The sequence below is a fragment of the Pituophis catenifer genome, unplaced genomic scaffold (genome assembly GCF_029215685.1).
Source record: "Pituophis catenifer annectens isolate HBS135680 unplaced genomic scaffold, rPitCat1.0.hap2 SCAF_3, whole genome shotgun sequence".
Lineage (NCBI taxonomy): Eukaryota > Metazoa > Chordata > Lepidosauria > Squamata > Colubridae > Pituophis > Pituophis catenifer.
The window spans coordinates 39470684-39542772 of record NW_027256883.1 but is presented as its reverse complement, the minus strand read 5'-3'; the positions used below and the strand labels follow the sequence as shown (position 1 = coordinate 39542772).

Here is a 72089-nt window from a genome sequence, read left to right as displayed (position 1 = left end):
TTTTCTGTCTCTTCACTGTCATCTTCTGGGTGTCTAGGTTTCTGCAGCTGTTGTAATCCCGACATTTACAGGGCTTTTTATATTCATGGCTATTTTTCTTTAAAAGATTGCTCTTGTGTTTTCTTATGCTGGTGCCTGAAAATTAAAACAGCCAGAATTCATTCCCTCCCTGAAATTTATTTTTTTGAGAGCCTTAAGCTTAGACTGCCATCTAAAGGCCATTAGCTTCTTAAGATATCACCACAGCCCTCATTTTTCTAAGTGTTTACTTCATTTCCATCAGACAGGAATCTGATCCTGTAGAAAGTTATCACAATATTATACAATATGGGTATGTGCTCCATCCAGTTTGGTTCCTGTTTTGGCAAACACATTTGATCAGAATAATAGCAATCATTTTTTGTCATATAAAAAAAAGAAGGAATCTTCTGTTTGGTATCAGACTTCAGTCTTGGTTGTGCTTGGTCCATTTCATCAATTCATGAACATCAAGAAGAGTCAGGATTGAACCAAATACTTTGATCTAATGGACCATTGCAGGAAGCATGCAACAAAACTCTGACAACAAAATTTGAGAGGGCCAGCAATTATCTTTGGCTAATCTACCAGAACAGCCCTTGATTGCTTCATCTAGTCAATAACATATCTAACTTTGTCTTTTGATCCAGCTGCTGCCATGACATGTCTGTGCAAATATCAACATAGAGCTTTATGATCTTGACTTGTTTCCCCAAATACTGTTTTAGAAAGGCTGCATCCTTCCTGAAAAGAAAAGTTACTGATAACTGTACAAAGAGGGGAAAGTGGGTTGCATGGGTATCTTGGTTTTCTTTTAATTATCAGAGCAGTGTGATAATTAAGATACTGAGTGACGGTTGGTGAGTCTAAGGTTCAAGTCTGCCGTCAATGATAGAAGCTTATTTGAGGGAATGGATCAGCCGGTTTCTCTAAGACCACATCACAGAATTATAATTGATGGGAGAAAAATGAAAGAAAAAGCGCCCTTGAATGAACAATTAAGTATAAATCAACTGGATATTAAAAAAAAAATTATGTAAATGATGTTTGGCTAATTAATTTTAATGTAAATAATGTTTGACTCAGATGTTATCTGGAAATTATTCATCCTACTACACAAAACTAATCAGAAATAAAGTTGGTCATTATCTGGTTGGGACACCAGGTTCCAAAGGGTTAAGCCTGTGATGGTGAACCTATGGCATGCATGCCACAGATGGCACACAGCACCCTCTCTGTGGGCATGCGAGCCGTCACCCTAGTTCAGCTCCGCCACGCATGCCCGTGTGCCTCCCACTGGCCAGCTGGTCACCAAATCTCTACTGCACATGTGCGGGGGTTGGGGCGCATGTGGAGGCCCGCACAGCATGCATGGGGGGGTGGGGTATGTGGGGGGCATGTGCACATTGAATTTTGGGGGTTTGGGCATGTGCGCATTTGCGCACGCTTGTGCTTTGGGCACTCGGTCCAGAAAAGGTTAGTGTTGTGGCCCGTCAGCGGCCTGTGCAGTTAGTAGTTGATTCCAACAGGCTGGAGAAGATGTGGTGCCAGAGGCGGAGATTCAGCCAGGGCCTTCAGAACCTCCAGAAGCTCCCATAAGTGAAGAGGAAGAAGAGGAGGAGCCTCTTCTTGATGCACAAGCACGCAGAGCTGTTAAAAGGCAGGAGTGGCTCCTCAGGAGGAGGTCTCCTCAAGAGTAAGGCTTGGGGCTAATTGGCCACTCCCCTAGTCTATTTAAGGAAGGACGACGACTGATGCAATTTGCAGGAAACAACTTCATTCATATTCCTTCGCGTCTTGATTCCAGAAACGTTTGATTCGGCTCTTTTTTCTCTCTTGTCAGTTTTCCTGCAAATTGCTCCTGGGCATTCTGCCAACCACAGTAAGATTACGGTTATCTGAAATACTGTGCCTCAGAATTGAGTTATTATTCTTTGGATTCTTGTCGGCTGTTAATGAAGTTAAATTAACAGCCCTTGTTCAGAAAAGACTGATTTAAACTGTACTTGTATTTGAACAACTACTAAGAAAGCTCATTAGTAGTCCTTAATTAGTAAACTAAGGTTTGTATGGACTTTGTGTGTGCTGCGTTCTGTGGGGTCCGTAGCTGGGGCAGAACAGTTAGCCATCACTGGGTTAGGCTGAATATGAAAAATTTAAACAGAAAAAAAAGTCCAGAAGAAAAGAATTTCCATATTATTATGAAGAAAACTTTCATGAAATTCACCAGGAGCTGAGTTTGATTCAAAGGAAGGCAATCTGACTCAATGGTCATATAAAACAAATCAGAGCCTGAGGCAGAAATGTAATTTGAGAAAGTATCTCTGCGATGATTTTATTTAGTCCTCAATGGAGATAAGGGGAGAAAGTGGTGAGGCGCTTTCAGTCTTACAAGAGTCTGTTACTGTAACTTTATAATAAAGTAGTTTTAGGTTTCATAACTTTGGTGTCCTAATGTTGGTGTACCTTGAAAGTATGTCACCTAATCACCTGCAAATATTCTGAATCACATTTCTTCTATTTTTTAAATCAGCATGCTCAATGAATGGACATTATGAAAACTGTAATCCAAAATACCTGAGTATCACTAAGTGAAAGAAGGGAGAGTGCAGCTAAATGAAAACTGGTGATTTGTAAATAAACTTCTGTGGATGTTATGGTGCTGGCAATTACTGTTATAATGTAACTTTTCTTTTTACATATAGAAGCCCTAAATACCTTTTTTTACAAACTCATCAGCATAGTAGCTATAAGTAAGCAGGACACAAAATACCTTGAACAATGTTAAAAAGGTTGACTTAGTTATACCTCAAGGGAATATCATGTGATTAATCTGTTCAGCCACTGGGTGCCAATGTTGTCTAATATTTCATAAACTGGCATTTTTTGTATTAATCCTGAGACCTTCAACCTAAACAGATGTTCATACATTATAATACTTGGAGATCTAATATGATTAGAGATTTGAGTATTTTAAAGGTAGAGGCTAACATTCACTTTTAAATAGGACCCTACCAAATTATATTTATTTATTTATTTGTCAAGAACGTATTAGGTAATTTATATAATTATAAAAATGAATTGAATACATAAAATAGATACAAATAAAGGAAACATTAGGACAGGGATGGTAGGCACACTGGTGCTCTTATGCACCATTACATACCTCTTAGGAATGGGGTGAGGTCAACAGTAAACAGTCTTAGGTTAAAATTTTGGGGGTTTTGGGATGAAACCACAGAGTCAGGTAGTGCATTCCAGGCACTGACCACTCTGTTGCTGAAGTCGTATTTTCTGCAATCGAGTTTGGAGTGGTTCACTTTAAGTTTGTATCTATTGTATGCTCATGTATTGTGGTTGAAGCTGAAGTAGTCATTGACAGGTAGGATATTGTAGCAGATAATTTTATGAGTTACACTTAGGTCATACCGAAGACGGCGTAGTTCTAAGTTTTCTAGGCCCAGAATTTCAAGCCTGGTGGCATAAGGTATTTTGTAGCGAGCAGAGGACTCTTCTTGTGAAATATTTCTGGACATATTCAATTGTAATAATGTCCAATATGTAGTGCGGGTTCCAGACAGATGAACTGTATTTGAGAATTGGTCTAGCAAATGTTTTGTATGTTCTGATTAGTGTGTAAGTACTTGTATTTATTTTTTGTTCTTCTTGCTTTCTCATTTTAAGTAACAGTAAGTATGTCTGAGCTTTGATTGATTCTAGGAAGAATTATTTTAAAAATAATTATTTAAAAGAAATGCCTACAGCTACTGGGTAGCTATTTCATGTAAACAGTGAAAATTGTGAAGGACCACTAGAGGTCAGTGTATCTCAGTCAAAGATGTTAACATTGCTAAATAAGATTTAGCTACAAGTCTAAGCTTTTAAACCCTACCCATTGTTCTTAACATTTTCCATACGAATTTATTCATACAAATCTCCCAATAAATTGTAAAACAGGATGTTTACTTAATTGCATACTAGATTGTATCCAATAAATATGCAATGAAAATCATGCAATTTGTCACTTCAGTGCAGTAAAAGATGTTTAGACAAAAGACAAAAATAATATTGTGATGAGGTCAGCAGATTGGTCAAGATAATCACAAAGAGCCTCTTTATTCTTTTAAATGTTTGCCTGAAATCTTGTCTCAGGTTTCTGTAAGTTGAGCAGGGTGAGTTCCCAAAGGCAATGCCTCTTAAAACAGACAAAGGGAGAGTTGATTGCTTGGATTGTGTTTCAATAACCCCAGGAAGACATGGTGATTTGCCACATCATGCCCAGGCATGTCCTGTGACTCTTGAATGATAAGTGACTTCTCCTTTTATCTTTCTCAGCAAATGGAGAGATGACAATTTTTGAGCCCTTTGAGCCATTACCTTTGAAATCCTTTGAGGTTGGACTGTCTGATTAAATTCTATGTACAGGTAGTCCTATACAATGGCACTGAAGTTACAATGGCAGTGAAAAACATGGCTTATGAGTGTTTTTCATACTTCTGACCATTACAGTATCCCCATGGTCATATGGCATATATTTTATGATGGTTGCAGTGTCCTGGGGTCATGTGATCTTCTTTTGCAACCTCCTGACAAGCAAAGTCAATGGGAAGCCAGATTCACTTAACAACCATGTTGTTAATTTAACAACTCTTAAGAAATATGGCAAGAAAGATCATAAAATGGGGCAAAACTCACTTAACAAATGTCTCACTTAGCAACTGAAATTTGGGACTCTATTACAACCATAAGTTGTGGACTACCTGTAATTGTGAGTTTCTCTGAACATTTGATGGAAAAAAGGTATTTGTTGGAGAGTAATATGAACTCTTCATTGAATGTTCAGCCTGTATATATGGGTAACTTGCCCTTCTATTACAGAAAATACCATTAGCCTTCAATAACCTTGACAATGATCTACATTTTGCAATCCCTAAAACTTCTTGCCTAATGAGAAAGATGGGCTATGATACATGATCACTATATTGTATTGGAAACACCTTTTCTTGTAAATCTGTTTAGAACTGGAGACATTTTTAGGAGAGAAAGGTTAGACTAATGAATTTCATGGATAGTTGATAATTTAACAAAGTGGATATTAAATGATATATAAAATATTATGAACAAAAATATTAAATACATAGTTACTTTATTTGATATGTGCTTCTTTCAAGAGTTCCAGAACAGCCTTCTTAGAAATATTCCAGTTCAAAATGTTCTTGAGAAATTGAATTTTTATTGAAATTTCAGAAATAACATCTTTCTTTACTATCCTATATCTATAGTTTCTAAAATCTCCCCTTTCATCTGAAATCACTCTTCCCCAAGCCCCACAGTGCTGCCTCATCATGGCAGGGGAGAGTGCTCCTGGGAGGGATGAATGAAGAACATTGGGAATAACTGCCAAGAATCTATGTTCCCAATAGGAGTCACCAAGATGAAAATATCAAGCCCAGCTGCTCAGTTGAAGCAAGCAAGCAGGACAGTAGTGATGTAGCAAGAGACAAATTATCACTTCAGTGCCAAAGAAAAAGGCTTTAATTCATGGTGTGTAGGAGAAAGTGAACTGCTCCTTGTCTTTACCAAGAAGAAAAACTATACGAATAGAAAATATAAAATAATTGACAATATAGTGTTAGATAATGAGCCCTTTAGGTCAGATAGCACTCAACATGCTATTGAGGAATAGCTGAGGATTTTTTGGAATAATGGTGATGTTTATGGGGTATGGCTATATTAAGTCTTGGAAATTGCCAAGAAGATAAAAGTAAAGATACCCTCTGTCCAGTCACATTTGTCTCTAAAAGGTGGTGTGGATCTCTGTTTCTTAGCTGAAGGAGTCAGCAATGTCTGAAGATATTTCTGTGGTCAAGCCAGCAAAACTATATGCCAAGACGCACGGAACACTGTTACCTTCTCATCAGTGGTACCTATTTATCTGCTCACATTTGCATGCTTTCAAACTGCTAAGTGGCCAGAAGCTGGAGCAAGTAATGGGAGCTCACTCCATCATACAATGCTCAGTTCTTGAACCTGGACAGTCAGCTTTCCAGCTGACAAACTCATGGTCTTTAACTGCTGAGCCATCATGTCTCCTTGTCAAGAAGATAAGAGAACCCAAAAGCAAAAAAGGCAAAAATCTTAGAAAGTAACTTAACAAATAATTTTGGAGAGCTGTTAAAAGGGACAAGAAGCAGTAGTACAACATCTGTAAAGACACTGAAGGTGGAAACAAACACGGTAAAACAAGGAAAGTCTTTAAAAAGATCTCTAAACTCAGAAGGTGATCCCACTTTGAACTGGTATGTTAATGGTTCCAAGTGACAGAGAGCAACTGATTCAAAGGAGATCAAAGGAAAATGGAAGGGTATACTGAAACATTATACAGTAGAGATGTATAATCATATGATATCATAACATCCAAGATTCCTTAGAAGATACTCCTTACTTATAGGAATATCTAGTAGTAGAAGTTGAAGTTAGATCAGCACTTCAATCATTACCAAATCATAAAACTATAGGAACTGATGGAATACCCAATGAAATATGGCAAGCAACAGAAGAATCATTATTCAAGGTCCTAACAAGCCATGCCAGAAAAGCTGGGGAACAACACAGTGGGCAACCAATTGGAATACATCAATCTTCACTCCAATACCAAAAAAAGAGAGAAAACTTAACAGTCTGCAAACTATCACACAGTACCTTTTATTCCAATGCTAGCAAAATTATCTTAGGATCAACCAATGCAGATATAGGATTCCTTTAATTATCATTTTACATGCAACAAATCATTTTACATGCAACAAATTGTTTCATATTATCAATAAAAAAAATATGTTAACTTTTTAGCACTGTGTAAACTATTAACACTGGGGAATCATAGTTCCAAGAGGTAGCTATGGTATTGTGCATCACTAAAGATAGCAAAAACTTAAAAGTAGAAACTTATGGCCTTACACCAGAGAGGCTTTGCTTCAGGCATCACTTTTCATTAATGAAACTTGATCTCATGCATTATTTTGCAGAAACTATGTCTGACATCATAAATCATTTAACCACAGGGGTCCCGGGCATCCTATTCACCACAGAATAAAAGCTACCTGGTGCTTCTGCTGATTTCTAGGTAGAGATATTGCACACATTAATTCCATACACTCACACACACAAGAAATTGTGGTAATGATCCATTTAGGTTAAAATTACATAAAAAGACTGACAAGTTTACTTATATATTGCAAAAAAGAAAATCAGAAATACTTCATTTTATGGCTCCCAAAGCAGTGTTTCATATTATGCAAAATATTATTAATCTTTTATTTTTAAAGTTTCAGAAGAGGAATGGAAGCTGACACAGCTTATAAAATATAAATGGGATAAATATTGTTGGCATTTCATTCATCAAGGAAATAATATGTTCCATTGTTATACATTTAGAAAAAGTAAGTTAGAATTATTTTTTGTTATGACAAAGCAGTTTCTTTAATTAAAAATTAAGTCTAAACAAGTTTAGATAACAACACAATTTATCCAAGTGTCCATTGCATTAAAACAAAATAAATGATACCAGTACAGAAAGTCTATAGAGTAAGCAGATCTTCCTAGGCTGTTGTTGGAAGAAATCTCCTTCTAGGTTCTGCTCCAAGTGGGGAAAAAGACACTGGAAACATGGAGACTGCTTGGAAAGATGATTTAATGGTGGACAGGATCACATGGCTTGAGTTCCTGAACAGAAAAAGGGGGGCAGATACAGTAAATCCTCGGGTTTTTATGCTCTCTTTGGCTCTGCATTTCTTGGGGCCCAAAAGAGTATCCTGATTGGTTGTCAGACTCCCAGGGGGTGGGGGTCTTAGCTAGCCTTGCTGTCTGATGGTCACATGTGCTTCCCAGGTCACATGTGGTGAGTTTCGGTTGCTAGATGGGGCCATTGTGTTAGTTTCTGTTGCTATTGTGTTGCAAATGTCCTTTGACAAAGGATTGGGTTTCTGCCGCTAGTCCATTAACAAAGGGTGGGGGGCAGGAAGGTGGGAGCTGCTTTGTCTGTAAAATTTCTCATCCAGGGAAATATAATATTCTGCCTTTTTAATATTTCCCAAAATATTTCACTCTTCCAGGAAAGGGGTGGGTGCTAAGTTCCTACACTGTACATGCTGTCTTCGTGTTGTTGGTTTGAGTTATGAGCTTGGCGATTTGGTTGCAAACGTTTCGTCCCCATGAAATTGAAATATTTCATGGAGATAAAACATTTGCAACCAAATCACCAAGCTCAAACCAACAACATATCTACTAGCCCGAGCTACTAATATTCAAAGACATGCTGTCTTCAACTTTCAACCACAAATTGAGACCAAAACTTCTATCATAAGTCAGTGGAATCATCATGTGACTGACTTTATGACTATTTTACCATAGTCATTAGGCAAATCACCACCGTGAGTCTGTTAAGTGAGTCATGCTGTCATTAAGCAAATCCAGCTTCCCCAATTGACTTTGCTTATCAGAAGCAAGCTGGAAAGGTCACAAATGGTGATCATGTGATCACAAAGCATTGCAGGTCGGTTGTCCAGTGCTGTGATCAAGTGACTGCAGGGACGATGCAATGGTCATAACTTCAAGGGCAGGTAAATAAGTCACTTTTTCCAAGGCTGCTGTAACTTTGAACGATTGATAAATGAATGTTGTAGGTTGAGAACAATCTCTGCTGTCATAAAATGTGAGGAAACCATTTGATTGATTGGTTGTCTTATTTGCGCAAATCCCCAGCCTTCATTGTGAAGACTCAACCCATTAACGAAGTGAAACCAGTGCAGCCATAGGTCAAAATTCCTTTCTATAGAGATTCTAGCTGGGAAATTCGGGGAATTAAAGTCCACACATCTTAAAGTTGCTGAGGTTGAGAAACACTGCACTAGCTGATGATACAAGTATAACTAAACTCTAATAACTTTTGGACATCTATATTGGGAAATATTCATAAATAGGCTTTTAAAAAGTTTTTTAAACAAGGAGTATAAAAAATTCTTTAAACAAGAGTTAAGCAGGAAAGTCACCTTGCTTTGGAGGATGTGGCAGAGAGACGGCTGTCTTTCTACTCGCTAAAACCAACATTGTACAGGCAAGTGATTATTTCCTAGAAAAAATCTGCAAAACCCAGGAGAATCTTTCTATTATTGTGGTAACACCCTCATGCATGCTTTCTAAAAATCAACAGGGGAAAATGTAGTCTTCTGTGTACTTCCTGATTGATCACAGGGGAGAATTTCCCCGCTTACCATATCTTTGAGGATTTTAAAAGATTCCTCACCTTTTTGTTTGCTACTTTCTTCACTCACGGAGACACACCTTTGCAAGCCAAGGAATGAAAGAAGAGCAAACAAATTAGAAGTGTGGTCTCATAGCTAATTATTCTGCAGAGCTGTAATTTGAGAGGATAAAAGGCCATGGCAATACCCACATGTTGTCCTAAGCCAAGGATTTGTTTCCCTGGAGAATTTATTTTGTTTATGATTTATTGAATATATTTGTAGAATGCTTTTAATTGTTACAGCAATTGCAACAATAACACATTTATGAAATTATTATTTGACTCTGAAGTAATCCACACCACTTTTAAGGGCAGTAACAGTTGGACAGGAAAAAGAGTGAGTGTCACACATACCTATAAGTGTGTTTGGGACAGGAAAGATTTTTTAAATACTGTGGTATGATCAGGGGTGAAATACTCCCGGTTTGGACCGGATCACCTGATCCAGTAGCGATGGAGGCGGGTGGTTTGGAGAATCAGTAGCAAAAAGCCCTGCCCCCCCATGCCCAGCTGAGCCGCACAATCATCAGAGGCTTTAAAAAAGCCTCTGATGATCGTGCGGCTCAGCTGGGATCGTCAAAGGCTTTTAAAAGCCTCTGAAGAGGTTGTAGAAAAAATGCTTTTAAAAGCCTCTGATGATCCCAGCTGAGTTGCCTGATTGGCAGAGGCTTTTTTTCTTTTAAAAACCTCTGACGATCCAAGCTGAGTTGCCTGATCAGCAGAGGCATTTTTTCTTTTAAATGCCTCTGATGATCCAAGCTGAGTTGCCTGATTGGCAGAGGCTTTTTTTTCTTTTAAACATGTCTGAGGATCCAAGTTGAGTTGCCTATTCAGCAGAGGATTTTTTTTCTTTTAAATACCTCTGACGATCCAAGCTGAGATGCCTGATTGGCAGAGGCTTTTAAAAGAAAAAAAGCCTCTGCCGATCAGGCAACTCAGCTGGGATCGTCAGAGCCTTTTGAAAGCATTTTTTTACAACCTTTTCACCAAAGAGGTTGTAGAAAAAATGGTTTTAAAAGAAAAAAAATTGGCCACACCCACCCAGTCACATTACCCTCCCCCACCAAGCCACGCCCACAGAACCGGTAGTAACAAATTTTAGATTTCATCACTGGGTATGATGGGTGGCCAAACCTGCACAATCAAAGTTCTACTTCTTTTTAGGTGTGATACATATGACAATAGGCAGGAATTAAGTTGCATGGGTGTGGCTGCTATCTGATTCCTTTGATTTTCCCTGTCAGTATAATATAGAATGAATATTTTTCAACTTGTTCAAGAGAAGATATTTAGCTTATGACCGACCATATGCCTCACATTAAAGAGATTTCTAGTCTCTAAATATGAAGTTATTACTGGGAAATTCTAAAGAGCTGCTGTCAAACTGTACAACCAATAATGAGCTACATGGATCAATAGGGTAACCAAATCAAACAGTATAACAGTTTCTATTAACTTAAGTTGCATTTGCTTAATAAGAGAAGAGGCATACCATTCCCTGAGGATATGTGAAGACCGTATAGTATTAGTAAATTTTGTCTCTCCTTATAGACATGTATGCATCCATCAGTCTTGAAAAAGCCTTCAAAGGAAATGAAAGAAAAAAAGTGAATGCAACATATCTGAGTTGTGTTGCATAATGTTTTTAATAACAATATTGACAACTAATGTACTAATAATTCACTCATAGTTGTGAATGCAAAAAATTCTAAACCTTCCCTACAAATTCATACTTCAAGCATGCAAAGTTCACATCTAAGGTAGAGGGAGTCCAGAATTTCGTATCTAGTTTCAGTGATGTATCTTATTGCTTGTACAACAGGACATTGGATGAAAAAGGTCAAAAGTGTTCCAGAAATCCAGTCCCAATTGCTTCCTTCCCACTGACATCGTGGGCCACATGGAAGGACTACAATGGAGAGAGAGAAATAGCAAGGAGCCCCAAGAGATCAACAGTTATTAAGGAAAGGACAATAGAAAATGCTCAACAGAATGGTTGGCGTGCGAAGGAATAGGGATTTTTATGCACAAAATCAGGCGACTGATTTAAAAATCCAGAGTTCAGTTCAGTAGCAGATGCAAAATGCCTGTTGCATTTAAATTATTTAAGGGGAAAGCATAATTAGACATAGTGTATTATGCATATAGGCTAGGCCAGCATCACAAAAATCTCCAGAGATTATTCCTTCCTTCCTTCCTTCCTTCCTTCCTTCCTTCCTTCCTTCCTTCCTTCCTTCCTTCCTTCCTTCCTTCCTTTCTTCCTTCCTTCCTTCCTTCCTTCCTCTTATACACAGGAGGAAATCACATGACCAATTTTCTGCACTTCATTGCTGAATTTGAGTGGTGGAGTCAGAAAGATTTTCAGAGGACACAAAAAGGAGCTTAAACAAAGTTGACCTAAGATTATAGGATATCCACTCTTAAAACAAAGAGATATAGAATTTACAAAGGGTAGTCCAGAGGTTAAGTACAAAGCTAAAATATTGAAGCTAATATAAAAAGTCAGAGGTAAGATCTATAAGCAGCTGTATGACTATTCCAGCTGGCTGTTACACAGAAGTCTGTGATTGTGGTATTTTTTTCCCAAGTGAGTTCTAACTGACTTTTATCTCACACACTGCCAGTAAAATTGATTGATCCCCCCCCCCCTATTTCCATCCTGTTTAGAACAACTATTTGTGGAATGTCAATCATCATAAATGTCAGTTTAAATACTACGATATGCATCAACTCTGAACAGCATTTAGAGTCAAGAAAAAAAATTACTTACCAAGAATACTCAACGTCATCTGGACAGAGCTGAGGAGCTTTGATTTGGCTCTTGTGCCTCCTCTTCAGGTTGAGTTCAGCTTTTGTTGAACACATGAATAACACAACATGTGATTTTCTTGGCAATAGGAAGGAAATGGCTTATCACTGTCTTTTTCTAGAATGTTTGTTTTTACTTCTACCAGCCTTGGCCTTATTGATACTCCCATTCTAACTAAATTTGAAGCTTTGTGAGATCAACCAATATAGCCTTGGTGGCGCAGCAGACTAAAGCACTGTTAAGTAACACCAGCTGCCTGCAATTACTGCAAGTTCAAATCTCACCAGGCTCAAGGTTGACTCAGCCTTCCAGCTTTTCAAGGTAGGTAAAATGAGGACCCGGTTTGTGGGGGCAATAAGCTGATTTTGTATAAAAAATTGAATCTTCCTCCTCCTCCTCCTCCTCCTCCTCCTCCTCCTCCTCCTCCTCCTCCTCCTCCTTCTATTAAAATAGACATTAGAATTAGAAGCCTCATTCCTCAAAACAATACAGCTTGCTCTTTAAAAAATCTATAAAAATATTAAATTGATAACACTTCCCTATGCATTACGTTATGTGCCACCAATTTCAACAATAATTCATTTTGGGTGCGTGTGTGTGCCGTGATTACTTTGTAGAAGAAGGAAGGTATTTTAGCTGTTGTCCATGGTTAGAATGATTTGGCTTGTGACAAAAATTTTCAGATAAAGCCAGTTTGGAGTAGTGATTAAGGTCCTTGCCTAGAAACCAAGAGACTATCACATCTAGTCCTACCTTAGGCATAAAAGCTGGCAGGGTGACTTTGGGTCAGTCAGTCCCCCTTAGCCCAACCTACCTCACAGGGTTGTTGTGGGCAAAATAGGAGGAGGAAGGAGTATTAGGTATCTTTGCAGTCTTGGATTATTTATAAAAATAATAAAGGTGTGATGAAAAAAAAATCTAAAAACAATAATCTCCAAAAACCATTTAATTGGCTATTTCCCAATTCTGAGCCCAACAAATCTGCCTGCTGCCAGATAGTGAGGATCCTAGATAACTCAGTGAGGACAGAGTATTGGAAATCATTAGCACTGTGTATATTCATTTTGCTATTTCTTATCTATCCACGCCTCAGCTGTTAATCTTCCTCAAAGCAACAGCCCAGTATTATTTACTGGGTGTGAAAATCTCTTTCATTTTGCAGCCATTTCAAACTAAGGCAGGTTGGTGGTTTGCTAGTTAACTGGCAAGTCAAAATTTCTTGAGCTCATATGTTATTACACCTATTGCTAACTTTCTTACTTTTAGTATATTTGCAATTTCTGTTACTTTTACTAATCCTTGTTCTTCAGTCTTGAAGAAAGTGAGAGAAAAGCAGTCATGTGAATTTGTAATACATGCCTCCAGCAGGGCAGTTTACCATTAAGCACAAGTTGCCACTGGATAATTAATCAGATGATGTTCATTTCTGAGGAAATGGCTAAACGTCTCATCTCAAACAAATTGGTTTCCATAGTGCATGAATGAATACCAAACTGATTAAACATTGTTTAATGAAGCATTCCTCAGAACATACTACTGCCCCAAATGCCTCGCTTTTAATTGTTATTTATTTTATATTTTTTGCCAACTAAATTTGAAGGACACATTGGCACATTTCTAATACATAGAAATACTTTTATATTGTATATTCTTTCAACTATACTTTTTTCCAGCAAGCCTGTATATGACAAATATTCTGGCGTTTTTATTATGAACCAGAAAACCAGAGGTTTTCTTTAGTAAGACTATTTAAGGAAATATCTACTATTTTTTCTCACAATTATAGGTTTCTACAAATACCAGATGGACATGTATAATCAATAAGATTATTGTATTTAATCCACATTCAAATGAAATTCAGTTTTATCCAGTATAATTTGTTCTTCTGTAACAATAATTGCCCATTATCCATTTATGATGTTAGGCATTTTTAAAATTAATTTCTCAGTCCATGAGTCCCAGGCCCCCTAAAAGCATCTGCCATTAAAATATTTTGTTCTATTTTGTATTAACATGTCTAAACTGAGTGTTCATCTTCTTTAAATAATCTTTAGTCTCGTCTGGTTTTGTCTAGTGTCCAATAGTCAAAGACCCTTCTTAATCAGATTAATTTTCCAGCCAACCAAAACAATCACAAGTTTCCACAGGAAGGATTAATATATTTAATTATGAATTCTCATTTCATCTGGACCTTTAATCCATTTTTAACTTTCCAAAATCATCACCTTAAAACTCCTTTTGTTGTTTATTAAAATATTTTTTGTTGCATCCTTAAATTTATATGTTATGCTTTTTTTTACAAAGAAGAAGGAAACTGGAACAGAATAGAATAGAATAGAATAGAATAGAATAGAATAGAGTTGAGTAGAGTAGAGTAGAGTAGAGTAGAATAGAATAGAATAGAATAGAATAGAATAGAATAGAATAGAATAGAATAGAATAGAATAGAATAGAATAGAATAGAATAACAAAGTTGGAAGGAATCTTGGAGATCTTCTAGTCCTACCCCCTGCTTAGGCAGGAAACCCTATACCATTTCAGACAAATAGTTTTCCAATCTTTTCTTAAAAACTTCCAGTGTTGGAGCATTCACAAATTCTGGAGGCAAGTTGTTCCACTGATTAATTGTTCTAATATATAATTCTTGGCTTTTATCCCGTCAAATCAGCCCATTACAAAAACATCTGTTCTTGAGATCTATTCATGACGAACACTGTATGGAGTACATATCGGTTATTTCACCCTCTCTCTTTGATCCTAACAGACTTCTCCAGCCCTATATCCTGAGACCAGCCATAATCTCTGCAGTAGACAGTATCCACTTCAAGCAGGGACATCTGGTTTGTCATGAATACTCATCAGAAGGGTCACTATCAATTTTTACAAGACGGTTAGAAGAGGGTCCAAGGGCCACATAAATTAGTCTTGCATGTGACTGTAGGGTGACAAGGTGCCCCTCATAGCTCATATTTCACCATAATGCAGTTTCTTTTATTTGACTTCATACAATGTCTGAATGCAGCAAGTCATAGTTTAAAAACTATGGCACAGGGCATGTTATTAATATAGAGGTAATTATTATTGTGATTATTGTTATGGCAACTAACCAGTACTCAATAAAAGCTTTGGTATCAGTGTAATGGTAAAATAATAAACAATAAAGCACAGTACAGTAAAAAGAATTGAACTAAGGAAAGATAAATACATTTTGATTGATTCTGCAGGTTAAATGTAACATTTAAAATGATTGAAATTGAATGTTATGGTAGGACAGTAAAAAAATGTAGATAAAATGAGCCTGAATGGCTGAGAATCTTTAATCAATAAGTGAAAATATTTAAACATATCTCTATCTCAACCTTCTTAGCAGGATATCTGGAACCAGAGAGTTTTGTATTGCTTAATGAGTTCAATGTAAATGAAATAATGGCCTAGCATATTAACTCAGCTATAGTCCCAAAATATAGTAAACACAATTCAACACAAATTGTATTAATCTTCAGCTTCTATTGGTAAACAAAGAGAAAAGAATAAGAAGAATCCTCATTGACTTTGACTTTGCTTATCATGATAAAAAAAAAATGGGTGGAAAAGTTTCTCTGTGGCTTAAATCAGGGGTGAAATGCTCCCGGTTTGGACTGGATCGCCTGATCTGATAGTGATGTCGGTGGGTGGTTCGGAGAACCAGTAGCAAAAATCCCTGCCCCCCACATGCCCAGCTGAGCCGCGCAATCATCAGAGGCTTTAAAAAAAAAAAATTAAAAGCATTTTTTCTACAACCCCTTCAGCCGAAAAATGCTTTTAAAAGTAAAAAAAAAGCCTCTGATGATCATGCGGCTCAGCTGGGATCATCAGAGGCTTTTAAAAACATTTTTTCTACAACCTCTTCAGCCAAAGAGGTTGTAGAAAAATGTTTTTAAAAGCCTCTGACGATCCCAGCTGAGTTGCCTGATCGTCAGTCTTTTAAAAGCCGAAGAGGTTTTCAGCCGAAGAGGTTGTAGAAAAAATGTTTTTAAAAGAAAAAAAGCCTCTGCCGATCAGGCAACTCAGCTGGGATCATCAGAGGCTTTTAAAAGAAAAAAAAGCCTCTGCCGATCAGGCAACTCAAAAAAAAAGTTGGCCACGCCCACCCAGTCACATTACCCCCCCACCAAGCCACGCCCACAGAACTGGTAGTAACAAATTTTACATTTCACCACTGGCTTAAATGTTCAAAGAGTCTTCGTTTTTCTCTGCATCAAGACAGCACCTCTATTCATGAAAACAGTTTGTCCATTTTAGGTCTTCTGCACCAGCATGAAAAAGGAGCAGCTACTTTAAATTAATTTCTGGGAATCACTTCTCAAAAATGCCCTCACATAGAAGCCTTAAAAAGAGGCATTGCTTCAGTGGTAAAATCCAAAGTTTTTTACTACCAGTTCTGTGGGCGTGGCTTGGTGGACATGGTGTGGCTTGGTGGGGGTGACTTGGTGTGGCTGGCAACGGAAGAATACTGCAAAATCTCCATTCCCACTCCACTCCAGGGGAAGGATACTGCAAAATCCCCATTCCCTCCCTACTCCTGAGGGAAGGATATTGCAAAATCTCCATTCCCACCCCACTCTGGGGCCAGCCAAAGGTGGTATTTGCTGGTTCTCCGAACTACTCAAAATTTCTGCTAACGGTTCTCCAGAACCTGTCAGAACCTGCTGGATTTCATCTCTGCATTGCTTTAATGATCAGCAGAAAGCTGCTTACTTATACCATGTGAAGCACAAACTACTTTTTCCAAATCATTTTTGATTTATGCAAATAAATCGAAGTATGCATTTTGCAAATGCTTGCTATTTATTATTTCATAGGTTTAGTGTATTGTTTTAAATTTTATTGTTTCAAACCCCTTGACAGAGATTTTTGTCCTTAAATGAAACCGAAAATATTTAAAAGAAATTTCTTTTAAATCTGCAGTAGCCATCTTTAAAGGTTTTGATTTATAGATCAATTATTCATCACCTTGTTTTCACTCCAGCCATCTCCTAATATCGTTTCTCCAAGATTTACCAAAGATGACAAATGAATCCTAGTCTACAGAAACCTAATTACTTTCCAATGACTGTGATATCTTATATGAATTGATAATCAGATGGGTGGAAAGGTAGATAATTCAGAGGGGAAATTACAATCCATAAGAACAAACTAAAATGAAAACAGTTAATAAATAGTACAACAGATGCATACATGCCCTATGTTACTAGGGATTATCCAGCCTTGCACTATTTTTAGATCACTCTTGCTTTTGTCAGTTTTATACTGAAATGAGAAAAATCTAATCCAGGTAGCAAAGTGACCAGTAAAAATTCTTAGTGAAATGCTAATGCCCGAATTAGCAAAATATTTGAACATTAGTATCTCAGGCCACGCTTGTATTTGTCTAAACCCGTGCCTATAAAAAGGAATAAGCTACATTTGTTTAATAAGGGACAGATTATTTCATAACACTGAGCTGCAGTTAATCAAACTGAACTGCTATGTGATTCTGATCTAAAACTGATGTTTATCTTACAGACGCATTCCAAAACAGCAGCTACATTTATCTACTCTAGCTTTGTGGATCAGCCTCTCATGCTATTATATTAGTTCAGCAATACTAATTTACTAGGCTGTGTAGGTATATTTGTATTGATTTAAAGAATCAGTAAGAAGGAACCATGGCTGTGAAAGGCTAACTTGGAGGGGTGGCTCTTTCCCCAAAACTAAGAATGATTTAGAAAAACTAAAAAGTACAGTGCCAAATTCTTCCCCTAAACAAATAATCAAATAACAAACAGGGAAAAAATGAAATGATTAAAGCCTTAAAAGATAAAGGTAAAGGTTCCCTTGACATATGTGCTAGTTGTTCCCAACTCTAGGGGGTGGTGCTCTAGGGAGGCTCCGCCCATCCTCCAGGATGTCATTACGTCCCGTTTTTAACCCTCTACACATGTGTAGAAGAGGCGTGCATGAGCATAGTGAGTGTGAATGCATGCTCATATTTCTGAAACAGTAGCGAAGGTAAGTGCATTTCACCGCTGGGCTGACAGACAGGATAATCTAAACCAGTGTTGTGCTGGCCAAGGAAATTCTGTGAATTGAAGTCCACACATCTTAAAGTTGCCAAGTTCGTGAAACGTTGATCTAAACAGTCCATTTTTTTTTTCAGGCAAACTCATAGAGTGAAATGTCACACTATTATGGCTTTGGCTTCTTTTCCTGACTGCCTGAAATGAAAAAGCTGAGCAATTTATAAAGATGAAAGCTGCTTGTACCACAGTGTTCCCTCCACCACTATATCTTGGGATCTACTAGTGTGCAGACTGGTCATACTGCCACTCAGGACTCAGGATGATTTAAATCAACTTAATTTTAGAAATTTTACTAAAACCCAGTGGGTACCATCATGTCTGGACAAATGAAGATGACTGAATGGCTGCCTTGAGTTATCTGTAAAATAATAAAAGTGGGATAAAAATTAAATAATTAAAAATAAATCCTAAAAATCTTAATGATTAAAACAACATGTCTAAGATGGAAATGGCAATTGCAAAAACTCCAGTCTCCAACTGAAAATATAGAAAAGCATCTTATTATACCAGGGAGCTAAAAAAAATAAATAAAAGACCAGCACTAAGTCCAAGATTTATTTATTTATTTATTTGCTTGCTTGCTTGCTTGCTTGCTTATTTATTAAGTTTATTTGCCAACCATCTCGTATCCAATGACTTAGGTGACTCACTGTAGAACAATATATTTGAATGGCAGCTGATGTGAGTGTGAAAGAGATATATTCATATTTAGAATTAGATTGTACATCTTCTTGTACATTGTGCAAGAAATAACTTGGTATACTATATCCTTACTTCCATCAATATAATATTCCTGTTGATGCATGTTATACATTTATTCTAATTAAATGTTGGAAGAACTAAAACACTGGGAAAGAGATTCAGTATTGAACTATCACCTTCATTTCCTGTCCTATTCTGGGTTCATATGCTGTAGTAGCACATTTATTTGTCCCTAGAGCAGGGTAAGCAAAACAAATCATTCCTTAGGAGGGTAAATCAGTATTGCTTTATTGATTTTCTATGATTTATATGTGAAAAACTGGTACAGATTCTATTCAGCACAGAGGCTACTCAACCTCAATTGTATGAACTGCGTGGCTTTTTTTCCAAAAGGGTCATGTCCTCCATCTGTTCATTTCAGTGGCACAAACCTCGGTATAATATTAATCCTTCAACAGGAGGAATTATTTACTGTTCTCCCTGCGCTCAGATAAATTGAAACTGTGCATGTGTATTTACATCTACATAAAGTTTTTCACCCACAATGATTATATGTTTATGATGTTTTCTAAATAAAGCTTCATGAATCTTACAAAGCTCAAACAGTTTTTGGAGATACCACTTCAAAATCTCTCAGCCATAGCCCAAATTGATCATATATATTGCTTTTATAACCAGCAGATACATATATTTTAAAATTAAAGTATACAATTTTAATTTTAAAATGGAGTTCCCTGGGGCCTTTGCACTTCAGAATGCAGATACATATGTGGGAAGCACCTAGAATCTGGAAAGCTAGCATGTTTTCTGCAGCATTTAGAAATGAATAGAAAAGCAGCTTACAGACAACTGTATAATCAGATTCCATTCCTCACAATAACTCCATTTGCTGGGACTATTTTCTTCTCTTTCAGAGACAGGTCTTCCTAGAAAAGTCTCCAAAGTGCCTTAAATCCTCAGAATGAGCTCTCCTTGCTGCTATCAGAGATCAAAGAACTGTCATAAACACCTGGCTCACACATATATAGGTGTTCCAATGAATTACCTTTCCAGGTGAGTAAAGTATCATGTTCCAAACAGAAAAAAGACATGAATATTGTTGGATTTAGCCACACGATTGGGAAGTTTCAGAGGAAGAACCATGATTTCTTGACTGTAAGATAAAAGGGGTTATTATTCATTCATTTCTAATCTGCCCAATAGCTGAATGGATTGCAGAATAGAATAGAATAGAATAGAATAGAATAGAATAGAATAGAATAGAATAGAATAGAATAGAATAGAATAGAATTTTTTATTTGCCAAGTGTGATTGGACACACAAGGAATTTGTCTTGGTGCACATGCTCTCAGTGTACATAAAAAGAAAAGATATGTTCATCAAGAATCATAAGGTACAACACTTAATAATAGTCACAGGGTACAAATAAGCAGTCAGGAAACAATCAATATCAATATAAATCATAAGGATACAAGCAACAAGGTTACAGTCATGCAGTCATAAGTGGGAAGAGATGGGTGATAGGAACGATGAGAAGACTAATAGTAATAGTAATGCAGACTTAGTGAATAGTTTGACAGTGTCAAGGGAATTATTTGTTTAGCAGAGTGATGGCATTTGGGGAAAAATGTTCTTGTGTCTAGTTGTCTTGGTGTGCGGTGCTCTATAATGTCGTTCTGAGGGTAGGAGTTGAAACAATTTATGTCCAGGATGGGAGGGGTCTGTAAATCATTAAAAATACTGAAAATTACTAAAAGTAGTAAAACATAGTAAATGCCATGAATGCATCCAGAGGATACTTCAACTCAATCTGACAAAAAAATACATATATGCTTGGGAGGAGAGGTGTCAGAAAGCCATCTCTGTGAGCAGCAAGGTTATATCAGAGCATTAGCTCTTTTCTATTAACGAAAAACCTCAGTGGAGAAAATCCTTCCCATAATCCTTCTGAATCATTTTATCTGGCAAGGACATCCTATTCTTCCTCATCTTTTAATGCTAAATAGAATACAAAAATATCATTCAATCAGAAATTATGAGTCCAGGCAAGTGGGAGGACCATACCAATACAAATGTGAAAGATCCATTTGGGGTAGGGAAGATGGCAGCATTCAGGCCAGTTCAAGCGAGTTTTATCACTGTCTTCCCTTCCCACCATTCCACATTAGAAGCTGACAAGGCTATGAAAGAATCTCATTCCAGCATTGGAAGGTCAGCAGTCTGCTCCACTGCATTAAAATGCAGCAAACTAAAAGAAGGATTAAGATTAGGGTTCATGCACAGCCTTTTTATTTTCAAGACTCCTTCCCCCATAATTTGCAGTTACCCCTATTAAGTTTAGAGTGTGGAGTTTCAAGAAAACTAAAGATTCTGGAAAAAGGAAAGAAGAAGCAGGCATAAACACAAATTAAGGAATCACCCAACACAAAACCTGTTCAAGGATTTTACACCTTCCTCATGAATGAAAGCAAGGGATGTCAATCAGACTTCTACTGTTACTCTAAATCCAAAATTAAACTTCCAAATTATTGAATATCACAGAAGATGTACAGTAATTATCATACTGGAATGTCATCCACTATATGTCGGTACAACATCTAACGTAAAGGGTTTCTTCAACTCATAGTTATTCTAAGGGAAGGATATATTGTGTACGGTACATATGCATCAAGCAATGGAAATAATGTTTACTGCTTTATTTTCAGTCAGATGATCAAAGTATTTTCCCCCTTCATACTATAATCAGAACTTATTTTCTGAAATGAAAACATGTGTTTCAGGTAATGTTAAGTCTTATAAAATATGAGTTCAAGAATTTTATATGCAGTACAATGTCTCCATATCTTCCAATGAACATTTCATGTTTATAATTCCACAGCAACAAGGAGAAAAATGTTTGAGGCTATAGAATTAGGTTTGAAAATTCTAGATGCATAATTCTAGATGTTCGAATTATTTATTAAAAGAGTAGATGCTTCAAAAGTAATTCAGGATTGCTTTGAATCTTGTGTAAACACAACATCAATTTACTATTTATTAAAGTGGTTATGAGATTTTTCAACCTTCCCTGACAGACTGAAAAAAGATATAATTGCTTTAAACATTTCATTGAAAACATTTTTAATACTACTTCATTAAGGCAGCATCATCTTTTTTCATGCTGTGGTAGAAGCCTGAGAAAACTTGAGTTCTTATGAATAGCAAAAAGATGTTTGCTTGTTGTTGCTGTTGTTAGTTGCGAAGTCATGTCCGACCCATCACAACCCCATGGACAACATTCCTCCATGCCTTCCTGTCCTCTACCACCCTCTGAAGTCCATTTAAGCTCACACCTACTGCTTCAGTGACTCCATCCAGCCATCTCATTCTCTGTCATCCCCTTCTTCTTTTGCCCTCAATCTTTCCCAGCATTAGGCTCTTCTCCAGTGTGTCCTTCCTTCTCCTTAGGTGGCCAAAATATTTGAGTTTCATCTTTAGGATCTGATCTTCTAAAGAGGAGTCAGGGTTGATCTCCTCTAGGACTGACCGGTTTGATTGCCTTGCAGTCCAAGGGACTCGCAGGAGTCTTCTCCAGCACCATAGTTCAAAGGTCTCAATTCTTTGGCGCTCAGCCTTTCTTATGGTCCAACTTTCACAGCCATACATTGCAACTGGGAAAACCAAAGCCTTGACTATACGCACTTTTGTTGGCAGGGTGATGTCTCTGCTTTTTAGTATGCTTCTAGATTTGCCATAGCTTTTCTCCCCAGGATCAAGCGTCTTTTAATTTCTTGGCTGCTGTCCCCATCTGCGGTGATCCAGGTAAATAAAATCTGTCACTACCTCCATTTCTTCCCCATCTATTTGCCAGGAATGTTTGCTTGTACCTATATGAAATCTAACAAAATTTTTGAAGCATGGATTACCATTATTTATTTCACACAACAAACTGACAACAAAATGAAACATTTCCTTTTCTGCTTCAGAAGAAGCCAGTGCCTTATTATCATTTGCTTTAGTGTCTTATAGTATGTAAAAGAAAAGAAGATGACTAAACTCCCAAAAATCTCTGTAGACATTATCTTCAAATAAGCGTAGTCTTTCAAACTAGACTTCTTAAGATCATAACATTTGTTTTTCCAAACAAATATTTTCCTAAACATAACTACCCCCAACTCACTGGTGTTAACTGCCAAATCCAGTCTAAACATCTGGCCAATGTATTCTGTATATATTTGACAATATTCAAAATTGTCTACCTGCATCTTCTCTCAAAGAATGATGTATTCATGTAATAAGGTGATGTCAAATGCCATCTGTATAGTAAGTAACTCATCTAAGATTTCAAGAGAAAAATTATGAGAGCAGAATTTGGCAGAGTACATCAACGTTAAGAAAATAAAACAAAAATCTGTAGTATTATAATTGATGCTTAAGTACTTTATTTCATATGAGTAATTTATAGTATACTAGTATATAGCAAGCTAGTTAAAAAGAGCAAAGAAACTGTTTGCAGGATTCTGTATGCAGATATTTCTACTAAAGGTTGGATTTTTTTGCACAATATCAATTGGTATCTAAACTAGAAATTCTGCCCCATATGCAGAATTTTCATTATGACATTGTGATATGTATTTGGTCATCTGTCAAGTTTGCCCTGCTTGTAGACTCCATGATTGGTAGTCAGCAGTATCTTAATACATCAGAAGTAATATAGAGTGATCGTCCTATTATAGGGATATGTTATTTATTTATTAATCAAATTTATACCAATTAACCATCAATCTCACAAAAAGTGATCATGGGTAATCAATAAAAAACAATAAAAATCTCTCTACATAGAACCGATCCCTGGTGCCCAAAAGATTGGGGGCCACTGGTCTAGAGAACCAAGGACTGGCATACCAATTTCATATGTGCTACATATTTCAATAATGAATTAAATACTAGATATCATAGCAAATTACGATGTATTAACATAATGATACTCAACCAGGTTCATTCCTCCTCCTCCACCACCTCAATGTTTTTTTAATCTTATGCTTGTTTAAGCAGTCATACTACCTGTATCTTATCATAATGTGTGAATCTAATTGTTGTTCTGCTATCTAAGTTGAGATTTGGGCCAATCGGATTGTATGAAGAAATTGTGTCTGGGTGATAACCTGGAAGTTCTTCACTGAGAAAAAAGGAAGATGCTTCATGGAGATTTAAATTTTTGCCAACATGCTGAATTTCAATGACCTTTTAAATAGCTGGTGCTGAGCAAAATACATCCTTTGGGAACACACAGTTGCTATGCAGATGGTGGGTTTTCCAGCTTTATTAGTGTTCTTCCTAACATGTAGCCATAAGAAAAAGAGATGGTATTTCTTTTCTCAGGATCATATCTCCAACTGCCTTAGCTTTCACAATAAACACACGCAAACACTCAGCATTGCAGCATCAGTCTCTTTTGCATAAGGACTCCATTCTTTTCTTTTTTCTAACATATTCCTATATCGTTCTCAGCATGTCCTATCATGAAAAGCATTTCTGGAATCATCTGTCACACAGGCGGGATCTTATTGTCATGTGTGCATTGTGTTCTTCTGCTATAAGACTGAATTGAAGACAGAAGGTTTTTAGGACCCGGGGGGGATGACTGCTACCGTGTGGAGAAGCACACACACTCATCCTATCCAAAAATGCATAGCCCCGTGGAGGCAGAGCTTGCTCATTCACAGTTCTTTAGAGAGATCTTCTGTTGAGGCTGCAAAGACCAAAAGCTGTCTTACAGCCATCCCTATCTATGAACCAAGAACCTCATCCAGGGTGGAGCTTTACGGCACTCTAAAGGTATTTGAGATACATCTTTTCTGTGCTTGCAGTAGCTTTTGTTTTTTCCCGTTTCTCTCTCTCTCTCTCTCTCTTTTTGTTGCAATGCCATGGCTGCGGCGTTTCAGCACTATCTTATGTGGACAGCTCTTGTCTGCAACCCATCTGTTCTTAAGCTTTTCCTTCCCCCGCTATCTAACTCTTCTTCCTGGACTTCCGTGGCTTCCCCCCCCCCCTTTTAAACTCCCACAGAGGTTAAATTCGAGCATCTTTAAATTCTCAGGGGGGGGGAGCAGAAAAAATAACTACACGTGTACATGCATGCACACGTATCTACTAATATTTCTAGGAGCCTTAAGTAAGGAAGTTCAGTTGAAGGTTAGAATTTAGAAAAGAAAGGTCAAAGTATAGGAGAGTTAGAATAGTGTGTGGGTGGGTGTGTTGAATGGATGATGTGTCTCTCAGCGAGGAAATGGGACAATTGTAAAGATCAGGAGGCAAAAGCTGCTCTTAAATAATTTGCTGTCTGCTTCCATAACCCTTAAATTTGAAGAGATGCTTAAAAACCCCCAAAAAGAATTGAAATAACTTCTAAATGAGAAATTATTATCAATAAAGAGGAGAGTGAATTTCTTCTGCCAAAATCACATTTTTCTTTAATGTAGAAAGTAATGGTTTATTTTTTCCCTTTATGAGGTATAAAAGTCAAGATTTTTGTAAATATAACTAAATGTAATGAAATCATACAATTATTTTACAATATATTTCTAATACTGGCAATCTTTTCTTGGGCTTTTTTTTTTTTTTTTGAGGAAAATGGATGAAAACAATAATCCAAAGTTAAAGAACAGATGGCTGCTCTTTGTTCTTAAATGCAGTTGGTTTATATTTGGAAGGGACAGACAAATATGAGACACACATGGAGAGAGAAGTTCCCTGTGGTTACATGGTATAATGAGACAATAACACAGATTGTCCTAGTACATTAAAAGTTAGTGCAGTGCCAACAAGTAAAATGATGTTATGTAACAGCATGATGTCATGCAGAGCAGACACACGTATACGTTTTCTCTTTCAGCTTGTAACAGGGTATCACTAAACAAATTCTTTTCCTGGTTTGATTTCAGTGATTCAGCTCTTGTGGTGCCTTTCATTTTTAATGATATTATACTATGTATATTAATAATTTTCCTGTTTTGTTGACTCATCCCTGTTCTGAAAATCAAGAGCCAAACAATCAAATGCAAGAGAAAATTTTTAAAAGAGAGAAAGAATGCTTTCTAATCATTTGTCATTGCATGGATAATTTTAAGAAATTGTTTTCCTTTGGCTCTTTAATCTTTTTAAAATTAGATTAGCAATAACATATTGATGTAATTAAGCATAGTTTGTCAATTCAAAACAGCAGAATTGGGCCTTCAAAACTATCACTGATGTCGTGATAGTAATTGAGACATGAATTTTATACATGGTACAGAATCTTTTGAGGGGGGATATTTGTTGTCTTTATTGACAAACAATGTATAACTGATGACTTCTAAACCAAAAAAAAGCCTAGCCTGACATTTCCATAAACAGCTTCATATCAGTGTAGTATATGTAATATAGTGATTTAAAACCAGCATGGTACGGTGATTTAGGAAGGGCCAGATTTAAACCATAGGTCATTGGGTTACTTTGACCAATCACTCTTTTTCAACCCAACATTCCATCTTGTGCTCATGAAGGAAAAGTGGGATATAAGCTGAACAAAGAAACCAATAACACATCCTATCTGCCATAATGGCAACATTGAGCCATGGTGGTGCAGTGGTTAGAGTGCAGTACTGCAGGCTAGTTCTGCCGGCTGCCTGCAATTTGGCAGTTCAAATCTCACCAGGCTCAAGGTTGACTAATCCTTCCATCCTTCCGAGGTGGGTAAAATGATGACCCAAATTGATGGGGCCAATATGCTGACTCTGTAAACCTCTTATAGAGGGCTGTAAAGCACTATAAAGCAGTATATGTCTATTGCTATTTAGTTGAATAGTTCCACTTAAACAGTGAGTCACTGGTGTAATTTATTGCAATAGACATAATGCTGAACTTATAATAATGGTAAATATCAGTTATTGCTACATAAATCTATCTGTCTATGTCTATGTCTATGTCTATGTCTATGTCTATGTCTATGTCTATGTCTATGTCTATCTCTATGTCTATCTCTATCTCTATCTCTATCTCTATCTCTATCTCTATCTCTATCTCTATCTCTATCTCTATCTCTATCTCTATATCTAATCTACAGTATATCTATGCCTATGTCATCTATACCTATATCTATACTTATATACACTAGTGGTTAAGGCACTAGGATAGAAAGTGGGGGACTGTGAGTTCAAGTCCCACCATAGACATAAAAGCCAGCTGGGTGCCTGGGCCAGTCATTCTCTCTCAGTCCAACTCACCTCACAGAGTGGTTTTTGTGGGGAAAATAGGAGGAAGAAGATTGTTCTGCCTTGAGTTATTTGTACAAAAATATAAAATAAAGGCAGGATATAAAGAAATAAGATTGTAAAATGCAAGTATTATAATTGGTGTAATAGTAATCATTACATCAAACATTTGCGAATACATCATCAAATATTATGCTAGAATTGCAAAATAGAGATCACAGCTTTTCAAACCTAATGATCTCCAGATCATTTGACTACAATTTAGGTCATTTCTAGCTTAGGGAGGGCTTCCCTAACATTGAAGTCACAAAGAAAAATAACAAAGCACTAAAAGCATAAACTGCATTAATATTTCGCACAAAGCAATGATGGACAGGTAAGCCTTTGAAAAATGCATTTGGTTCTTTTCAGCCAACCATTCATAACATAATTTTTGAAGCATTTTTGTGAATAGTGTTGTATTACAAGTAATTTTTACCTGACACATATACTTGTTAAATTAGAATTCTAGCCCTAGTTTATTTCAGTGATCTCAATTATAATAAATAGATGGAATCTTGCAGACAGCTTAAAATAAATAGAAATTAGAAGAATGGTGAAAAATAAAGAAGAGTAGAATATAAACTTCATCCCTTCAGTATTTTTTTTAATAAATCAGTTATTTGATTAAATAATTCTATGATTAGAGATAAATCATAGAGCCATGGTGGGGCAGTGTTTAGAATGCAGTATTGCAGGCTAATTATGCTGACTGTCAGCAGATCAATTCTCACAGGCTGAAGGTTGACTCAGCCTTATGAGGTTGGTAAAATGAGGACCCAGATTGTTAGGGCAATATGCTGACTATGTAAACTGCTTAGAGAGGGCTGTAAAGCACTATGAAGCAGTATATAAGTTTAAGTGTTATTGATATTGCTAAATATGTTAATTTTGTGTAGACTTGTGAGTGAGTACACTATTATGTTGGAAAGTTGTATTTGAATTATTATTATTATTTAGTTCTGCACCAAATCTGTAGATTATACAGGTTATATTATATAGGAAAATAAAACTGGTACTAACTGATACAAACAACATTTCAACAGTTGTTTATTTAAGAGCCTAGGTGGCACAGTGGTTAGAATGCAGTATTGCAGACTGACTCTGCCCACTGCCAGGAGTTTGATCCTGACCAGCTCATGTTTGATATATATATATATATATATGTATATATGTATGTAGGTCTACATACAAACACCCGCGAAAACCTGAGAAAACAAGTATATATGTATGTATATACACACACACACACACACATATAGATATAGATATATCCCTGTCTTAATATTAGTTTTTTCATTTCTTTTTGTAAACACAGTTACTGATTTTTGTAGAATTGGTAACGATAACATTTATTCAATTCCAGTTAAATACTGTAATATCGTCTCACAAGTAATCCTTTACTAGTATTTACTAATACATAATAATATTTTAAAAAGAAACTGAAGACTTGCTTTTGGCTGTGCAAGAGCAAACTATTCAAACTAATGCAATCAAGGCCAAAAATTGAAACATCTTTAAGTGACTAAAAGTGCAGATTGTGCAAAGAGGCAGAACAAAGAGTAGATCATATATTCAGCTCATGATAGAATATCACACAAACTAATTATATTTAGTTTGTAATTACTACAAACTATACAATAAAGCACATCTGCCAAAATGATTCACTGGAGCATCTGTAAAAATTATCATGTACTAGTAATGAAAAATTGGTGGGTACATATAGTTGAAAGAATAGTAAAAAATGAACGTGTAAAATATTATGGGATTTCTGAATGTAGATTGATATAGTCTTGGCTCATAACACACCAGATATAATTGGCTTAAAAGAAGAAAGAATAGATAATTGATGTGGCAATACCTGGAGATAGTAGAAAGGTAGATAAAGGATTGGAGAAGAACACAAGGTATCAAGGTGTAAAAATTGAAATTGAAAAATTATGGCATAAACTAAAAACTTGGATGGCACTTAGAAAATCTATTGATAAACCCATTGATAAAATTTCCATCTGTCAATTTCAAAAGATCACACTACTTGGATCAGCTCATTTTGATACCTTATGACATCCTAGATTTGATGGTTTCACACTAAAGACCTGGCAGTTGTATGTTCAGATTTTGTAAACAGATTATAACAACAGGATAGGAGTCTAAAGCTTTGTTAGGTTAATTAACCTGTAGCAGTTTATATTGTTAATGATAAATGTTAATTGTTAAAGCTGAATATTAAATACTTTTTGGTTTAATTGCTTTATAGCATTCGAGAATTTTTATGAATGAAACAACTAGTAGGCATAGTTCAGCCACTAAATGAACGTATTACAATAGCCAATAGCATTTTATATTTAGTAATACTATTAGGAAACTTCAAAGGAATATTGATTATTCTGGCTGCCTACATGTTGCCTTAAGGCCAAATGTTAGAATAAAAGAAGGGATGTAAAAATGAATGATGTATAGTACTGTAGGTATTTACTTTTTAGTGATTTTATATGTGTTCATGTAAAATGGGACATTTCACCAAAACAGTAAACCTGACATTTCATTTACTTATGTGAAAAGATTTAACTTCATGATCTGCTAGCACAAGTCAGCCTATTTGGTACCACACATGCAGCTGGAAATATTACCAGCTGCCATCTATTGAGCACACCTTCCTCTTTTTTCATTCTTTCTTTTCACCAGCTCAATTGGTAAAGCCTGACATTTCCTGTGAATGACTTACTATGGTCTATTGAATACAATCAAAAGCTGGTTAGCATAGCACAGCATTCACTCATGGATTTCTACATCTAGGCTTACCTCTAGGCATATAAGTGCAATAAACAAACAAATAAATAATGATTTAGCAGGGCTAACTCAGGGAAGGCATGTGTGCTGACCTTTTTGGATAGCTGAGTAGATGATAAGATCCTCAGAGTTCAGCTTTAATAATGACTAAGATGGAATATAAGTAAAACTTTTACTAAAGTCTGTCTGTCTTTACTCTTCTATGGATAAGACCCTTATAAAGAAGAACTTTGTACTTTTAAATCTTATTAGCCTCAAACAAGAATATCAGTTATCTCTGGATCTGGACTCACCTTTGTGTTTATCAGGGAGACTCACTTGGCTTCCTCAAGAAGGAACTGTAGAAGAGGAAGTCATTTTTGATGCAGTCTCACTGCTTCTAGCCCTGAATTGTTGTTTTTTTGGAAGCACTCGGGATTTTTTGCCATCTTGAGAGTTCTAGGTTCAATTTCTGCAGGCAGAGGATCCTTTGCCTGACTAGTATTACCCTAAAATTCTACCCATAATCAAATATTGCATCATGCTTCAGGGGAAAAAAATTAAGCAATTCCTTTCTGTGAAGCGAGATGAATGGATGAGAGAGTAAGAAAGAGTTCAAGAATGTGACTGTGCCATTTGCATATTCAAGAGTCATTGGCAATTGGATTGATGATCATCTGCTCAGACATCCTATTTGTTTTGGATAAATGCATGGTTCAGCATACGTTCTTCATGTGTAACACAAAAGGGAATGGATTTAAAAATGTGACTGGTTTAATTGTTTATGATGAAAGTCTGAGACAATTAATGAGAATACAAGGATGAAAAGAAGTTCTGAATTTTGGACAGGGGATTTTATAGTAGTTCAAGAATAAATCTAAAAGAAAAATGGACCTGAAAGAAAAACAAGGAAGTGAAAGTAACTAGAATGAAAATGGAATTATTTCTCTTCCAGTAATCATTCCACTCTCACTATAGTCTCTCCTCTCCTCTTGTCTCCTCCCCTCCCTTTATCCTCTTTCACTCTGCCATGGATATGTGGATTATGGATATTTATATCTATATCAATATAGATATAAACAAATTATTTGAGTCTTATATATGTTTCATATAAGGGACATGGTGGCTCAGTGGCTAAGATGCTGAGCTTTTGATCGAAAGGTCGGCAGTTCAGCAGTTCGAATCCCTAGTGCTGTGTAATGGGGTGAGCTCCCATTACTTGTCCCAGCTTCTGCCAACCTAGCAGTTCAAAAGGACATAAAAAATGCAAGTAGAAAAATAGGGACTATCTTTGGTGGGAAGGTAACAGTGTTCCGTGTGCCTTTGGTGTTTAGTCATGCCGGCTACATGACCATGGAGATGTCTTCGGACAGCACTGGCTCTTTGGCTTTGAAATGGAGATGAGCACCGCCCCCTAGAGTTGGGAACAACTACACATATGTGCGAGGGCAACCTTTACCTTACCTTATATATGTTGCAGTTCACACATATATAAAGATACATAGAAATTTGTTTCAAGAGAAGGGACTGATTCCTTTGGCACTCTGCATTGGAATATGTGGAAAGTTGTGGGACATGTGAAGTCCAGAAATCTCTCCAGAAGGAACTGACTAAATCACCTCAGTGTGTTAATGATTAGGTAATTTGCATGTCTTCAATAGAAATCTTTTCTAATCTTGCTTCAGAGTTTCGCCAAAAACAATTATGTAGATTGCAATGCCATGCTTGTGTGATTCTCTAGAATAGTTTTCTTCAGATGTGTTCAGATAACGTTTTGTGGCTATCTGAATAGATCAAGGAATGCAATTCATCCACCTTAGTCTATGGGGGAGGTGGAAGAAAGAAGGGAGGATATGTTCCTGAGCTCAAAGGCTGTTTTGTGGATGTGGCTGTTAAAAATTATTCCTACTTGAAGAAGACTGGTTTGTACACTGCCCAAGGAATATATGTGAAAGTGCATGTATATCTATGTTTTGCATAAATTCACATGTTTGAAAGAACAATCTCTTGTTGGGGATTAGTAAGAACTGTTTTAATATTGAAAACTGTTCTGAGTAAAATTCTTTGGAAATTATGGTCTCAATGAGAATGAAGTTCCATTTAGCAAGACGAAAGCAGGTTTTATTTACAAAAAGTGTTATTTCTCAGAGTACATACATCACACTCCCAGTCTTCCATTTTTAACTTTATTCTTGTTAAATAAGGAGCAGTAGCATAATACTAAATATTAAATCAATGTAATATCTACAATGTTGATGGTTCAGTGCAATTATATTTTCATCATGATGTATGTGAGGCACAGAATTGATGGCAATGTATTATTCCATTCAAAATAGTTCAATTTTAAACAGGTCTATACTGGCAATAAAAAGGGAGATAGAAAGTTTTGAAATGTGCTTATTCAATTTGTTTATTCACATGTAATTAGTGATTTTGATCTATATATTTGTTTTACAGAGAATGCAAATTTGTACCTTGGATGGATATCTGGGGATATGAATGGAATTACCTCTGAATTTCCCCCCCCCACTCAGTATAATGCAAGAGATAAATGCACTTGAATGGATCACCACATACTCTTAGTTGAATGGGGCCATTGCACATTCTGACCATATTTCTAAAGCTAAGGATTTGGAAAAGCAGCTTTTGAAGACATGACCCATTTGCATACTGGACTCAGTCCAGAAATCATAGAGAAAGCCCGTCTGGAACTTAATGAAAACCCAGATGTTTTGCACCAGGATATTCAGCAAGTAAGGGACATGATCATCACAAGACCTGACATTGGATTCTTGCGTACAGATGATGCCTTCATCCTGAGATTTCTCCGAGCCAGAAAGTTTCATCAAACAGATGCCTTCAGATTATTGGCTCAGTATTTCCAATACCGGCAGCTGAATCTGGATATGTTTAAAAATTTCAAGGCTGATGATCCAGGGATCAAACGAGCTCTGATTGATGGATTCCCAGGAGTGCTAGAAAACCGTGATCACTATGGCAGAAAGATACTTTTGCTCTTTGCAGCCAGTTGGGATCAGAGTAGGTAAATGTAGATAGCATCCTTATCTTTTTTTAAATACAACATTCATTAGCAAATGATTTATTATATAATTGACAATCCAAATATTTTGTATTATGAAGCATATTCAAATGTTGAATTGTTTTGCCAATTATTTGACTGATCTAATATTTAAAATGATAAATGAAGAATGTGCTTAAATCTTGCTTCAGATGTGTATTTACTATTTCACATGCATAATTCAGATTTCAAGACAATGTTTATAGGAAATATTGCCTAGTAAAATTAAAGTACTGTTTTATTGGAATTGGGAAGATATATTTTCAAAAACAAGTCCTTTTGTAACCATATTTACACTGATATATAGTTTTTAATGTCATAATACATCTGACTATGATTGACTATAATACTGGTGATTCTATATGACTAAAAGAAGTTTGAATAACCCAAGTATCGAGAGGGAAATTCTTCTTTGCTATAATCAATCTTTCCATAATAGTAGGTCCAATAACTTCTACTTTATTAACCCAAGATGTCAAATACTTAACCATTTGAAATTGTATAGCGACTGGGATAGAACAAGCAAAGCATTACTGTTATTTGAAAAGGAAGGAAGGAAGGAAGGAAGGAAGGAAGGAAGGAAGGAAGGAGAACAATATTTTTAAACTTTCTGAATGTCAATAAGTGTTTAGAAATGTGGTTACCCGCAAATTCTATTAAAATGAATTTATTTTACTGTTGCAAGTTTTCGTTAATAGTAAAAACAAAGTTTGCAAAATCCCATGCCCTGTTTTAATTTCTATATTTTATTATTAAATACATGATGTCATACATAATGCCAAGACTTCTACCTGTAGTGTAAACAAAAACATTTGCAACACATTGAATCTTTAATTTAGATCAATTATATTTTGATTAAAACACTACCTTTAATATCTTTTAGTCCAGGGTGTCACGCTGCTGTCACATGATGTTTCGTGATGTTTTTCCCCTTAGCAGAGCTGGGGTGGGCATGGCCTGCATGTGACGCATCCGGCCTGCGGGCTGCCAGTTTGACACCCCTGTTTTAGTCTATAGGATTAATAAAAAAAATAGTGGTACCAGAAAAAAATAAGCTTTAAACAAAACACTATACTGATACCTATGAAAGTAAAAAGGAAGGAATGAAGATGCTTAAAGTTTATTTAGTTAATCCAGATCAATGCTCTTTTTTTCCTGTTTGATGAATCACTTCAAAATAGGAAACAAGGATCTGTGAGAAATAGTGAGAAAATATAATTTCCATTTCTATCTTTTGCTGCCAGGACTAAAACAATTCCATTCTCACTTTTGTACAGCTTTCATAAATTTCAGTGGCAAACACAGACATTAATTTTTCCTCTTGCCAAGTAGCAGAGACATCATAAATGAGAAGTTTATAAGAACAGCAAGAAAAATGTTAGCAGACTCCAGAAGTTAAAGTCACATGAAAATAGCTCTGTAATCAAGTATTACAAAAGCTTAACCACACAATCCTTTCTGATACAAATTAGTAGTAAACCATTCATTCTTTAAGGAATACATTAGTACATGGGTGTCAAACTCGTGGCATCACGTTGCTGTCACGTGACATTTCACGATGTTTTTCCCATTCACAGAGCTGGGGAGGGTGAGGCCTGTGCAGGACGCATCCGACCCACCGGCCACTAGATTGACATCCCTTCAATTAGTGTTTCTCAAACTAGACAACTTTAAGATATGTGGACTTTTATTCCTAGAATTTCCCAATCAGAATCATCAGAAGTCCCCATATTTTAAAGCTGCCAAGGCTGGGAAACACTGAGTTAGATAATAGACAAGTGATTCAAGCTAAATGGATCCACATTCAATGAATTTATTGGTTTTTCCAAATTGGTTTTTGGTAGGTATGTGCTTTTGAAAAATCTGAAAATATCAAGTTATTAGAAAATTAACAGAAATATCTTTTGAGGTTTTTTTAAGAAACGAAGAAGAGAGAGATGCATTTGTGCATTATATCTTCTAAGTATGAAAAATATCTATCAGTTCCTAACAGATAAGCTCTGGGAAAAGGAAGTTGGTGATAAATAAATTCATGAAAATACTTTCTGGAGAGATAAAAAGTGGTTTCATGCTTGGTTTTGTTAGGCTACAAGATGAATTAGTTCTAACTCTGTCATGATTTGTAGCTTTTCAACTAAAGGGATCCAGAAAGCTAAGACAAACAGTCATTGGGAAATGTGATGAGGTCTCAAGGTAGGAAAGTGGTCTGAAGTAGAGATATCTGTCTTGAGGATATTCCTGGATCTTGTTTGGTCATTACATTTGATAGTGATTGCAATGACTGAGGCCATCTCTGTTCAGTTTTAATTGATTTATTATACTATAGTGTGAATATCTTACCAGTAGTAATTTCATGTCTTAATTATTGTATTGCACTCTACATCTCTTGAAGATGATGCAGAGGCTTTAAATGATGCAGAATAATCATGTCCAATTACTGAGCAATGTGTACAATTAACCACATCAATTTCCCATAATCTCCAAAAACTATTTCCTCCTGAAACTACTGCAAACTATATTATGGATGATTAGCTTGGAGTCCTAGTATTCAATGGAACAGTTCTTCCAATATGTACTAACTCAGCTTTTAAGATAATCATTTGAAGGCTTGGTTATGGTGCCACTAAATGGACACAATCTGAGTGACTGCTTTTTAAATTTTTTTGTGACGTATTCTTGGATTTTTGAGAACTATAATATAGTTATAGCCTATTGGCTAGCAATATTTGGGGGAAGACTTCCAAAACCATAAGGAATAATGAAGTTCTTCTGGTTGAGGCAGGAATCATTGCAATTCCTTAAGAATAGCCTAAATCCTTTCTGGTAGAGAATAATTTTTATTATAATAAAGTGTAGTTTAGCACTTCCTCCACTTTTTAATGGCTGGGCATAACTTATGGGTATGTAAAACTCCTCCTTTAATGACCACTCATTCAGTGACTATTCAGACTGATAACAGTGCAACAAGTGGAACTTATGACTGGTTCTTGTATTTACATTTGTGGCAGTCGCATAATTGTGATTCAGGCACTCAGCACCCAACTCTCAATTATGACATTGCAGTGGCCCACAGTCATGTGATCCTCATTTGTGACCTTCTTTACAAGTTTCCTACAAGCAAAGTCAATGATGAAGCTGGCTGGAGATTGCAAACCACATGATATCCTTGTTTAATAATCCATAGTGATTTGTTTAATGACAGCACCTGGAACTATTGGAATCTCCATTTCTAAATGGTGCAGTCACATGACATATTTAAAAACTGACTCACTTAGAGATGGAAATTCTGGTCCCAATTACCACTGTTAAGGGAGGGCTACCTGAATTTATTATTTGATTTTTTTTTTACAAATATCATGTGTTACCAATTAAATAAGATTAACTTTACTGATTAAAAAGAAAGGTCGGGATTTTTAGAATAAAATGCAAAGCATTACAAATTATGATGTTAAAATAATTAGTGATGAAAAATGCAAGCATCTATAATACTATAATGGATAGTGAACTTCTGTTATACTTCTGTTCTTATGAACATTATTAAATCCTGAATTACTTGTAACCTGGAAAAAAAACTTGCCTTTCCAGTCAGAAAATTAATTATATTTAGAGAGCAGTAATTGTCAGAAAGTTAATAAGATGCAAGATTAGATGAACAAAGAAGGCTATATGGAAAAATAACATGAGTGCAATTATGCATGGATACATACATTTTATCAGTTTTAATATGTCATTCCTGTAATTTGATCAGATGAAGCCACAAACAAATGAGATAGGAAATAAAAAGAAGAAATGAATTAATGGGAAATGAAGAAAATAAACAAATTGAGAAACATGTATAAATAATACTGTAAATGAATGGGAATGGATGCATTTAGTCCAGATAAAAATAATATGAATATATTCTTGATGAAAAGAATATAATTAATAATTGTTCACTCTCATTTGTGGATTATGCATCAATGGAATTACTTTAGAGGAATATAAGTGTAGGGGAAAATATTAAATAATTGAGAAATGATGAACACATTTTTCCAGGAACTGCTAGGAAAGGATGTCATAATTAAAATGGCTCATACTAACGTATTCTTTAAATATTTAGTTAATTAATTTAGTTAATTAATTAACTTGATCAGAATTGTACACTAACCTGTGGAGAGAGTCTTCCATGCTCTTTCCAAACAAGAGGTTTAGCTTTACAAGTTAAAGGCGTATATGTGAGGTCAGTGCAGTAAATTAGGGAAAATACAGTATTTAGCAGAAATGACTCAACACAAAAAAAAGTTCTGGAGAACATATCTAAATTGCATAAAATATACATTTTAATGCACAGCTGTCTGATTGCTGTCTGAAATACACATGAGAGGATCTTCTGAAGACAATTTTGGTCTAATGGTTAAGGTACAACGCTAGAAAGCAGGAGACTGTGAGTTCTAGTCCCGTCTTAACCATAAAAGTCAGCTGGGGGACTTTGGGCCAGTAACTCACTCTCAATCCAACTCACCTCATGAAGTTATTGTGGGGAAATAGGAGAAGGAAGGTGTGTTGGATATGTTCACCACTTTATGTATTTGTAAAAATAATAAAAGCAGAATACAAATAAACAAATGAACATTGAGTTGTTTTGAATTTTGGCCATTCTGCTGATGGGGGGGCATCGACCAGCCGAACATAAAAGCAGATGAAGTGTTGGCAATTTAATTCCTCCTTTCTCCCTCCATGTTTTCCAAATGTGCTTTGGAACTGTGGTACATTCCCCAGAGCAGATTTTTAGAGATATTGGAGTGAAGAAGGAAAAAAATATATGTGTTTTAATGTTTAAATAATTTTAAATGATGTCAACTTGATTCAACCGGCTTCTTATCAGTAGAAGCTTCAGATCTAATTAATAATTTCAATCAAATTGATTTAACAAAACAAATCAGATTCAATCAGATTTGAATCAAATCCATTTACACAGGCCTAACAAATATAATCAAAAGTATATGAATCATACAGATTAAGTATATGGAGGAACACCATGTCCATTGAAGTTACATGCTGTAATTGGCTTTAGATATCTCATTGTTAATGTTGATTGGGATTAGTAATAAGCAATATCTATCTATCTATCTATCTATCTATCTATCTATCTATCTATCTATCTATCTACCTACCTACCTACCTACCTACCTACCCACCTACCTACACACACACACACACACACACACACACACACACACGTTGGTAATCAATTTCATATAATTTTATGTTTCTAATTAATGATAATAATTTATTTTGATGAAAACCAATTTTGCAATATTTATGAAATAGTTTAAATAAACATATTGAGAGTTAGTTTGGTGTGATAGTTTTAGGTTAGACTTCTGAGACTATTAATTCCAGTCCAACTTTAAGTACAAAATTGATTGCGTTACTTTGTGCCAGTCTCTATCTTTCAGTCCTAGGAAGCAGGCAATGGCAACCTATTTTAGAAAATAGATTGGGACTTGTCCAAGTAGTGATCTTGGACTTGAAGGCACAATCTATATTATACTTATTTTTGTTCTACTTTTATAGCACTATTAAATCAACTATTAAGACTCATTTATACTAACCAGCATCTGAATTTTGATTCTTTTTTTTTCTAAACTAGATTAAATGCTACTATTTATACTCTATTGCACATTATGATGAAAAGTCCTACAACAATCATATTAATAAAGGAAAATATTTGTAGCTCAGGTTTGATATGAGGGATCTCTGAGCTTGTTTGTTTTCTTGCAGACTGATGATACCTTGTTTTCTTGCAGCACTGGTGTTACCTAGTTTGGGATGAAACTTCTGCAGGGAAACAAGCAAGCTTTGAGAGCAACAAGGATCCCTCAAAGAAAACCATATTTCTATTCAATTTATATTGATTTATTGCAGTCAAAGACTAATATAATGCTAGCTAAATTTGATCCACCAGGAAGTACTGATAGTCCTCAACTTCACAACCATTCATTTAGTAACTGATTGAAGTTACAACAGCACTGAAAAAGTGACTTACGTCTATTCTTCACACTTATGACTGTGGCAGCATCCCTGTGATCACATGATCAAAATTTGGATACTTGACAACTGGCATATGCTTATGGTGGCTGCAGTGTCCTGGGGTCCTGTGTTTACTTTTTGTGACTTTCTGACAATGAGGAAGCCAATTTATTTAACGACTGTGTTACTAACTTCCATGTTTTACTTAGAGAGTTGTAAAATGGGGCAAAATTCACTTTACAACTGTCATGTTTAGAAACAGAAATTTTGAGCTCAACTGTGGTCGTAAGTCGAGGACTACATATATATATAATGGGTTGATTTGTAATAAAAGTTCTAAACATGATAAAGGAGATGACCAGGCTGAGCCCAAGGGAAGGGTCAAGTGCATCATCAGTCTTGAGTCACTTCACTCTCACAAAATTCCGTTGACAGTTGCAAAACAAAATGGCAGCTCAGAGCTGAAACTCCGAGGCTAGGAAGGAGATGTTTTGACATTTTCAAGAGTGTGGGGGTCAATTAACCATCCATAGACCCCCCTCCCAGCAAGCTGAGGTATTTTTGGCTCAATAGAGCTGTGGATGGAGCCCAAGGATAAAACCTGAGCCGAGCCTGAAGATCAGCTGTTTGTTGGTAAAAAGACTGAGGGCAGTGCAGAGGATGTCAACATCAAAGCCTGGCTGTCACGACCGGGTCAACCACCGAGTCTAATACAGCTGATGAAATGATTGGCGAGACGGTGGCAACAGCGACTCCGGATAGGGTGTTGATAATGATGCCTGGGCTAATAGGCGCTGCATGTAGCAACACGGCGGCGATGATGTCTACGGCAAGGGGGGTTACCACAATGGCGAGGGGAATGGCGCTAATGGCAGCGACGGCGACGGCAACACCAGGAAGCTGCAAGGAAGCCCTCGTTGTTAATAGAGGAGAGGGCAATGCTGCAAAGGCTATAAATGTTAGGATTCCCTTCAACCTCTAGGGATCTGTTGCATTCCTCTTTCTTGAAACTCTGAGGACTTATTAAACTAATTGAACTAAATAGCCTGAGCAAGGTGATGGATAGGGACTGAGGATTACAAACTGGAAATGATGATTTACTCTCCCCCTCAACTGTCCCTCTCTCCTTTATCAGATCTAGGTCTATTATGACCACTCAGCGTTAACTTGCAATCTTAGATCAATCTGCAGCTTTATTTACCACCTATTCCCCAAGATTATTATTTAACCCTAAATATTTGTCCAGTGGCTCTGCCTTACTTTTTTGATCTAATCCTCGGCCATCGCTGGTATCAGGACTGGAGGAGATACAGACATTGAGAATCTTGGATTATGGGGAGATAGACCACCTTCTCTTTGTTTGTTTCAAATGGTTTGGTCACTGTGAGAGGATGACCCTTTGAGACCTCTACCCCCACCTCCTTTGGATGGACTTACTACAACCACAAGACTTCCCATCGTTGTGAGAGGGCGATGATGTTCCGATGTATTGACATTTGTAACTTACTGGTCTTCCTTTAACATCTATTTCCTCCCTTATTTTAAATTACCTGTCTTAACCATCTCTAACACTCTTAGAAGAAAATGATCCTTCATCTCCTTCAACTCGCTCCTATCTTTGATGTATTCAATTGCGGAGCTCCTTGCACTGTGAGATTCCCCCCTCTCGCATGTCTGGCCCTCTCAGTTATCAAGGGCCGCCCTTGAGGACGGGTTTTGGAGCCCTGAGAGGTAGTTTGCAAAAAACCGACAGCTTTGGGGGTTTTTAGATAAATCTTTAAGTTCTATTTTAAGGGGTTCTGGGAGGGATTGTGGGAATGGATCTGGGGGGATCCATAAATCCACTGAAAGGGGTAACGGGTCTGATGATCACGGTCAGGAGGATGGGGACAGAAATCTGACAAGGATGCAGGGGGATGAAGCGATGGGCATTAGTATAGTAAGTGGGAGGAGCAGATATGACGGCTGTAGGGGGCCATATTATGTTTCGGGAGTGCGCACTCGATGTTTACGAGCGATTGCCCACTCCGACCCCCAAAGCACTGCTCGTTTCCTGGGTTGTTCAGAGTCTCAGACCCTGGGTCTACGGCTGATGTTATGTAATGCCAGGTCAGTGGTAAATAAAGCCCCCCTCATTCATGATCTTATTTCAGAGGGGGGTGCTGACCTGGCAGGGATTACGGAGACCTGGTTAGGCCAGGAGGGAGGAGTTCCCCTTGTGGAAATGTGCCCGCCAGGTTTCCGTGCATTCCATCAGCCAAGGACTCAGGGAAGGGGTGGGGGAGTGGCAGCAATCATTAGAGAAAGTCTTTGCCCGAGGGAGGCCACTGTTCCTCAGATAGCCGGATGTGAGTCCCTCCTTGTGAAGTGGGGTCAGGGGATTCAGATGGGCCTACTGATTGCATACCTGGCTCCCTGCCACGTAACAGCAGTCCTGCCTGAGCTCCTCGACATTATAGCCAGGGTGGCGGTGGAAACCCCCAGACTTATTGTTATGGGGGATTTTAACTTGCCATCCGCTGGTGAGATGTCGGAGACGGCTTGGGAGTTCATGGCTTCCATGACGGACATGGACCTGACCCAGGTAGTTCAAGGCCCCACCCACTTGGGGAATCACACTCTGGACTTGATTTTTGTCTCTGATCAGTGGCTGAATGATCTAAGAATAGGGGATATAGACATCAAGCCCTTGTCATGGTCTGATCATTCTCTCCTTCACATGGACTTTCAAGTCACTTCCACCCACCGCAGGGAGACGGAACCAACCAAATGGTTCCGTCCCAGGCGCCTGATGGACCCCGAAAGGTTCCTGGTGGAGCTTGGGCCATTTCCTGAGACTCTGGCTCACGACTCGACTGAGGACCTGGTGGTCGCCTGGGACAGGGCGGCTACTGGGGCCTTGGACCGCATCGTGCCTTTGTGGCCTCTGACCCGATGCCGATCTCGTCTAGCTCCTTGGTTTTCCGAGGAGCTGAGAGAGATGAAGCATTGGAAAAGACACCTGGAGAGCAATTGGAGGACAAGCCGATCTGAATCTGACCGAACACAGGTGAGATCTTATATTAAGACCTACCTAGTGGCGATAAGAGCGGCGAAGTCTAGCTACTTCTCCGCTCTTATTGCATCTGTAGAGAACCGCCCAGCCGCGCTGTTTAGGGTGACCCGCTCCCTACTTCAGGTGGGGGTACAGGAAGATCCCTTAAAAGGTCGAGCTGAGGATTTTGTACAATTCCTGCATGATAAAGTCACTCAGATTCGGGAAGGCCTGGACTCCGATTGGGTAGATCCAAGGGAGGAGACGGGGGCAGGTCTTGAGAGCGTTATCTGGGAAGAGTTTGACTCTGTGACTCCTGAGGACGTGGACAGGATTCTGGGCAAGCTTAACGCTGCCACATGTTTATTGGACCCGTGTCCCTCCTGGTTGGTACTGGCCTCCCGGGAGGTTACACGAGGCTGGCTCCAGGGGATTATAAATGCTTCTCTGAGTGAGGGTGTCTTTCCCGCTGCCTTGAAAGAGGCGGTTGTGAAGCCCCTCCTCAAGAAGCCTTCCCTGGACCCGGCTATATTATCAAATTATCGTCCAGTCTCCAATCTTCGCTTTGTTGCAAAGGTTGTTGAGAGTGTGGTGGCGCGACAACTACCCCGATACCTGGATGAAGTTGTCTATCTGGATCCGTTCCAGTCGGGCTTCAGGTCACGATACAGCATGGAAATGGCATTGGTCGCGTTGGTGGATGATCTCTGGAGGGCTCGGGACAGAGGTTGCTCCTCTATCCTGGTCCTATTAGATCTCTCAGCGGCTTTTGATACCATCGACCATGGTATCTTACTGCACCGGCTGGAGGGGTTAGGAATAGGGGGCACCGTGCTTCGGTGGTTCTCCTCCTTCCTCTCTGACCGTTCACAGTTTGTGTTGGCAGGGGGGCAGAGGTCAACCTCGAGGCACCTTATTTGTGGGGTGCCGCAAGGGTCAGTCCTCTCACCCCTTCTGTTCAACATTTATGTAAAACTGCTAGGCGAGATCATCCGTGGTTTCGGGGTGAGTGTTCATCAGTATGCTGATGACACACAGCGATACATCTCCACCCCAGACCACCCCAATGATGCCCTTGCTGTGATGTCCCGTTGCCTGGAGGCCGTGCGGATCTGGATGGGGAGAAACAAGCTCAGACTCAACCCCTCCAAGACCGAGTGGCTGTGGCTTCCGGCGTCCCGGTATAGTCAGCTGGTACCATCACTGACAATAGGGGATGAGATCTTGCTCCCCACAGAGAAGGCCCGCAACTTGGGTGTCCTCCTGGATTCATGGCTATCTTTAGAAGATCATTTGACAGCCGTGGCCAGGGGTGCCTTTTATCAGGTTCGCCTGATCCACCAGTTGCGTCCCTTTCTGGATCGGGACGCCTTGCGCACGGTCACTCATGCCCTAGTTACCTCCCGTATGGACTACTGTAATGCTCTCTACATGGGGCTCCCCTTGAAAAGCACCCGGAGGCTCCAACTGGTCCAGAATGTAGCCGCGCGGGTGATTATGGGCGCAGCTCGTTACGCCCATGTAACACCTCTCCTACGCGAGCTGCACTGGCTCCCGGTGGTCTTCCGGGTGCGATTCAAGGTGTTAGTTATCACCTTTAAAGCGCTCCATGGCTTAGGACCTGGGTACCTATGAGACCGTCTTTTGCCACCAATAGCCTCCCACCGACCAGTTCGTTCTCACAGGGAGGGACTACTCAGAGTACCGTCAGTCAAATTATGCCGACTGGCGACTCCCAGGGGGAGGGCCTTCTCTGTGAGGGCTCCAACCCTTTGGAATGAACTGCCCCGGAGATACGGAATATCCCTGATCTCCGTGCTTTCCGCCGTGCCCTCAAGACCCTGATGTTTCAACAGGCGGGGCTAAACATATGAACATGTAAATGATTTTTTTTTATGTTATCTAATTCTGGGTTTTATTTAATTGATCAAACTAAGTAATAATTTTAATTAGCAATTTTATGATGTTTGTGTGTCTATATTTTTCTTGACTGTACACTGCCTTGAGTCCTACGGGAGAAAGGCAGTATAGAAATATAATAAATAAATAAATAAATAAATAAATAAATAAATAAATAAATAAATAAATAAAAGATCTAAGTCCAGTCCACCTTGAATTCCATTGACTCTTATCTACCGCCAATTTGCTTTGACTGTTAGTAGTTCATATTCTTGTAGAGTGTTAACATCCAACAAACCTATAGTCATTTCAACAGTCTCACTTCCCAATTTCTTACACCTGACACATAATGATTTAAGCAGATTGGAATTAATTTATTTATTAATTATTTAATTATTTATTTATATGTTATTATTTATAAATTATTATTATATATATATTATGATTTATAAATATTAATTATTTAATAAATTATTAATTAATTAATTAATTGGAATTAATAAAGCAGGTTGGTATTAATTTCAATTAAAGAAATATGGGAATTGATTATTATGTGAAATTGGTTCAAATTGAGTTAGGACAGGAGAGTCAAACTCACAGTGTCACGTTGTCGTCATGTGACATATTGCGACTTTTCCCCCCTTCGCTAAACCAGGGATGGGTGTGGCCAGCGTGTGACTCATCCAGCCCATGGGCCGCAAGTTTGAAAGCCCTGAGCTAGGATAAGTCATTTTATGTTTTGTTTCTTTAAAAAAAAAATTATGGATTACAACCAATAAATTGACTACAATGAAGCACTAGCATATGAAGTTAAAATTGGAAGGTAATAAGAAAAAAGAAAGGAAGAAAAGTACTTCCTGAATTATTGAAAAGTGATATAAAAGAATCTCCAAATGGAAATGAATGATGCTGACAGCATATTTCCCAAAAATTGTGAACTTTTGTCAGCCTGAATATTTTATAAACCATTAATAGGATATGAATGCAAGGCTTTGAAAGGTACTCACTCCCTGTAGCAAAGGCCTAACTCAATCTGTCGGCCAATTATGTAGTTGGGTATTGAAAACTATTTAATTAGCAGCTGTGCTGGTGTTAATTAGATGAGCAGCAGGCATGGTTTTAAAATGAAATGAAATGAAATGCTGAAGTTTCCCTTAGTTTTGATCAGATGACTCCACAATAATTCATTAAGCTGTCTCTTTAAATTATACTGGGGGGACAGGGCAGAAAAAAATATTGGACAAAGGATTTTTTTTTAAACAAATATTTTTTTCCCCAGTAAGCCTAAACATTCTTCTAATTTGTGTTCACTTTGCTATTTCATCAAAGAAGTGTTTTCTTCTAAAAATCTATAACATAATGCTGAGTCCCTGGTTGTTTCTAAAAACTGAAAGATTTACTGTATTTAATTTCCAGTTATTTCTGCCAAGGATTTCATTAAAATTTTAGTGTTGCCTGATTTAAAAAATATTTCTAACAGCTGTAAAACTCCACTTTCATTGTTTTTATATAATCACATTTATATTATATAGTTTTACATCATCCTTTATTACGGTGTGGTTTTCATAGCCTTTATCATTTCAGTGATAATTCTTAATTCAAGTTATTTTTCTGCAGCTTACAGGCTAGGCTGTTTGTACTACTTTCATTCTGTCCTAATTAAAGAGATCTTCTTGTAAAGATAAAATGGAAGAAATAAGCCTGTTGCCTTGACCTCCTAGAGAAAAAGTAGGATATAAATACTGTATGCAATAGATAGCATCTCAAAACAAACACAAGGACAAAGGAAAGATATCACTCACTCACATACACACTTGTGAAACTAAAGATATATATACATTACAAGGTTAAAAAATATATCAATATGCACACATATACAGCCCAAGCAGGCAGTTTTGAAACAAAAATGCCCTTCTTTCAATCTTAACTTGTTCATTCCAGAGGTGGGTTTCAGAAGGTTCTGATCAGTTCTGGAGAACCGGTAGCGGAAATTTTCTAATTCATTGGCCAGATTACCAGCCTGTCCATTTATCTATTAACTCATATACTTTTATCACATGGAGGGGGAAAATATTGTAGAGTAAGATGTCATTGTGATGGGATTCCATCTCCAGTCCAATTTAGATCTAAAAGCCTCATTGCCAAGCCTCCTGTGTTAGCAAGAATGATGTGGTTGGACAGAAGACGTAACTGGGAAATAGCTTTGTTCATTGCATTCATTACAGTCCACTGACTGTTTCTAAAAAGTTTTACTTTATTTACTATAATAATATATTGTGCCACAATTTTATGATTTATTGAACAGATAACTTTGAGGATAGCAATTCCAAAGATCAGGAATGAAAAATCTAGTACAAGAAACCACATTTATTTATGCCAGCAAATTAAAGTTAACAAGGATTAAAAGTAAATTCTAGTATCATTCGCTCTGGTGAGAAGAAAATAAATTTTCCCAGCCCTATGATTATACTATATTTTCTCCTTATTCCTGACTTCTATTTTGATAGCCAAAAACTATTTTCTTTTTGCTTTGTAAAATTCTATGGTTCACAGGACTCAATTTTTTCCATGATTCAGAGGTGGTATTCAACAGGTTCTGACCAGTTCTGGAGAACTGATAGTGGAAATTTTGAGTAGTTTGGAGAACTGGTAATTACCACCTCTGACTGGCTCCACCTCCATCTATTCTCTGCCTCCCGAGTCCCAGCTGATCGGGAGGAAATGGGGATTTTGCAGTAACCTTTCCCTGGAGTCGGGAGGGAATGGAGATTTTGCAGTATCCTTCCCCTGCTATGCCCACCAAGCCATGCCCACCAAGCCACGCCACACCACACCCACCAAGCCACGCCCACAGAACCGGTAGTAAAAAAAATTGAATCCCACCACTGCTATGGTTCATGGGGTTCTCAAAATATTTTGTTTTAATTGTTATATCTTGACATTCTAACAATGCCTATTATACATAATAATGAGAAGAAACTCCAAAAATAACTTTGCACAGGTTCAAAGAAGTAAAGTCATCACTTTGTCACAATTTCTACTGGTAGAAAATGAGCTGAATTTGTCTAATGCCACAAAAGCAAGTGTTTTTGTTTTTGCTTCCAACTTATGAAAAATGATTAAGACATTTTTTGAATGATTTTAAGAAGCAGTAATGATTTTTTTCTCTTTTCTCCCATTCTTAGAAATTCCTTCGTAGATATTTTACGGGCTATTCTCTTGTCCCTGGAAGTTCTGATTGAAGATCAAGAGCTTCAGATAAACGGCTTCATTCTAATTATAGACTGGAGTAATTTTTCCTTCAAGCAAGCCTCCAAATTGACCCCTTCCATCCTCAGACTGGCTATTGAAGGGTTGCAGGTATGTAGCACAGACGAAAGTGTAATACCTTGAAGAATACCTTGGGTTTTCTTTCTTTCTTTTTTTTTCCAGGAACACTGTTGTCAAGTACAGAAAAAATTAAAAAATCAATAGAAAAATCATGTTGAAACTTGAGGCTTAATTAAGAAAGTCAGATGTTTATTTGTTTCAGTGAAACTCTGAGTCATTTTTGCCACAGGGTTGTACTGCATGCTGCAACAATTAGAAATGTTTAGAGATTTAAGATTTAATCCATGGGACTTCCGGGCGATTAATAATTTGCAACATCTGTCAGACAAAATATATACCACATGTATACAGAGTGTCTGCATATGTGCTGAATGGACGATAAAATAAATATCCAGAGAGAGAGTTAGCATCAGTCTGTATTATTATAAGTCCAAATAGCTTTAAAAAAAATTAAAACAAAAAAGTCTCCAAAATATTAAAGTCAGAGGTGGAGATGTTGCCTATGTTTACATTCAGAAATAAATGAACAAACATTCCTAGAATGCTGGGAACAACATATGTTAATATTTATTTGCTCTTAAATATTCATTCTGGATTCTGTCAATAATAGCATTTGAACGACTGTGCTTTTTCAGCTGAAGGCAACCTAAGGGATACTAGGAAAAGAAATGCTGAATCCACAGCCATTTTTTTTTTCAGATCAGAAAAGTTTGCATCATTAAGTGCTTTGGGAAGAGCCGACTGTGTGAAGGGCATTGCAGGCTGCTGGCAGCTAAGTGCTACTTTAACAGCACTTAGTCCACTGTGCCACCAAGGCTCCTTATATAGCAATGTATTAAATAGTAATAAACTTCTTGTCAGGAACAGCATTTGAAAGAAATTTATTGTTGTTGGGTTTACCAAAGGCACAGGAAAATATGCATTGTTCTGCTTTTTATTGCTATACCTGTCACATTCTCAGTATAACATCTCTGGGACAAGTGTTACTCTAGAATGCTTTGTTCCAGATGCTTGTCAACATTAAAAGAAGTGTCAGAATCAGAAGGACATTGGAACAATGAAAAATTCTATGTTTTATTAAAAACTGCACATTAATCATCATTTAAAATTGTATCTTTATAGATAGGGCTTCATGAGCTATTATAAGCTGAGAGAAGACATAAAGATCATTAGAGATATAGGTACTGCCAATGAAACCATGTAATAGGCTATAAACATGGTTTTGTTGCGCCAATCATTAGGATAGTATTTTCTCATTTTCAAGCCGTTACGTTTGTTTTGTTTGTTTCCCAAAAATTTATAGAATAAGCAAACCAAAATAATTGTGACAGGGCAGTGTTAGGTCAGGTCATTAAATTCCTGCATCAATCAGATTTTATACCCACTTTTCATAAATGGTGCAATGTTGGGCATAAAATAACATTAATACTTTCATTACCTGACCAATCTGTTCTGCAATAATAATGTCAGGTTATAAAAGTATAGAAAAGGACAAGACAACAATGAAATAGAGACACCTATCAAAGTTGCATTCTATGATACTGCTAGTAAAAACTTAAAATTTAAAATACTGAAGAGAAAAAAAATGAGATTCTCCAAATAAGTATCTTTGGAAAGTGTATTCCATTAAATTGGACAATACTTTTGGCCAGCTCCTCTTTGCATGTCATTTTATTTTTGTGTAGAGGAGGAAAATGATGAGATAAAATGACCAGTATCAATAAACTTGAAGAACAGGAGGATGAACTACAACAAAGACACAATCAGACAAGAGATTTGAGTCCAAGGCAGAAAAGGCAGAAAATAATTTGAGGAAGTGTCTCAGACCTAATTTGTAATTCTCTGGAACATAAAGGATGGGAGGGAAGAAGTGTATTCAGATTTGCAAGATTCTTTTACTGTAAGCTTATAATAAAAGTAGTATTAGCATTCATAAGGTTGGTTTCCTAATCTAATCTACCTTGAAGGGCTGGCAGATATTGATTATGATTACAGGGAATAAGGTATAATTTGCTTTTTTTCATAGTTTTTGTATTTGAGAGAAAAGTGGTTGGCAGCCTCTCATTCCGTGTACTTCCATGAACATTCCAAAAGATCATCCTGGCTTTTAGGATATCTGGGGGGAGGTGGGGTGTAAAAAGACCTGGGTATTTAAAAGCCCCAAACATTAGCTGAACAAAATTTCTTTTACTAAGCCTGGGAAGTATATACATGTATCAATATCTCAGAAGGTATCTTCCTAGTAAAGCAAATTTCAAGGAAAGTAAATAATATTTAAGCCTTTTTTTATATCTACAAGTCCAGAAACATTCAAATACATATATATACTCATACATACATTTCCTTGATTTTCAAATAAGTTCCATTACAGTCAAATGGCATCCTTGGGTGTCACCCAATTCCTTTAGGATAAAGATCATTTTTCCTAACAGAGTTATGGGCAAAGAAGGGGGTACTGAATAAAAGGCTATGTCCTTTTCTTCCTAACTTCTTACATAAATTTTGATTAATAAACACTATTATAGATGCCAAGCATTTCTGCCTTCTAGGTGTTGTATTAAACAGAAATTGATGTCATTTTGCCAGATTTAGGTTTATTTAATCAACTTTCTCTCTACAAGAATGAAAAATGCTAAGTAGAAAATGTTCAGATGAAAAAAACTAAACAAACTCCATTATACCTAAGCTATAGTTAAACCACATAAAAGGGATATTGAGAAAAAATGTGTATAGCATTTTTGTGAATCATCAACAATGACATAGACTCAATGGCATGCATATTAATTTTCTATATATTATTAAATCTTTCGTGTTTGTTTGCAACCTTCAACAGGACAAAATAGCACATCCTAGGGCTTCTATTTTTGAAACAACATAAATAGGCTCATTTACACAATGCATGCAAAATCTAGGGCCCATGACTCCTGTGAGATTAAAATTTGATAAACCTGTGTCTGCTTTAGTACTACCATACGGCTGCGCCACTGCGATCAGCCATAGTCATATGACCATCATTTCCAATGCTCCAGTTGCCAAGTTTGAAAAACACTGATCTAAGGAATGTAAAAATTCAGGGTTTATTCTAATAGACCAGAATAGGCCTATGATGAAGATAAAGACTATGGTGAATGAATTAAGAAATATTAAATAAGTGATGGGGAAAGAGTAAGACAGGTTAAAGAAGTTATCTACTGTGGTTTTAGAAAGGCTTGTGAGAATGGTTGGGCAATATACTTTGTGCCAATTTAATGGATCTGTCATGCATTTCAAATAATTAGCTATTGATACCCTGCTTAAGGAAACAAATCCTTCAAAGAGAATTACATAACTTACTTATGATAGTTGCTTGAGGAGAAGGACAGCTGGAATTGGCACAAATTTTTCATTACCTCCTTTTTTGCTGTGTTTATATTGCAATGCTTTTCAGAAATCCTATATGGTTGTTCCTGGAATGGTGTAATTCATCAGTCTTTTAATATTTAGATTGTTTAATGGTGTAGTGAAGAAGACAGGAATCAGTTTTTCTGAGGAAGAAAAATGGAAGAATGAAGCAATAGTGCTTTTCTCTTTCACAAACTGTTTATATATGCATGAATATTATCTTTCTGCCTTGCAATTTATCTTCATTCACAAATATGTACAAAATGATGCTACTTTCAGGGATAGATTATATTTTTCCTATAACTAATTATTGGGTACCAACCACATTGTTTAGTTCTGGTTTTTATTGTAAATGAATAATGGCTTGCTTTATCATTGATTTACTGCGTATAGATTTGTTTGGAATAGCATGAGACATTTATTATGCATAATGTCATTCTCTTTGCTTTATTCTGTACACGTAAGCTTCATTCACGATGTAAATGCCATCTTAATGTTCTTAATTTCTTTAATATATATTGCCTCTGGAGAGACTTGTTTAGAGGGAAATGTCACAATAATGTATAAATAAAAAGAGCCTTGGTAGTACAGGGGTTTAAGGCACCCTGTTATTAAGCTGCTTATTAAGACCAGCTGCCTGCAATTACTGCAGGGTTCGAATCTCGCCAAGGCTCAAGGTTGACTCAGCCTTCCATCCTTTCTAAGGTAGGTGAAATGAGGACCCAGTTTGTGGAGGCAATAAGCTGACTTTGTATAAAATATACAAAAGGATGAAGGCTATTGCTGAGCACATTGTAAGCCGCCCTGAGTCTTCGGAGAAGGGCGGCATATAAATCAAATTAAAAAAAAAAAGAGGTATATGGTCTTCCACTTTCTAGCCTAGAGCCTTTACCACTAGACCAAACTGGCTCTCAATAGAAATCTGTAATGCTGCAATAATTTATATGCAAAAGTGAAGGGGTTCCTCTTTGTAAAGATGTATTAAGCTGAATTTGCAAAGTGTGAGTAGCAAAAGGCAGTAAGCAATTGCACAACTATGAGAGTGTACGAAAGATGAGATTTATTCCTTTTCTTTGTTCGTTTTCAAGTTAGGAACTTAGTCAAAATCACCAGATAATCAGTGGAAAGTCAAAATATATTTATTCACTCAAAGCTGTCAAGGTGCTTTGAGCGAACAGCCACAGAGTGCGTGGTTTCTCCATCCTTTTTTAAAGATCTTTTAGTTCAAAATTTAGACAACCATTATCAATAAAATAAAATGCAATATTTTTGCTCCATTAGCATGAACATCTTCCTCCTAGCATGAACATCTTCCTTTCATATTCTGTTAAAACATATGTTTCCTTATTTTAAAGTTATGGCAAACTTCTTTATTTATGGCCGCCCAAAGATCATGTGCTTCTCTAGAGCTTGTGTTACAGAGACATCTGTATTACCATCATCTCACTAATATTGCACAAATATCCAGGGCTCACAGAGCAATTCTACAGATGCCAACTGCTTTCAGATACCAACCCTGAGACAACATATAATGCTGCCAGGTTCTGCACAGCAGTGTTTAAAATCTGTCAGATGATGGAAACAAACATCTAGTAATGTGATGGATATAGTCTGCCACATACTAACTTTTATACTTCTCTAAACCCAACTAATTCTTCTAGATTCCTTTTAGACTCTTGTTTTACTATATACTTTCTGTTTTATCTGCTCTAACTTTTTTAAAAAATATTATTATTTTGGACTCTGATTTACCTTTTATGCTTTTTAATTGATTGTATCCCATCCTCCTTATGGTCTGTGATCATCATAAGGTTTTCATTTGATGGTTAAGCAGAAGTCTCTTTATTTATTTATTTTATTTATTGGTTCGATTTATATGCCGCCCTTCTCCGGAGTCTCAGGGCGGCTTACAATGCATTAAGCAATAGCCTTCATACTTTTGTATATACCTGCTTAGTAGGGCTTTCGCCCACCCCCCCAAGCGGTGTTCTTTTTTTAATACAAAGTCAGTTTATTGCCCCCACAATCCGGGTCCTCATTTTACCTACCTCGGAAGGATGGAAGGCTGAGTCAACCTTGAGCTTGGTGAGATTTGAACTCGCAGTAATTGCAGGCAGCTGGCAGCTAAGTGCTACTTAACAGTACTTTAGTCCACTGCGCCACCAAGGCTCCTAAGAGCCTTAAAGATCTTTGAGGGATCTTTGGTACTCTCTGAGCTTGCAGATGTTTCATTACCCTAAATAGGTAACATCATCAATGCTAGTAAGGAGTGCTGTTTGCTGTCAGTTCATATTCTGGTATCTTGCCTGTCAGTGTGGGTGGAGGCAGTCTTCAAGATTCTTTGGTTGGGCTGTTTACTAAGGGCTCTTTGGCCGTTTCTTGATTGTTGGTCTGAAGTTAACCTTGGAATTAATCTATCTGATCTGAGTGCTGATTACTGGTGGAGAGGTGTGAAAGAATTTTCATAAAAATTATTTAATTTCACAATATATAGACAGATTTAACCATAGTTTCAATTGGGAAAATGTGACAATCTTAGACCAGGCCAAATCCAAAAATGCCAAGGAATTTCTAGAAGCCTGGCACTCTGACAAATCAGCCATCAATAGACTCATAGATATTAACAATATCTATAGTCAATACAAAAAAGGCAATCAATTAGCCCCAAAGAGAAAAAGACTCCAGCACCTCTCTGCCAATAATCAGATCAGCATAGATTAATTCTAAGGTTAACTTCAGATCAACACTTAAGTAAACAATATCCCAATCAAGAAACTGCCAAAGAGCCATCAGTAAACAGCCCAGTCAAAAAATGTCTAAGACCAATTCTACCCACACAGCAAGCAAGTCACCAGAATATAAACTGACAGCAAACTAGCACTGATGATGTCACGTCTGCAAGAAAAGAAGTAAGCTCGGAGAGCATTAAGGACCCCTCATTTCATCCCTGAGCTACATATAGTCTTCCTTATTTGTACATTTTGTATTTACCAGATTCATCCTTTTTGCATTTGGGCCTTCAGTATTTAACCTAACAGAAAATTAATGGATTTTTGAGGATTTATTTCAGTGGAAGTTTTACTTATACTTTTAATGTAATATTACAAACACCATATTAAAGAAAGTGATGAGATTTTGGCATAGTCAAGAAGCTGCTCAGTATTTTTTATGGGTAAGAGGAGTTTAGAGGCTGAATATCAGATTGCCTTCATTTGTTAGTCTCTTCATTTCTTCAGAATTAAAGATGATCCTAAAAATGTTCTTTGCCTAACAGTAGCAATGCTGACAATAACTATAAAGGCAGTGTTGAAATGAATTGAAACTAAATTAAGGATATTAGATTTGATTATCTCTGTAATCCTTCCTTCCTTCCTTCCTTCCTTCCTTCCTTCCTTCCTTCCTTCCTTCCTTCCCCATTCCCTCCCTCCCTCCTTCCCTCCCTCCCTTCCTCAGATTTTTGGTTTGTTTTGTTCCTCCATCTGTGTTGCTTGCTAATTTTTGCCAAACCCACAGACTGGCTATTTTCTTCTTTCCTAATTTCTTGGCCTATTTGATTCATTTATAATGCTGACTTTCATGCAAAAAAGAATGAAACTGAATATAAATTTTCTAAATGGGAGTATGTGGGCAGATTAAGAAAGTGCTTCATTGACCAGCAGGAAGTAAAGGTTTGCAGCTAATATTCTAGTGGTATTCATGAACAAGATGTGATAAACTAATGTCACAAAAGTATTATGAAGAAAGACTTCCTGTTTGATTTTTCCTTGCTTTATTTCCTACAGTGAAAAGTATGAAGGAAATGGTTTAACGGGATTAATCATATGCTATTAAATTCTGTGGTTCTATTTCCATCTAGGCTGGCAAAGATATTCAGAATGAAAAGGTTTATAACAGGAATTTTTCAAAGAGGCATAACCTAGCAACAGGCATTCCATTAGGGTCGTGATGGCGAACCTATGGCACACGTGCCAGAGCTGGCACGCAGCACCCACTCTGATTACATGCGAGCCATCGCTCCAGTTCAGCTCTGCTGCGCATACGTACATGCCTCCCACCAGCCAGCTGGTCTTTGGGTCTCTGCTATGCATGTGCGGGTGGTGGGGTACATGCAGGACGGCTGTGTGCGCATGCAGAAGAAGGTGGGGCGCATGTGGGAGGCACATGCACGTGCAGGGGACACATGTGGAAGATGTGCGCACATATGCGCAGGAAGGCAGGGTGCATGCAGGGGATGCACACGCATGCATGGGGGCAGGCCACATGCACAGGGGCCACATGCACATTGCATCTTGGGGGTTCAGGTGCACATGCACGCATTTGCACACACGCATATGTGCTATTAGCATTCGGTCCAGAAAAGGTTAGCCATCACTGCATTAGGATCTCTTAAACATAAAATCAGAAGAGCCATAGAGACATGCAATACCCTTCACTAAGAATCTAGAGGATAACTGCACCTGCTTAAAGGTGCAGTAGAAAAAGAGATCCGATAAAAGAGAATATTTGTAGCTCAGGGTTGTAGCAACATTCTTGATGCTTTCTGAGTTTGGTTGTTTTCTTGTAGATGTTTTATTACCCATACTAGGTAACATCATCAGTGCGAGTAAGGAATGGGGTTTGCTCTCAGTTTATTTTCTAGTGGCTTGCCTTATCAGGGTTGGTGGGGATGGTTTAGAGGTTCTTTGATTGGGCTGTTTATTGTTGGCTTGTTTGACAGTTCCTTTATTGGGGTATTGTTTGCTTGATTATTGGTTTGATGTTAATCTTGAAGTTAATCAATGCTCATCTGGGTGCTGAATGTGTTGGGAGATGCTTTGGTCTATTTGTTCTCTTTTTGGCTTGTTGATTATTTCCTTTGCATAGTATATAAATATTGCATATGTCTATATGTCTATTGATGGCTAGTTTGTCAGGGTGTCAAGCTTCTAGAAATTCGGTAACATTTTTGGCCTTGGCTTGGTCTAGGATGGTCACAGTTTCCCAGTTGCAACTATGGTTGAAATTGATTGTTTGAATAGGGAGTTCAAATTATGCATTTCTTTTGAAATGGTAGGGATTACATTTACTTTTTAAAGAAATTTGGCCTCGATCCATCTATTCTTGCATGATATTAGATCTGTGGAAGACATTTAACAAGGCCTTTGCTTTCTCTGAGAAATCCCAACAGAAGCCTGGCTGCCATTTTCTGGTTATCCGCAGTTTCTGAATTTTATATAGTCCTTTGTGAGCTTAACTCTGTTTTTCTACTGGTGAGCTTTTATTATTAATGTTTTGTTTTTATATTGTAAATTGCTACTGGCTAGTTTTATCTGGAGCGAGTAGGTTATAAATGTGTTAAATAAATGAATAATTGAGTAGTATATTGTAAAGACAGCTATTTTGTTCTGTTGAATGCACAGCTCTTTCGTATTCAGAAATCTCAGGAGAAGAATTTTGCCCTTCATCTTAAGTGCATTTGGAATATATATATATTCAGACCTAAAACATTCACCATTAGTTTATTCTCTGTTTTCCTATGAATCTAATGTACTGATTTAACAGGATATATGAGAAATATAATTTCAGATTCTGCGTTCTGCTTACCTGAAAAAGAATCCCACTGTTGTTGACTCTGAAAAGCTTGACTCTACCTGCATACTAATTTGTTGGGTATCTGTTCAGAGCCCCCAAAGCAGGCATTTGTGTCAGTTGCCATGGCGCTGTATGTTGTTCCTCCCTCTCGACAGCTTCATTTAACATCTTCCTCTATCCTTTATGCCCAGTTCATTCACCCAGAAAGTTCAGCTATTGAAACAATGCCTTGAGGAAGGGCTGAGGAAGGGCAAAGGCACAGGGTGAAGAGGTAAATCATGCCTGTAGATGTCTAAGGGGACTTGGTTCTGTGACCCCTCTGGGAAATACAAACCACAAACCATGTCATATTCATACTTGATAGATATGCACATATACAAACTCTCATGAAAATAGAACTAGGAGGGTAAGCCCCAGCTGTGGATTTTTTCAAATTTGTTCTATTGTATAAAAGAGCAAACGGAGCACTAAAACATAGTGTAGCATGGTTGTGTGATTGAATTGTCTCTCAAATGCACCAATTAATAGCCAAGACTTCTCCTTTGACTTCTCCTTCTCCTCTGACTCCGGACAACAGGCCCTGCTGTTTATCTTTGTCAGTCTCTGTTAATTAGAATCTGTTTCTTTCTTATCCACAGGACAGCTTTCCTGCTCGCTTTGGAGGCATCCATTTTGTGAACCAGCCGTGGTACATCCATGCTCTCTATACGCTAATCAAGCCCTTCCTCAAAGACAAGACACGGAAAAGGGTAAGTAATGAGAAAATGAAGCAAGTCTGTGATGTTGCAAGCCTACACGTGATATTAGGGAATTTCTACTCTTCTCTGCCTCTTCCTTTTTCTCTTTGTGGTTTGCAACAAGGGATGATGTCTCAGCTGGATTTTGTCAGCAGCCTACATTTAATCATTATTTCAGCAGGAGAGAATTATTTCCAGGTTCCAAGCCAAGTATCAGAAAATCTTTCATCATATACACATGGAAAAAGCAACTTTCTGTAAAATATAAAATTATCTAATTTTCAACCCAATGCCCTTTTAATGCCGTGGACGATTCATCCTGTTCCCTACAGGACACAATAGGTTGCTAAACCCATTGATAGATAACATTTCAAGTCTATGTTATCAAAGGACTGATCCTTTTCCCCCCAAACATTTTAACCTTGGGAGAAATCTCAGATTTTGCTGTTAGCATACTGTTTTTTATGTAACCAGTTGAGAGCAAAATCACTGATAACAGTTAAACTTCAAATGCTATTATAAAAGAAAAAAAAAACCTTGGGATATTGATTTTTATGATGCAGGCATGCATCCATCAACTTTTCTTTTGCTAGGAAATGCAAAATTATGCTAAGTAAAAAGTAAGAAATAGTAAGCAAGAGTTAGTAAAGTTAGTAAAGTTCATATTCAAGACATGAAATAAGGAGGCAGCAACAGAAAAAATTTGGTTGACTAGAATTGAGAATATCTTTGAAAAGAGAAAGATAAGATGTTCAAAGAAAAATAAGACCATGTATGAAGCAGTATATGGACATGATAAAGGCAAGGTAGAAGTATTCGAAAGGTCAGGTATAGCCTCCTGAGGTATAGCAAATGATTCCGAAATACATTAAATTTATTTAGATTTTCCTTTCTTTAACATTTGGCCTATTTCTTTTTTGAGACTATTATTTTTTATTATTTTTCTGTACTTTGGGACACATTATTTTATCCTAGCAGAAAAAAAGCATAATGGAGATATTTTTTATCTACGCATGAATATATAATTCAGTGATGGTTAACCTTTTTGGCACCAAGTGCCAAAATGGGGTGCATGCATGTCAGAGCACTGGAACCCAGAAGAGAGCAGCTGGCCGCTGCGTCCATGCACACCGGGTTCCATCGCACGCATGTGCGCCAGACAGCTAGTCTCTTCTGGGCTTGTGCGAAGACCAGCTGGTCGGTGTGCATGTGTGTGCCGGAACCCAGAAGAGAGCAGCTTGCCAGTGCGCATATGCGTGCTGGATCAGTTGGCTGGCGCGCATGCGCACGACGGAACCCAAAAGAGCAGCTGGTGATGGCGGGCATGCCCACAGAGAAGGCTCTGTGTGCCACCATAGGTTTACCATCACGGATATAATTCATTCATATGTATGATTTAAAAGAGTTACTTGTAAATGCAATTCTTCTAATGGAAAGCATTGTAGCCGCAGAAGCTATTTGATTATAATGTGGCTCTATTTGCTTGATCAAATCTTTTTTAAAATTATAAGAAATTGAGGGATATTGTGAACAAGGACTAGTAAACTGCAATTTTATAGATATTTCCATAGAAATAAACTCTTTTGAATTTAATGATACTTATACCAGCCTAGTCACGGAGAGGATTACACTATCGGTTGTTTTTTTTTTAATGTAGTGTCCATTCATCCATAATGAGGCAAGAATAAGAAGACATTTCTGTAAATTTTATATATAAAAATCTTATAAAGACATCCGTTAAGTTATATTGGATGTGAGAAATTGCAGGTCAATTCAATGTGATGATTTTTTTTTCATCCTATTGTGAGAGCAATAAAGTCAGAAGGTGCTGATTTCTTGCTAGATATGGCATTATGTTCTGCAGTCTCTGGTTGCTGTTTGATTGCAGGGCATGGGGATCTATGGGAGGGCAAGGGGGGAGCAAATGACAAAGATGCATTGTGACATCATGATTCAAACACCATTAAACTTGTATCACACATCCAAATGCAGGATACTTAAAGGTGAAATATTATATCATGATATTACCATTTGGAGATAATCTGGGTTTCCTGTATACACTTCTGTTGCCAGAGCACATAGTTGCTCAGAGGTTTGGACATACTTAGGGTAGGATTCTTTAGGCATCTTACCTGAAGAATCTTGGTTTCAGATGCTGCTGCTCACTCATGCCCAGAGTTTTCTGTGGCCACAGCAATGGTTTCTTAGCTCTCTGTCAATGTTCTTTAATGTACTACACTCATGGTGGAGGAACTTCAAAGATCAAAGTCAGAATGGAATGGAAACTTCAACATCATTGCTCTTGAACACTTTATTTTCTTATCCATGTTTGTACAGTTTATATGTTCATTACCATTTGTTTATTCAGTAATCAAACACAGAATTATTTGATTGGATTGATGTTATCCAATCCTTGCTTTAAGGCTGAAATATTTCTTAGACATATATAAATATGTATCAGATTATCACATTCTAATAATATAGTAATACAATAAGATGATGACTATGAGTAAAAATATATTTCAAAAGAGACAGAGAACAAAAATGAAAAGAATACTAAAACAAGTAGGTAGCAGAGTAGGAATGCAATTAACTACCTCTCTTAGTTTCCTGATATATGACTTGTTAGTTAGAGCTGAAGTCCAATACATCTGGAAACAGCTGAAATACATGAAAAGTTTCAGGAAAAATAGACTGATTTTATCTGGAATTGACAGTCAACAACACAGGCATAATGGTTGGACTCTGTTGTCATTCATCAACTGTTCACAAGGCAAACCTCTTGATGAATGTGTGCTTGTCCAAATAGGGATTTATATTTGAGGCCAAAATTATTTGCCTGCAAGAAGGCAATGAAAACAACAAAAGCTTGGCTTAATTCCAACAGGTCAATCGCTATTTATTTATTTATTTTTTTGCAAAACAGTAGTACAGCTAGTCCTCAATTTATGACCACAATTGAGCCAAAATTTATGTTGTTAAGTGAGAAATTTGTTAAGTGAGTTTTGCCCCATTTTTCAACTTTTCTTGCCATATGTGTTAAGGGAATCACAGCAGTTGTTAAATTAATAATACGGTTGTTAAGTGAATCTGGTTTCCCCATTGACTTTGTTTGTCAGAAGGTTGCAGAAGGGGATCACATGACTCCTGCACACTGCAGCTGTCATAAATGTTGGTCAGTTGTCAAGCATCTGAATGTAAATCATGCGGCCATGGGGATGCTGCAACTGTCACAAGTGTGAAAAAAAGCTGTATAGGTATTCCAGTGATGGGTTCCTCCAGTTTGGCCTGGTTCCCCCGAGCCGGTAGTGGTAACTGTTTGAAGTTACAATGGCACTGAAAAAAGTATTTATGACTATGTCACTTTTTTCAGTGCCGTTGTAACTTCAAACAGTCACTAAGCAAACTGTTGTCGTAAGTCGAGGACTACCTGTACAGCTTTCTGAACATTATTCAAAGGCAGGTTTTACATAAAGGGCAATTCCACTGTTCTTTCGCTATCAATGTATCTTTTTCTTACTTTTACAAAAATCTTGATTATTGGAACGGCACAAACACACTGTAACAACATCTAATATCTGTTTTGTTTTTAAAAAGATCTTTCTTCACGGAAACAACCTTAATAGCCTTCACCAGCTCATACACCCTGATTGCTTACCTTCAGAGTTTGGAGGGACTCTTCCTCCCTATGACATGGGCACTTGGGCTCGGACGTTACTTGGACCGGATTATAGCGATGAGAATGACTACACTCACACATCTTACAACACCATGCATGTGAAGCATTCATGTTCCAACCTAGAGAGGGAATGCTCTCCAAAACTCATGAAAAGGTAAGATCAAAGAAAAAAGCTTCCATCTAGAAGAATTTTGTCTGTTTTCTCTCTTTAACTAGAGGATTAAGAAATATATCTGGGCTTGAAATCACCATGAGCCTTGATGGTACAGTGGTCTACGCACCCTGTTATTAACACAGCTGCCTGCAATTTACTGCTGGTTTGAATCTCTCCAAGGCTCAAGGTTGACTCAGCCTTCCATCCTTTCTAAGGTAGGTGAAATGAGAACCCAGTTTGTGGGGGCAATAAGCTGACTTTGTATAAATATACAAAAGTATGAAGGCTATTGCTTAACACATTGTAAGCCACCCTGAGTCTCCGGAGAAGGGCGGCATATAAATCAAAATTAAAAAAAAAAAATGAGTAGCAAGAAAGAAATTTTGAAAACTTTGCCATCTACTGTTTATATAGATTTTTGCAGCCCAGATATGGAACAGTTCTCACCACTTCGGGAGAAATGGTTGCCTGCGGAGCTGGCAGCAGAGTCGGACAGTGAGGAGGCTGGGGAGGATCATGGCCCAGTCCTGGAGTCAGGGGAAGGCCCGGACGAGGGCTCTGTGTCAGAGACAGAGATGGGGCCAGGGCCATCTGGGAGTGATGTGCAGACTCCGAAGCCTCCAGAGTCAGACAGCAGAGAGGCAGAGGAACAGGGGGAGCCTGTTCCTAGTGCACGCATGTGCAGAGCTGCCAGAAGACAAGAGCAGCTAAAGCAAAAGGGAACACTCGGGAGTAAGGCCAGAAGATGATTGGCCCCTCCCATTAGGCTTAAAAGAGCAGAAAGGCTCTTGGGCTCTTTGTAGGAAAGCAATGTTGCTAAATCTGTTTCCAGTCGGTGTCTCTTGTTTCTGAACTTCATGGGGCTTTGCCAAGAAAGGCCTTTTTCTGAAGGACTTGTTTTGGAATTAATTTGAACTAAGCTGGGAATGAAGTAATTCTCAGCTGTTATAATAAAATAGTTTTGTTTGGGACTAATTGTGTCTTGTAATGACTAAGTGAGCCTAGGTCACAACAAACGGTGAGATTCACTTACCTTCCCTACCAGTTCTCAAATGTCTGCTCATGCACAGTAGGCACACAAATTGGGTGGGCAGAGCCTCCCGCCGTCGCAGCTACCGGTTCACATGATCTGGAGAGAATCGGCTGAATTCCACCACTGCATATACACATATACACATACACATGTACGTATGTATAAATAATTTTTATCTGGGCTGCAAAAATCTATTCAAACATTAGATGGTGACATGTTCAACATACATATAACATTTTCCTGGGTTTTATTAATGACAACTGATCTTCCTGGGGTTGTTCTCTATCACTTTATGCTTCAGTTCAACATCAGTAGTTTATCATGGGGATGGGGGACAGAGTCAGCTTTGTGTGCAGGCAATAAGATGGTGCAGCTGAATATACAAGGAAGCTATGGGAGGTGTGGAGTCAGGTTACTGCTGCCTGCATGCTGATCAGCTGCTTGACAATCTGCTTGGCAGCAGTTATAAAAGAAAAGTATGTTTTCAAGTCTGTTTTGATTGCTGGTGACGACCCTTGCAGTTTTCTTGGCAATATTTTTCAGAAATTGCTTGCCGTTTATTTCTTCCTATGGCTGAGAGACATGACTGGGTTCACATCACCCAACTGACTTAGGACTTAGAACTCATGGTCTCCCAGTTCTAGGCTGGTACCTTAACCATTACAGCAAAGTGGCTCTCAACAACAAAGGAAGGGAATATTAAAACTGACGTGCTCCGGGTGTCAAATACCCTAGGTACATTAATGGTGTCATGTTGAACATAACAAGTGATTTGGGTGCCTTCTGAGCACACCAAACAGGGTTGAAAGGAATCTCTTTATCATGGAGGCAGTAGAGTAAAATAAACTCTGAAACTATAATGCTCTGAAATTTAAAAAGTTAAATCTACCCATGTACTATTTACTACCCATGTACTATGAACTAACTGTTTTTAATGACAGTTATATTTTTTATAATATTCTGCTATCTGAAAAAATTCTAGAGCAGTTCATGCCATAATTGATCTTCAAGCAGTTTGAAAGCAGTGTGATAATTATCGAAAAGCTGCATGGGCACTAATGAATAAGTTTTATGTTACCTCATTTTTAATTGCATAATTTACTTAATCAATTTTTGAAATGCTATATATCTTGATATATATCTCGATTTCAGTAAAGATGTGTTAATATATGTTATTTGGGTTATTGATCCTGACAATGTTTAGACATATTTGTTTAGTTTGTTAGATGTTCAGCATCACTTGGCAAATTGGCAGTCAAATAAATCAAATGCATAAATAAATATCCTATGCTACTTTGATTAGTAATCTAGTTAAGTGTGGATTGTATAAAAGGATTATTGTTAGCTAGAATATTGAGTGAGTTGCCACAAGATTTAGTCCTAGTACTTGTACTCATTAATATTGTAATTATGGTCTGGGATAACTCCTTTTTTAATAATTTGAAATCAGTGCTTATCAAATTTGCAGATGATACAAAATCAAGTGGGCTAATATCCCAGAAAACAGATATAAAATTCAAAATAATTTTGGTAAATTTGAAATGTGTGCTAAAATTGAGAGAATGACATGAAACAAATTCAAATGCAAATTCTTTGCTGAGTAAACAAGAATCCGAGGCACATATAAAAGGAGGTGAATTAGAAATAGATTGTATGAAAAAGTTATTGTAATATTGTGTATTACAAATTAAAATATAAGCCGATATAGCGTAATGCCAAAACACAGGTAAATACAATTTTAGGCATCATCAACAGATTAAAAAATTCCAGATGTGAGAAGTGACCAAAATACATCTTGAGCGCTATGGACACAATTGTTTAAGAATTAATTGGGAAAATTAGAACAGGCTCAGTAATGGCATTTAGGATGTTTAGGGGATTTAAAAACAATGATGAAACATTGAAGCAATTTGGAATGTTTTCTTACAAAAGGAAAGCTGATGGGGGAATATGATCCCTCTTTAAATGAATAGGATTTCTTCTGTGAGAGGAAAGTCAAGAGCTTTTTTTCCCATCATTTTAAAGACAGGGATTCATGGATTTATTGGTTGATATTGACTGTTGACACCTCCTGACCACAAGGAGACAGTTGGATATAGTTAGGCAGTTAAGGATTTACTCATCACTACTCATTTGGAGTATTTTAATGCACTGCACAGTGGCTGCTGTTGAAAAACCACTCTGAAACTGCAGTTGGCATTCAATATGGTAGCCACCAGAAACAGATAACATCTATGCTGAAGGCTCAGCATTGGCTTCCAAGAGTTTCTGGGTGAAATTCAAAGTGTTTGATGGTGACTTATAGCTTGGCACAGTGGTGTATTCCAAATTCTTTACTACTGGTTCTGTGGGCGTGGCTTGGTGGGTGTGGCGGGGAAGGATACTGCAAAATCCCCATTCCCTCCCCACTCTGGGGCCAGCCAGAGGTGGTATTTGCCAGTTCTCCGAACTAGTCAAAATTTCCGCTACTAGTTCTCCAGAACCTGTCAGAACCTGCTGGATTTCATCCCTGGTTTGGCACAAGGTACTTGCTAGACTGCCTCTTCCTACCAGAACAATAATCCTGCAAAGAAGTATTTCTTTCCCTCATTTTCATGCATAGGAACCAAGGCTAGAAACTTGTTATTATGTTTCCATTCCTTTGGATTAGCCCTCATGCAGAAATCAGGCTTGCCATTTATTAAGGCATTGGACTGGCACAGAGCAGATCCAGATTATAATCTAGCACCATTTATTTGGGAGTGGTTTTAGCTAGATATCATGAGACTTAATTCTGAATAAGCTTACATAGGATTGTGCTCTATTACAATTTTTTCATCAATATGAATAGTATAACTCTAAATAATAGAAAACAAATTACAAACATTTCTCATGTTCAGTTCTTCTTGTTGCTGCACATAATAATCAGCATAGTACACAATATTATAGTTATTATCTATTTGGTGATAGGGAATATAGATGGCTGTTTAAATACTAAACTATTAATTTTAATAGAAGAGAATATATGTAACTCACGGTTGAACAGAGAACCTCGGTGCCCTCTGAACTTAGCTGTTTGCTTGCAGACATTTTGTTACCAGACTAGGTGACATCTTAAGTGCTAGGAGAGAATGGAGTTTGCCCTCTGTTTAAATACAGTAGGTTACTTTGTCAGTGTTTGTGGGGGTGTTGTTTTCTCTTCAGTGGTGCCTTGATTAGGCTGTTGTTTACTACTTGATTATTTGTCTGAGTTGCTACTTCCTTAATTAGGGTATTGTTTATTGTTTGTTTGTTTGTCTGATGTTAATCCTTGTGTTAATTCCTGCTTATTTTAGTGTTGATTGTTGATGAAGAGGTAATCTGGTCTTTTTGTTTCCTTTTTAGCTTTTTTATTGTCCTTTTTGAATGGTATGTAAATGTAGTTTATATCTATGTGCCTATTGATCGCTTATTTGTCCGGAATCATCCAGAAATTCCTTAGCATTTTTTTAAAGCTTAATTTAGAATGCTTACAGTTTCCCAGTTGAAACTATAGCTGAGTTTGTCCACATCTTCTGACTGTTATTTGGTGTTCATGAATGTGAAGACTTCTAGTCTTCTGCCTTTTTGCCCTGCATGGTGGCTGTTACAGTCTTAACAGCCTGTTGTAAATGACTAATGTTTTTTTCTTTCTTGGGCTACTGAGTCTTTTGAGTTACTTAAGATGTTTTAAAGTACTTTTGCTGTATGGTTTAACAGCCTGTTGGTTATTTCTGATTTTTTTAAATGCATGGTACTATTGTCCTTTTCCTAACTTGTGTTGGTTGTATTGTAGTGAGTTGAATAGTCAGGTACTTTTTGATAAACCTGCATGGGTATCCAATTTGTTGGAAGAGATTGAATAGCGTCTCTGTTTCATTTTCCTGGTATTCTGGTGAGTTTGTGCTCATCTGAGTAATGTTTATATATATATATATATATATATATATATATATATATATACATACATACATACATACATACATACATACATACATACATACATATCCCCTTGTGGGAGGTTGGATTGTTACTTTGGTAATGAAGCATGTGGTTAGTGTGGGTGGTTTTTCAATAGACTTGCTTTTCTAATTTTCTGCCATTTCCTCTCCTGAAGAAGATATCCAGAAAAGGTAGTGTGTGGTTATTTTCTTCTTCCCTTGTGAATTTTATCCTTTAAAGATGTCACTGATTGTTTCATGTGTTTTCTCAATTGTTCCTTTATTATTATGACAAATGTGTCATCAACATACCAGATCCATACTGTTGGTTGTATGCATGGGAGTGCTGTAGCTTCTAGATACTGCATTACAGTCTCTGCTATGAGTGTTGAGAATGGTAATTCCCATTGGTGTTCTTCTGAATTATTCTGAATTATTTTTGTATGGTGTGCTGACAGTTACCTTTCAAAGAGTAGTGGAACTGGGTGACATTTCAATTCAATTGGATTTCATTCTTAATTAACGTTATGTATAAATCAATATTTTTCTCTTTTGTGAAATCAATATCAATTTGGTAAAGCAATTGGAGATACCAAGGCTTTGGGAGACCTTTGCTGGTTGTATTCTCATGATATTTGTGAATAAAAATGTACATTGAAATGAATCTTAAATCACAGATGTAGACATTTAGAAGCAGAGGTGTCTGCTGAAAGGGGAGTCAAAAAGTAAAAATGGTGGCCACAAACTTGTGAAAGAGATGGAGCTTGATTTCACATCAATATCACATCTTGCTTGATCCCCTTGTGGATATCATGGCTAGAAGGGTACTTTAAAACTGTTATGCCCGGGAGGACCTTATAAATAAAATGGCTGAACAAATTCCATTTTTTTTCCTATTGGAGAATACTTTCTGCATTCTTACTGTTTTAAATTTCTTTTCCATCTCTAGTTACTATGACAACTTAATTGTCCTTTGTGTGCTGCCCACACTGCAAGAGAAAGAAGTACTGACACTATAGGGAAACTATAGTATGTACCTCAGGGGAAAAAACCTCATACCACTTGCCATGAAAACCATACCAAATCAACTGCAGATTTCCAAGTGACATTTACAAAATTTACAACTCAATATGAATTTTAATATTTATCTCTTTTACCCCAATAATAACTGGCATGGTGTAATGTGTCTTCCTTTCAAATGGTAGGTTCTGTGTGGAATCCCCAGTGAAGTATTAAACTGGTGGGTACCAAAAGCTGGCAGGCTTTTTTCATGAATGGTCCCCAATTATGCAACTCTTTTGCACCCTGATATAAAAAATATATGGTCACATACATTACATATCTTCCTCCTCCCTCTCTCTCCTCTCAAAATGACCACAAGTCTTTGGGGATTTCTCTTTCTAAATAGGGCTTAACATAGGTAAATATTGTTCTTCAGATCTCTCAGGGTTTAGACAAGTGACACCATAAACATGTCAAATGTTTATTAACATTCCAGTTCTAAAAACTGAGGGAAGAGCTGGGTTTTGAGTCCTTTCAAAAGACCAACAGGTTAGGACCACTTAGTCTTCAGGGTGAAGGATGTTTCATGGTGCGGGTACCAGAACAGAGAAGGCACATCTCCTAAGTGCCGTAAGAAAACACTGTTTCACAGAAGGGATCTGGAACATGCTTACCTTGCTGAATCCAATAAGATAGAATCTACCAGAATCAGGCACTCTCTCAATTAACCTAGATGTATGCCATATAGGGCTTCACACTGGATAACAAACACCTTGAGTTGCACCCAGAAACTTAATGGAAGGACACCCAGCTCAATGCTGTTACATGATATTACGTGGGGATAACATTCTGGGTTACTGCATTTTGGACTAGATTTGGGTTTCAAAATACACTTTCAGGGCATTTTCACATACACCAATTTGCAGTACTCCAATTAGGAAGTCATTAATACATGAGTAACTATGAGCAGAAGAACTTAATCCATGGAGAGGTGCAACAGATGGATTTGTGCAAGGGTCTTCTTGGCCACAGCTTCCACCTGTCCCTCAAGTGGGAGCCCGAGAGAACCCTTAGATGACACACAATAGCTGAGATTGTCAGAGAGGTACCACATTCAGAATTATTGATGAAAACTCTCCAGATGAGGGGATTCCCTAAAACCTATAGCCACTTAATCTTGCTAGAGTTGAGTTAGAGCTTGTTCTTCCCCAAATTCTCACAACAGAACAGAACAAAGATGTATAATTATGTATCAGTGATCAATCCTGTCTCAGTGCTATCCCCCAGCCTGAACCCAACCTCAAAAGATTCTAGATAATCTGTTTCCTCCAGGATCCTTTGAAGCTATGGGCCTAAAAAGAGTTTTATCCAAGTTGAAACCTGGATGAAAATTGTCAAGATGTCATGGATGCAGCAATGGCCTCTTGAGGAGTGAACTTCTTATCAACTTCTAATCAAACAAGATCAAACAAGAAGAATCCATGACCTCAATGCCTTCCGTCGTTCCCTGAAAACCTATCTTTTTCAGCAAGCCGGGTTGGCTTAGAACAAATTTTTAAATTCTTTTAATTAGTTTGTGATTCTTAACTTCGGGCCAAAATTTATATATATTTTAAATGTTTTAATATTTGTATTCTATGTTTTTTATCTTGGTTGTACACCGCCCTGAGTCCTCAGGGAGAAGGGCGGTATATAAATTGGAAATTAAATTAAATTAAATTAAATTTTGCTTCTCAGAAGTGAAGAAGCTTCTTGGATGAGCAGCAAAATGTTTTCAAAGAAAAAAAAAAACCAAGAAAGTCCAGTTGCTTTCAGAAAAGTTTGGGACAACTACCTGCTCTGTTTCATAGCTCATCTGCTTTCTACAAAGCAAAATGCACTGTAGGAGGACAATAATCTTTAGGAGTTTCTAAATATTGTACCCTTCTAGATATCCCTGAGGTACAAAGTCCAGTATTGTCAACCTTTGGCCAGGTTGGCTTGGGCTTGGGAATTGCTTATATCAATATGATTACATATATGCCACTTTGGCAGCAGCCTCCTTTCCTCAGAATAATAAACAAGAAGGAGTAACAGATTTTGATCATTAAGGGAACAGGTATAGATTGGATTTTTTTTCTTTACTTGGTATAATATTAACCTAGTATTACAGAAAGGCACTTCTAGACCAGTTTTCAAGAGTGTGCAGAATCATGAATATCAGAGATCTTATTCTTTCTTTAGCAGTAAACAACCTGTGATATTGCCTAGGTTATTATAATATGAAACTACTTTGGTTGACTCATAATGGACAAACTGATCACGGGAAATCTAAATGTTTGCTTTTCATTCCCTGCCATTTTCTTAGTTGAGCCTAAGATTCGAATGTGAGTCTCAGGCTCAAATTTTTATCTTGCAAATTAGCTTTGGTAAAGGAGTAGGTCCTTTCAATTCATTGCAAATGATCCAAGACTTAATTTGAAGGTTAGAAAGTTATAGAAGCAAAGAAGCCTCCCTCCTTTCTCTCAATGAAGAGATTATTTGTCCTTGGAAGGAAAACATTTGCAACAAGCTGCAATTGATTTTTCTATTCCCAAGATAATTTTCATTAATATTTTAAAAAAGAGAGATGATAGCTTTGCTATTTTTACTTGGTAACTGCTGGTAATTATTTAGATAGAATATATTTAAGTAGAATATAATGTCTACTTTTTAAATTTAGTTAATGGTTAAATGGCATTTAACATGCGGGAATCACAGTCCACCATTAATTCAATTAATTCTGTGTGGTCGATCTCACAGCATTTTGGAATATTGTTCAGTTATTGCTACATACCAGGAACCAGTTCCACAAAGGTTTTTCTGTGGACCAGAAAGGGTTTTGCATGCTGCCTGCATCCCATGGATGGGGTTTCACTTGTTTGCGTGGACCGGTTGCTGGCATGCCGCGGACTGGGGGTTGGGGACCCCTGATTCAGAGTCCTCATAATAGTACCTGAACCAAATTGGCTTCCAAGTTTTTTCAGGAGTTGAAAAATATACAGCTGATAGCTACCTCATTGAGATAATAGGTGAATTTTGTATCCAAAAAGACAATAGCAACAAACAATAGGCATGCTGTTTAATTTCTAAGCAATATTTACCATTCTGCTTTTTTCAGGTCTCAATCTGTGGTGGAACCCGGAATATTAAAGCATGAAGAACAGAATGTGAATGAGAACACCCAGCCACTACTAGCTCTAGACTGAGATTGAAATCCCTGCGAAATACAGCTGTATCCTCAGACTTCAGTGGTCCACAATCCTTTTGAAGCAAATGACAGGTTTAATACACATTAATGTGCATTCAGCTTAAAAAAAAACCAAGCACTCCATCTTTGTGGAGCAAGTAACGATTATCACCAGCCATGTGTCTGTGTCCAAAGCCAGAGGTAAAATATTCCTTGTGGCCCAGAATAACAAGTGAACAAGTCTGATTGTAAAACAATTTTTTATAAGAGTGCATTATATTAATAATGTCTGAAACACAGATTGTTTTCAGTGATCTGTCACTAAAAGATGGATTCATTGAAGTTCTCTCATATTGTTTAGGCAGAGTTACAGTTTTGTTTAAATAAAAATTAGAAGGCGTGCATGCCTGTGCATAGACACACACATACGTATTTACACAGCCACTTTAAAAATGTCTTGAGTTTAAATATTGCAGTAAGAAGCCAACCTTGGTTTGCAGCACAGAAGTATCAGGTCCAAAGTTTCTCCTAATTATCTCCCATCATCACCAGCAGCATGGCATCGATCATGTTTACTAGGCATAATAGAAATTGTAATCTAATCTTTTTGGAGGGCACCCAGCTGGGAAAGTTACATGTGTGAAATACATGCAAACACAAGCAGGGTGTCTTGAATGTCTTGGGAGATTAATATTCCAATTGAGGATTTCTTGTTTAGATCAATTGAGCTCAGCAGAATTCCCTAAGTATATTTTCTCCTGCAATCAGTTAAAGATATACCAAGTCAGGTTTGACTGACTGCAAATTAGGTTATATTTATAATAGAAAGAAAAAGCTTGGGATCAGTTATTGAATATACTACCATTAGAAAGAAAAGTGGAACAAATCATAAATATCCAGAGATCAAAAGCCAAAGAACAGATGGTTATTCCAGACTTTGTTCTGTTTTGGGCCCCATTCAATTCGTATAAAGAAATAAAAACAAACACTATATATATATAGTGATATATATATATATATATATATATATATATATATATATATATATATATATATATATATTACAAATCAGTTATAGCAACATTATTTTTATTGTGATTTTATTTCTTCAAATACAGTGAGCACTTTAGTTGCACATCACAATATGACATAGCAGTATTTAGGAATCTTTAATCAGAGAACATTTAAACCATATTCATAGAGAGGCTTAATCACCATCGACCAAGGATGGCTATCCAAGGTGGTGGTCTGAAGCAGTGATGTTTTTCAGCAGTAGCCAAATATGATGAATCAAATTATATGTTGCTATCAAGTATCTTTAGTGGGGACTTGATCTTTTAGGAACTGTCTAATCTATAGTGCTAAAATATTGCTTGTACATTTTTCTACAGAGATAATATACTTTAATTAACATTGTTATTGTCCCAGAACTGAGTATGACTTTCTTTCTTCTATGAAACCAGTAATGCTCAATCAGTCCTTTCTTCTAAGTGAAATACAGGGTCTCCATTCATACAGGAAACTTACTCTGGACCACAGCTTGTCCTGGTCAAAAATCATTTTTTTTTTTTGCCATGAAACCAACAATGAAAACTGTTAATCATAACCAAGCACGTGAGTTTTTAATCAATGTATGATTTAGGGAAAATGTGCTGCACTTATGTTTCAGTAGGATTTCATACCCACCAAAAACAATGACCAAATGCATTGTAAATTTTGAAAAAAGGCTTCAACAAGCATTAAAAACTTATCTAAAGAACTGTGTAATTTATTTTCACAATGAAATAATGTTTGGCACTTGTTCTTTTTTCACTCACCATTTACCTCTCACGAATGTTTCTTGCTTTCAGTGGGCTTTGCACACTAATTGATTACATCTACTTATTTCAGCTGTGTCTCACATTTTTCCGTGCCACAGGGGTTAGGGTTATTGCTATCGATCAATGATTGACAGAGCTGTAAATTTATGTCCGCATTCAATAATCACAAGAGGAATATTGTAACAATTAAATATGCCTGCGGTGGACAAAAATGATTGGGCATGAGATTTTAATATTTATGG

The 72089-nt window shown here is 37.2% G+C and overlaps 1 protein-coding gene across 1 annotated transcript; it reads left to right on the top strand.

The window, feature by feature from the left end:
* Window positions 1–32624: 32624 nt before the first annotated feature.
* CLVS1 (clavesin 1) lies at window positions 32625–70046 on the top strand. The gene is made up of 5 exons (XM_070942261.1): window positions 32625–33013; window positions 47180–47354; window positions 56915–57025; window positions 60611–60846; window positions 69959–70046. The coding sequence occupies exons 1-5, from the start codon at window positions 32625–32627 to the stop codon at window positions 70044–70046; spliced, it is 999 nt and encodes a 332-aa protein (XP_070798362.1).
* Window positions 70047–72089: the final 2043 nt, after the last annotated feature.

Excerpts from the sequence above, each read along its gene's own strand:
- CLVS1 (XM_070942261.1), top strand. The coding sequence starts at position 32,625 with ATGACCCATTTGCATACTGGACTCAGTCCAGAAATCATAGAGAAAGCC. Across the intron at positions 47,355-56,914 it reads TGGCTATTGAAGGGTTGCAG|GACAGCTTTCCTGCTCGCTT; the intron begins GTATGTAGCACA and ends TCTTATCCACAG. Across the intron at positions 60,847-69,958 it reads TCTCCAAAACTCATGAAAAG|GTCTCAATCTGTGGTGGAAC; the intron begins GTAAGATCAAAG and ends TGCTTTTTTCAG.